Below are 60948 nucleotides of genomic sequence, written 5' to 3' on the forward strand. Positions count from 1 at the left end.
CAAGGTCCTTGCCGCACACACACACACGGCATAGAATGGCCCCGCCTGTGGTAGACAGAATAATGGGCCCCAAAGATGTCTGCATTCTAATCCCCAAGAACCTATGGAGGTCTTAGATTATCCAGCAAAATATGGTTAAGGTTGCAGCTGAAATTAAGGCTGCTAAACCAACTGACCTGAAAATCGGGAGAGTGTCCTGGATTATCAGAGTGGGCCCAATATGATCACAAGGATCTTTCAAAGTGGAAGACAGAGCAGGAAGAGAGAACCAGAGAGATGGCGGGTGAGAAGGACTTGGCCTGACGTTGCTGGCTTTGAAGATGGAGGAAGGGGGACCATGAGCCAAGGAAAGCCTGTGGCTTCTAGAAAGTGGAAAAGGCAAAGAAACAGATAGCAGATTCTCCTCTACAACTCCCCACCCAAAAAGGAACGCAGCCCCTCTGAGACCTTGATTTTAGCTCATGAAGACCCATTTTGGCCTTCTGATCTTTTGAATCGCAGGAGAATAAGTTGGTGTTTCAAACCAGTAAATTTGTGGTCTTTTGTCACAGCAGCTGTAGGAAACTAATACAGACTGTAAATGTCAGTAGAGCGGGGTCTAGAAAATCTGGCCTAGCGTGATGCCTGGCACACAGGAGTTGAAAAAAATTTTTTTTTTGGTGAGGAAGATTGGCCCTGAGCTAACATCTGTTGCCAATCTTCCTCTTTTTTTTTTTTTTTTTTCCTCCCCAAAGCCCCAGTACATAATTGTATATCCTAGTTACAGGTCATTTCAGTTCTTCTCTGTGGGATGCCACCACAGCATGGCTTAACGAGCTGTGTGTAGGTCCACACCCAGGATCTGAACTGGCAAACCAAGTGGAGCCTGCCAACTCAACCACTCAGTCATAGCACCAGCCCCAAAAAAATATTTCTTGAAGGAATCAGTGTATGAAAGTTGGGTCTACACGAGTGATTTCATTTTTGCAACAAAATAGTTCCCCGGCTGGTTTCTTAGCCAACAGCTTGCGTATAAGAGGTGCCTTTCACCCAAATCGTCTGTGTTCATCTCTGCAGGAATTTCATCGTTCACCTTAAGGCTGAGGCTACCGCAAACCTCGGCTTACGTGTTTGCCGCTGGGAGGTGCGTTTAAGTATTGTTTGTTTTCAACAGGAAATAGAATTTATTCCTCAAGCTTGTAATATTTAACCCCAAAGATCTGTGGTCACTAATCCGATTATAATTAACTCACTTGATGCAGAGACAGAGGAGAAACCCCTGGAGTTATGAAAAGAATCCGCGGGCTTTCCCTCCTATCATAAATTTATGTAAGGAAAAGGGAAATTAAGTTAAAGCAGCGTGGGTTTTTTGTAACAGTGTTATTGATGTATAATTCACACACCATAAAACCCCACCCTTTTAAAGCGTGCTATTCAGTGGCTCTGAGTGTATTCACTGAGTTGAGCAACCATCGCCACAATCAGTTTTAGAGCATTTTCATCACCCCGAAACAGAAATACTGAGGTGTTCCAACAAAAACGCGTACATTAGCGTTCATAGCAGCATTATTCACAACAGCCAAAAAGTGGAAACAACCCAAATGTCTATCAGCAGATAATGGATAAGCAAAATGTGGCATAGCCACATAGTGGAATATTACTCAGCCATAAAAACAAATGGCGTTCTGACAAATGCTACAGTGTGGATGCATCTCGAAAACATTGTGCTAAATGAAATAAGACAGAAACAAAAAGCCACATACTATATGATTCCACTTATATGAAATGTCCAGAACAGGCAAATCCATAGAGACAGGCAATAGATCAGTGGTTGCCAAAGACTAGGGGAGATGGAGATGAGATATGACTACTTAATGGATAAGGGGTTTTCATTTGGGGTGATAGGAATGTTCTAGAATTAAATAGTAGTGATGGTTGCCCAACATTGTGAGTGTACTTAATAACACAACTGTATACTTTAAAATGCTTACAATGGTACATTTTATGTTGTTTATGTTATATTATATGTTATATATTATATCATGTACCTTCCCACAATAAAAAAGAGAAACAGTGGGGCCAGCCTGGTGGTGTAGTGGTCAAGTTCTCGCACTCTGCTTCCTCGGCCAGAGTTTGCAGGTTCCGATCCCGGGCGTGGACCTGCACCACTCATCAGCCATGCTGTGGCGGTGACCCACATACAAAATAGAGGAGATTGGCACAGATGTTAGCTCAGGGGCAATCTTCCTCAGCAAAAAATAAAAAGAAACACTGTAATAATTAGCAGTCACTCCCCACTCAGCCCCAATACACTCCCGAAGTCCTAGGCAACACTAATCTATTTCGTGTCTTCACGGCAGCTCCACTTTTAATCTCAACGCAGAGCCCAGCACTTCATAACTCCTTCATCAGTGGGGCCTGCCATTCTTGTTATTATTATTATTTGTCCTCCAACCAACTGTATCCTTCAGGGAGCCTTCGGCACCTGCAGTTGCTGGAGATGAAAACGCTTCCCAGTGCAGGAATTTCCTTCTTAAATCCGCTCAGATCCGGGGTTTTCCAGTTCCCTTCAGGTTTCTGGTTAGAGGAAACCCCCGTGCAGCCCCTTCTGGAAGCTTCCCCTTTGACACAGGAACACGCACTGCAGCATTGAGGGCAAGAGATGGCCCACAGGTGAGGTTTTTTAGCCCAGAGAGTGTTTTTAATTGTTTTATGTTAAAATTAGAGGATGTCACTAGAACAGGAAGGCCTGGCAGCTACAGGGGCCGCGCTCCCAGTGGCAGACAATCGGCCGGAGCAGAGTTGTAGCTAAGGCCCTAAAACGTGGTTTCGCCAGCAGCAAAATTGTTCCAGCAGCTCCTGGCCTCTGGAAATCACTGCTGCTGCATTTTTTTTATTGAGGTTTGATAGTTTATAACGTTGTGAAATTTCAGTTGTACATTGTTATTTGTCAATCACCATCTATATGCACCCCTTATGCCCACCTGCTACCCCCTCCCCTCTGGCAACTACTAATCTGTTCTCTTTGTCCATGTATTTGTTTATCTTCCACATAGGAGTGAAATCATGCATTGTTTGTCTTTCTCTGTCTGGCTTATTTCGCTTAACGTCATACCCTCAAGGTCCGTCCATGTTGTTGCGAGTGGGACAATTCTGTCCTTTTTTATGGCTGAGTAGTATTCCATTGTATAAATATATACCACATCTTCTTTACCCAGTCACCGGGTGATGGGCACTTGAGTTGCTGCCACGTCTTGGCTATTGTGAATAATGCTGCAGTGAACATAGGGGAGCATCTATCTCTGTGAATTGCTGACTTCAAGTTCTTTGGATAGATACCCAGTAGTGGGATAGCTGGGTCGTATGGTATTTCTATGTTTAATTTTTTGAGGAATCTCCACACTCGTTTCCACAGTGGCTGCACCAGTTTGCACTGCGACCAGCAATCACCGCTTCTTTTTGCTCCCTGGCCATCCTCTTCTCACTCTTGCTCTTCCAGCCCTTCCAACACCTTTGGAACAAATCCCCTTCATTCAATGCCCTCTGTTTGAAACACCTAGAGCAGCTTCTGTCGAGCCGCGGCTCCTCGGAGCTCAGTGTCTGTGTCTCTCTCTTCCAGGCAGAGCTCAAGCGGAGAGGGAGCAAGGTGGAGGGTGGGTGTTGACGATGCCACAACCAAAGAATTCTAGAAAAACAGAACTTGTTTTCAATCGCTGCTCACTCAGGCTGATCTGGGACAGAGACCCTCGTCCCTGGGTGTGTGGGGGGACGGGGTGGGGGAGAGGTGTGTGTTACTCTGTGGGCCGCCTAGCCTATGGGCGGAAGAAGGGGACTCCATGCCATAGTCAGCTCACGCTCCCAAAATAAAACCCCATAGGCAGCGTGACTTAAATGGCACACTTTTATTTCTCGTGTTTCTGGAGGCTGGGAAGGCCAGGATCAAGGTGCCGATGGATTCGGTTCTTGGTGAGAGTCCTCTTCGGGGCTCGCAGGCAGACGCCTTCTACGTGACCTTTCCTTATAAGGACACTAATCCCATCATGGGGGCCCCACCCTCAAGACCTAAACCTCACTGTCTCCCAAAGGCCCCACCTCCAACACCATCACATCGGGGTTAGGGCTTCCACATAAGAATCTGAGGGGGACACACACACTCAGTCCGTAAGACTTAAGCAAGCAGAAAATGAGGAGAACAGTAACTCATTTTTTTCCAGTCCATGTTTTATGTGTCAGACAGTTAATATATATGATTTCATTGACCACAATCCTGAGGTGCTGCGTAAGTTCTCTGTTGCTGCCTAACAGATCAGCCTAAGACTTAGCGGCTGAAAACAACAAGGATTTATCCTCTCTCATGGGGTCTGTGGGGCAGGAATTCAGGAGCAGCTCATCGAGGCAGTTCTGGCTCAGGGTCTCCTGTGAGGTTGCAGGCAGATGGTGGCTGGGTCTGGGATCCTCCTGAAGCTTTCTTCTTCTTCTTCTTTCTTTTTTTTTTTTTTTTTGCTGAGGAAGATTGGCCCTGAGCTAACATCTATTGCCAATCTTCCTCTATTTTTTTGTACAGGGGACGCTGCCACAGCATGGCCACTGATAAACAAGTCTAGGTCCAGCGTGGCGGCTCAAGGCTCCCAAGGCACAAATCCCAAGAGAGAGGGACCCAGGCAGTGGCCATGTCACCATATCTAATCTAGCCTCAAAAGTCACTCCGCACCATGTCCACTGTATTCTATGCATGAGAAGCAAGTCAATAGGGCCAGCCCATATTCAAGGGGATGGGAATATTAGAATCTGCCTTCCTATGGGAGGATTGTAAAGAATCTGTGAGTGTGTTTTAAAATTAAACCCTCACAAGTAGGTGCTATTTCATGCCCATTTTACGGATGAGCAAACTGAGGCACAGAGAAGTTAAGTAACTTGCCCAGCATCACACAGCTTGAGAATCACACCCCAAGCAGTCTGGCCCCAGAACCCACATTCTATGGCACCTCACATTCTCTGGAACCTCTTCCTGTGGCCGCACTAAGGACAGCTCCTCGAAAGAACTGTGAGGAGAGTGAGGAAAGACCCCCCTGGATGTCTATGAAACTATTGAAAGAAAATGGTCAAAGCTCTGACAGTAAAATTGAGCTCCCCAGACCTGCCTTTTGACCTGTGATGCCAACCGAGGAAATTCAGAGCCGGCCTAAGTTTAAAATGTAAGTCCCCGGATATTAACAGAGAGTGTTAAAAAATGATTTTAAAATTTTTAATAAAAATAATTTTTAAAATGTCAAAAGAGGTGAACACCTGCAGCTACCCACGGAGAGACACTCTTTTGCCTAATAAGGCTGATCTAAAACATCTGCCCCCTAAGGTAACAAACAGAGGATTTCCAAGAACACCCGTCTTGTTTTCCGGTGCCACGGTGCCGTCGGGGGCTTGAGTTCCTGTCACCAGCCTGCTCTGTGCATTGAAAACTGTCCTTGGAGGGAGAACTTGAACAAAAGAGTCTTGTGAGATCCTCCCAGAAATTGTTGCCATATCTTGAGAGAAAAATAAGCTCCCGGAAGAGCCTGCGATTCTGATTGGCTGTCTTCCTTGATCATCTGTTGCCATGGTGACAACATCATCTCTCTCTGTTATTCGAAGGAATAGATGCTTGTAGGCTTTCTCTCTCTCTCTCTCTGTCTCGCTCAGAAGAGGATCCTTGGCATTTTTCTCCGACAGACAGAATGGAAATAAAAGCCTGTGACTCTGCTAGATTTCTTCTTTGCGACCACGACACGGAGAGGCCCGTCTCATTTAAAGGAACCAAAGCGCTCAGCCCCGCGCACGGTCAGATCTGCACAGTGAGTGATGGGAGCTGTGGGCGCCGCGAGGACGATGAGCTGCAGCCATAACTTCATCAGAGCGCCCGCTGGTGGGAGATGAGAGAACAACGGGGCTGGCCCCGCTGGGAGACCCCCTCCCCTCCCGTCCTCTCTAGACCGCTCACCACCACCCTCCATGTGGCCAGGCTTGCAATGAGGGGCACAGCGAGGACAGAGATCCCAGGAGATTCCGCAGAGCGTGGGGGACTATCCCGTCCCTGTCTTCTTACACCCCACAGACACCTACTGTGTGCCAGGCATTGTGCTATGCCCTCTACACTCTCCATCCTCACTGCAACCCCTTAAGGAGGGAATTAGGACCTCCCCCCTTTCTGCAGATGAGGACTCCAAAAACAGAGAGGTTAAGGCTCTTGCCCAAGGTCACACAGCCAAAACCTGGAGGAGACATGAGTTATTGAAAGCCAGGTCTCTCTGACTCTAGGCGGAGAAATTCCGCATAGATGAAGTGTGGTGGGACCCAGGGGGCTGCTCATCTTCCCTCAAGAGAGAGTGTCCAGTCCAATCCAAACAGATTGGGTTTGTCAGCAAGAGGATTTCAACATCCAGCCACATAATAGTCATGGTAAATCATGGCTGATAGTTACGGAGCTCTCGTTACATGTTATGTTCTCGGCTAAGCACTTAAGATGCACAATCTCACAAAATCCTCCTGATGAATTTAGGGAGATAAAGCATTATTGTGCCTATTTCACAGAGGAGGAGACTGAGGTTCAGAGAGGCCCGCTGAATTTCCCAAGGTCACACAACTGGGAGGTATTGGAACCAGGGTTATGAATCCGTGTCTTCCTGGTTCCAAAGCCTGCCTGGCTCCTCATCCGCACTACACCATTTAGGAAGAGAAACAGGACAGGGTAGGAGTGTGGGCCTGACTCAGTGCAGAAAGTGCTTTCCAGGCCTGGACAAGAGCTGTGCCATTTTCTAAGTAGCTGCTTGGTTTTGTTGTTATTGTAATTCCAGTACTTATTGGTGTATAACAAATCACCCCCAAAACCTGGTGGTTTAAAACAAAAATTTATTTTGCTCGTAAATCTGCAATTTGGAGAAGGCAGTGACAGTGCTCTGCTCCACGCGCTGTCAGCCGGATAGCATCAGAATCTGCTTTCAAGATGGCCCACTCCTGGGTCCAGCCAGGTGGCATAGTGGTTAAGTTCGAGTGCTCCACTTTGGCAGGTGCCTGGGGTTCACAGGTTCAGATCCCGGGTGCAGACCCACACACCTCTCATCAAGCCATGTTGTGGCAGCATCCCACATACGAAAAAACAGAGACAGACTGGCACAAATGGCAGCTTAGGGCCAATCTTCTTCACAAAAAAAAAAGATGGTGTACTCGTGTGAGCTGTCTGTTGGGAGCTCGGCTGGAACTGAAGGCTTGAGGCATCGTTTCCTCTCGATATGGCCCTTTCCTCTGGCTGCTTGAACCTCGTCACAGCGTGGCAGCTAGATTCCGAGAGCGAGCGTCCCAAGAGAACAACACAGAAGTATGTGGCATTTTTATGAGCTAGACTTGGAATCATATAGCATCATTTCCACTCCATTAGTCAAGGCAGTCGCCACGGGCCACTCAGGGTCCAGAGAAGGGGACCAGACTCCGCCTCTTGAAGTAGGAGCGGCAAGGCTGTAGAAGAGCGTGTGGGATGGAAGATATTGTTGTGGCCACTTTGGGACACCTGCCGTACTCTTCAAGGCAGCCCCATGGGGTACAGTGACATCTGCCACTCCGTCTCTCCCTGCCCACTCTCTGGGAGGATGGGGAAAGAGGGGAGGTTGAAGACCCTGCATAGCCTTGGCCTTGGAGCTCTAAGAATCCAAGAATTGTTTTGAGGACAAAACGTGTCATTTGGGAAGAGGCTGTCTCTTTGGGCGGATATTTAAGGAGCATGGGCTGGACTTGCCTTTTATAGAATGATTTACAAAGGCCTCCAGATAACTCAGTGGGAAATTCTGGAAGCAAAGGAGCTCCAAGGTCAAGATCCCAGGCCCTGGGGCCAGGCAGGCTAGTAACCAACTCCCAGCTTTGCCACTCTCTGCGTATCCTTGGTCCGCTGCAACCTCAATTTCATAATCTGTAAAATGGGAATCAAAAGGATATCCAGGGGGTGTCAGGTGAAGCCCGAGGTGCCAGGCGTACGGCCCAGAGCAGGATGTGGAGCAAGAACCAGTATTGGTGTTGCTGGCAGGTGCCTCAGGCCCGCAGTGGCTAGCATCTATTTCCATCAGTGCCAGGGCTGCTGCCTCCCCCTGTGGGGGCACGAGCTGCTACAACTGGGTCATCCAGGCTCGCAGTCCCTGTCCCCATCAGAACTGTCCACAAGCTGGGGCTGGCACAGTGCGACTGGAATAAACTACATCAGTGTAATCCAGAACGACCCGTGCCCCAAGGTGGAACAAGCCATGAGCTCAGAGAGAACAAAGCCACCCGTCCACAGAGCTAGTGTCTGGACACCCTTTCCAGGAAGGAAAAGCAGGTGGCAGAAATCTGTGCAAATGGTCCCATGCACGGCAGTCGAATGGTTACAGGCATGAATGGGGACCCCTGGAAGCATCTTTGCTGAATATGGTCCCTGCCATTTCTGTGCTGGGAGAGGGTCAGTGAGGGACTGAGGCTAGGTTGTCCCACATTTCTGGGGTGAAAAGGTATGATGAGGGTTAAAACTAACTTTATATAAAGACAGAAAGTCACGGATGACAGCCCTGCCTTTGAAGATGTCTGTGCATTTGAGGACGCCATTGTTTAGACTGGATGGTTCTGGAGGAGCCATCTGTGTGAAAATGAGGTAATCTACAGCTGGCGGGAGAAGGTTTGGTGAGAACTGATATTTAAACAGTGTTGGAGTGTCTCCCCACAGATTACTTATTAGTTACAAATGGAAAAAGAGTAACCTTACAGCGAGAAAACTCACCATGTCCAGCAATGGGACAAATTGACATCATCTGCCTCTGGGTAAGATGCAATGAGGGCATGGAGTTACTTTTGGGATATTCCTTTAAAAAAAAAAAAACGTATAACCTGAATCTAGTCATGAGAAAACGTCAGACAAACCCAAATTGATGGACATTCTACAAAATAACTGCCATGAAATTTTCAAAAACGTCAATGTCATAAGACAGAAAGAAAGACTGAGGAACTGTTCCAAACTTAAGAAATATGACAGCTAAGTGGAATCTCTGATCCTGGCTGGGTGAAAAAAAGGGGGAAAAAAACCTTTTTGGTTATTTTGCTATAAAGGATGCGATTGGAACCATTGGCAAACTTGGAACAAGGTCCTTAGATTAAATAATTGTATCAGTGCTAAATTTCCTGATTTCAATAATGTACTATGATTTCTTAGGTGAATATCTTTGTTCTTAGGAAAGTCACGTTTAAATACTTAGAGGTGAATTGGTCTGAGGTCTGCCGCTTGTTCTCAGATCATTCAGAAAAAATATATATAAACATATATATGGATAATAATGCTACATGGAATCAACGCTCAAAGGCTCACTTCCACGTATTTGAATGCAGACTGCCTCCTCCACCGCTGTCGGCCAGGCAGCAGTCAACGTGCAGATGTCACTGGCTGTGCATGCAAATTAAAACTTGGGCGATGGGTGACAATGGCTCAGAAGAAAATCCTGGAGACAGAAACAGAGCGTTCTTTAAGACGTGCCGCATCGTGAACACCTTCATGGCACAAAGAACAATGTCTTGAATGGCAACAGCCCTGAGCAAAAATTGTATCTGTATCTGCTTAGAAATAGTCCTAGAGAACAAACAGATACACTGTGAGAACCAACTTCAATGGGAGGCTGGATTCAAGATCACTGATGAAAAGTCATAACTTTAATCCACACCGCGCATCTAGAAAATGTTGTGGAAGACTGGATCTCATTCACATTGTCAACAAAAACTTTAAAATCTCTAAAAATAAGCCTATCCAAAATTACAGAGTCCTATGAGGAAACTTAAAATGAGGAGCGCTAATTCTTCCCAAATTAATCCTTAAAATTAAGACGATCACAATAAAAATATATATAAAATATCAGGTTGGCAATATCGGCCTCCCTTCCAGCTAGGAGTGGCCGTGAACAATATTTAGGTCAACAGGAGGTGAGCAGGAGTGAGGTTTGCAATGTCTGGGCCATCTCCTGCAGCAGAGAATATCTGGTTTTCGTCAAATCTTGTTTCCTCTTCTTCTTGGGCAAACAGCTAGACATATTTCCCAGCCTCCGTTGTAGTTAGGTCTGCCCATGGGGCTGAATTCTGGCTGATGAAATGCAATAAAAAATACAAGAGCTACACCCAAGGCAAGTCACTTTCATGTTCTCTCTTCCACTTCAAATTCTGGCTGGACAGTGGATCCAGAGGAGAATTCTGCGTGTGCAAAGGATAGCAGAGCCATAAAAGAAAAGGAACATGGGTCCCTGGAGGCACCTGCCTAAAAGAAACTGCCACCTCAGACGCTGTGTGAGTGAGATATACACAATTTCATTGTGCTGTCACTGAGCCCTGAGAATGTATTTGTCACAGCAGCTCACGTCACTTACTCTAACTACTGTATCTTCTTAGTGACAACAGTAAATGCCCTTCTTTCCCTATTTTCTGCCTTCCTGCCAACTGGGAAGTGACACCAGCTGTGGCCACTGTTCGGATGCAGACATGGAAGCTCATTCATGGAGGATGGCGGGGCCAACCCACCAGCTCCGGCTGACTTCATGTAGCAAAGCCAGGGCTGGGTCAGCTGCAGGAGATGACTTTTGGGGGAGAAAAGTGAGGTTTGATGAAAACGCTTCAAGAGAAATATTTTGAGGAAAGAATAGAAACGAGTAAAGAAGGAAATTAACAATGTTTTCCCATGTGATGGACAACTTAACTCTCCTCTTTTTTCCCAGGGATTTTCCAAGAAAAATCTAGACTTTTCCATGTGGCAGAATTTTTCCCCACTAAACACACTTCTTGTTAACCCAACCCCAGTTTTGTCCACATACCAGGTAACAATGTGCTCAAGGTAGGTGGGACTTGCCCCGAAAGGTGAACCCTGATTGGTCTAAACCTTGTTCCTGTTTGCTAGTGATTGGTTAAGGGGTGACCATGTGACCACGTGATCATGCGGCCCCATTTGGGGCCAATAAAACTTGGAAGAGGTTTTGGGGAAAGGTTTTTTTCTCTCCAATAAAAAGAAATGGAAGAGCCCTCCTCCTTTCCATCCTGACTTGGGTTATTGTCTTGGGAAGTGGTATCTGGAGCTGTGGCAGCCACCTTGCAACTGCAAAGCCATGAGCCTGAGGACAGAAAATATTGAGGATATCAGAGCAGAAGAAGAAAGAGAGTCTGGGTCCTTGATTACATCCTGAAGCCACTGAACCAGTTTTAGGCTGGCCCTGCCTCCAGACCTTCTATTATGTAAATTTTTTAAAGAAAACTTAATTTGAGGTACAAATTACAGATCAGTGACCAGTTGTGATCACTTAAGGATGCAAGGGGCAATCACTAAAATATAATGCAAATAAGTAGAGTTTAAAAAACAATCCCAATAGCAATGAGCACACTTGGAGCCCAGATCTTGGTTTCTAATGTAGTTTCTCAATAAAAGAAGGCACAGTTTCTTGGAGAAATGGCTGATTCTAGGACTGGAGCAGGAAATGTACAAGGTGAGTCTGGAACATCTTATAGTGCCAGAAAGCAGGGAAGCGCTACAAGACACACACACACACACACACACACACACACACACATGATGAGGGTATGTCACAAGGATACAGGAGGCAAGTGAAAGAGCTCCTGATGGTCAAAGCTGGAACAATTTGACCATAAATAATGCAGTACTGGAGTATAACCCGTTGTATGAAATCAATATCCACAGGTCCACACTGATATAAAGTGATTGAATAAATAAACAAATGGGTGAGAATAGACAGATTTCCTGTGCAGAAGATTTCCAAATAATGTATGTAGATATTACCCTCTTAAGGAGATGAAGCATGACTCTCCACTTCTTAAGTGTAGGCTCTGCAGAGCGACTGCTCTCAAAAAAGTCCAGTATGGGAAGGAAGGGTGAAAAGAGTGACTTTACAGTGAAGAAATCTGATAAATACTCTATCAGCCCGGTGATGATTAAGGGTAACACCAATAGTAACAAGTCCTGATGATAGTATGTACCCTTCAGATGATGGAATGAGAAGGACACTTTGTCTCTGACTCTTCTGTCTTTCTCCCCAGAAACCATAACCCCAGTCTCATCATGAGAAAAAACATCAGACAAACATCAGTTGAGAGACCTTCTACGAAATACCTGCCCAGTCCTCCTCAAAACTGTCGAGGTCATCAAAGCAAAGAAATTGTTATAGTCCAGAGGAGGTGAAGGTGACATGACAACTAAATGTAATGTGAGATCCTGGATGTGATCCTGGAACAGAAAAAATATATATGTGAGATAAAAACTAAAAAATGGATGTCAGTTAGTAATAATCTATCTATACTGGTTCATTAGTTGTGACAAATGCACCATGCTGATGTAAAACGTCAATAATAGGGGAAACTGGGTGTGGGGTAGATGGAAGGTCTCTGTACTATGCTTGCAACTTTTCTGTAATTTAAAACTCTTTGAAAATACAAAGTTAAAAAAAACAATACAGAGGAAAGAATGGAATACTGAAAAAATACACAATTAACCTAAAGGAAGACAAGAAAAGAGGAACAAATTGCAGATGGGTCAAATGGGAAGCAAACAGCAAGATGGCAAACTTCAACCAAACCATACGATTTAGCACATTAAACGTAAATGGGCTAAACATTCCAATTAAAATACAGAGATTGTCAAGATGGATAAAAAGCAAGACCCAACCATATATTGGTTCATATTGAAAACATGTTTTAAATATAAAAAGAGAGTCACATTGAAAGTAAAAGGGTAGAAAAAGATATACCATGCAAACAGAGAGTATAAGAATCCAGAGTGGTTATATTAAGATCAGACCAAGTAGATTTCAGAATAAAAATATTACCAAAAATAGGGAGGGTCACTTCGTAATTATGAAATGGTTAGTTTATCAGGAAGACATAACAAACAGAAATGTGTGTGTACCAGATAACAGTTTCAAAACACACGAAGCAAAATTTGACAGATCTAAAGGGGAAAATAGACAAATCCACAATTATAGTTGGCGATTTGACACTACTCTCTCAGTAATTGGTAAAACAAGTAGACCAAAAAAGATCAGTAAAGATATAGAAGACTCAGGGGGCTGCCCTGGTGGTGCAACAGTTAAGTTCACACATTCCGCTTCGGTGGCCTGGGATTCGCTGGTTTGGAACCTGGGTGTGGACCTACACACTGCTTGTGAAGCCATGCTGTGGCAGGCGTCCCACATATAAAGTAGAGGAATATGGGTACGGATGTTAGCTCAGGGCTAGCCTTCCTCAGCAAAAAAGAGGAGGATTGGCAGCAGATGTTAGCTCATGGCTAACCTTCCTCAAAAAAGAAAAGATATAGAAGACTTGAGCAAAACTATCAACCAATTTGACCTGACTGGCATCTATAGAATACTGCACACAACAACTATATTCTTTCCAAGTGCCCACAGAATAGGAACCAATATATACTATACAGTGGCCCATAAAACAAGTCTCAGTAAATTTCAACGGATGGAAGAATATGTTCTCTGATCATAATGGAATTAAATTAGGAATCAATAGCAAGATATATTGGAAAACGCCAAATATTGGGAAATTAAGCACACTTATAAATAATCTAGAGATCAAAGAAATCACAAGGGATATTAGAACATATTTTGAACTCAATAGAAAAAAGATGCAACATGCCAAAATTCATGGGATGCAGCTAAAGCCGTGCTCTGAGGGAAATGCGTAGCTTTAAATGCTTACCTTAGACAAATACCTACCATGTATTGGAAGTATAGTGCAGTAGTTAAGAGTATGGAATCTAAAACCAATCTGTCTGGTTCGTGTCCTGTTTCTACCCCTTCCTAGCTGTATGACCTTAGGCAAATAACTTAACTTCTCTGTGCCTCAGTTTCTTCATCTTTGGAGCGGAGATGATAATAGTACCTACCTCATAGGGTGAATATGAGAATTAAATGAATTTATATATTTAGAGCACTACTTACAATAAAAATATAACACAAGCCACATGTGTAATATTAAATCTTCCCGCAGCCACATTAAAAAAGTGAAACAGGAGGCAAGCCCAGTGGCATAGTGGTTAAGTTCATGCGCTCTGCTTCAGCGGCCCAGGGTTCACAGGTTCGGATCCCAGGCATGCACCTATGTACCACTCATCAAGACATGCTGTGGCAGCATCCCACATACAAAATAGAGGAAGATTGGCACAGATGTTAGCTCAGGACTACTCTTCCTCAAGCAAAATGAGGAAAATTGGCTACAGATGTCAGCTCAGGGCCAATCTTCCTCACCAAAAAAAAAAAAAAGTGAAACAAAACAGATGAAAGTAATTTTTTTTTTTTTAAGATTTTTTTATTTTTTCCTTTTTCTCCCCAAAGCCCCCCGGTACATAGTTGTGTATTCTTCATTGTGGGTTCCTCTAGTTGTGGCATGTGGGACGCTGCCTCAGCGTGGTCTGACGAGCAGTGCCATGTCCGCACCCAGGATTCGAACCGACGAAACACTGGGCCGCCTGCAGCGGAGTGCACGAACTTAACCACTCGGCCACGGGGCCAGCCCCCAGATGAAAGTAATTTTAATCATCTATTTTATCTAACCCAATATGTCCAAAATACCATATTTTCAATATGCAGCAGTAGCCCCATTTCAGGGGATCAATGGCTGTGTGTGGCTAGTGGCTACCATATTGAACAACAGAGCTCTAAAGTACCAGAACAGTCCTGAGCACCGTGGAAATGCTTTGTGCATTTTTTAAATAAATATCAAGAAAGATAAAAATTATTTCTGCATATCAAGAAGATAAGAGACAAAAATCCCTGGGCCTGTCTTCTGTGCATATACATGCGTGAGAGTTCTGTCTAGGGCAGTACGTTTCCAACTGTGAGCTGCAACCCGTTAGAGGTTGGTGGAATCAGTAGATGAGAGCGAGCATCGTTTCTGAAACATGAAATGAAATAGAAAAGAAAACAGAGTGCCTTGTACCTGGTAAGGCTAAGTTCTGCTTCTGAAATTTTTGTAAGAAGATATATAGATATGGCTAGGTTATGACGGAAAATGTGGTTCTTATTGCGAACGTCATTCAAAAGAGTTTGAAAGCCACTGATCGAGGCTATATTTAAGAGTAGAATTGCTAGGTCTTAGCAAATGTGCGTGTTCAAGTTGCCTACGGAGATTGTCCAGTGGTCCTCTGCCCGTGACCGTGGTGTGGCCGCCAAATTCTGTTTCCTGTTTCTTCTTCCAGGGCACATGGAGAAATACAGTTCCCCACTCCCTAGTGGCGAGGTGGGACCACGTAGCTGGTCTGGACAATGAAAAGTAAGCAGAAGTGACATATGTCACTTCCAGACTGTGGCAACGCAAACTTCCCGAGAGAGTCTCCATTCTCTCCCTTCCCCCACTGTGGCAACATAGGGACCTTCAGAGAGATGAGAGAGCCGGGATCACTGAGTCACCATGTGGAGGACACTGGCCTGCAGAGCAATTAAGACCCACAGCGGACTTTGTGTGAGTGACAAGTAAACTTTGTGTAAACTGAGCTTTCTGTAGTTATGACGACGCTGTAACCTAGTCTATCCTAAATGATACACTCACTAAAATGATTGTATCAACACATACTCCCACCAGCATTGTAGGAGAATTCCACCTCCTCATATTTATTTATTCACTCAAAAAATATTTACCGAGCGCCTGCTATGTTCCTGGCTCTGTTTTAGGCCCTAGAAATCCAACAGTGAACGAAACAGGCAGCAAGTTCAGACGTCATGAGCTTATATTCCAGCGGGAGGATCAGACTCTGTTGTCCAAACTCTTGACTGAGCAAGAGAAGCTGAAGACAAAAAAAAAAATACATGCTATAGGATTCCATTTCTATAAAACTCTAGAACAGGCAAAACTAATTTCTAATGACAGAAGCCAGAATGGTGGTTTCTTGAGGGGGACAGAAATTGACTGGAAAGGGCCACAGGGAGCTAACTTCTGGGGTGATGGAAACGTTCTATAGCTTGTCTCGGGTGCTGGTTACACAAGTGTAGGCAATTGTCAAACTCACTGAAGTGAGTACTTAAGATCTGTGGCATTTTATTGAAAATTATCCCACACATGCAAAAAAAAACAAAAAAGTGAGGTCACACAGCTGGCTCTGAACCAATCAGAGGTATAGAAGTAGGAGATATTGATTGGTTTATGCCTGAACCACACGTCCCCTCGCTAAAGTGGGTACAAGAGTCAGGACCCACGAAAACAAAGGCAGTAACCGAAAAGAGAGGCAAGTATCTGGAGATGTGAGGCAAGTAGATGTTTGGCTGCTATAACAAAGTGATCCAAAACAATAGGGGCTTAAGCAACATAGAAGTTTATTTCTCTCTTAAACAGAAGTTTGGCACTGGGGGTGGAAAAGTGAACTCTGCTCCAGGAAATCATCAGGATCCCAAGTGAGAATGTGCAGTCGGTCTCCATCCAACACCACGATGGCTGCTCCACCAGCAGGAAGGAGGAGGGCAAGTCTCCTCCCTTAAGAACATATCCATAAGCTGCATATATCATTTCTGTTCACACCCTTTTTGGCCAGAATTCAATCAGATAGCCACCCGTAACTGCAAGGGAGGCTGGGAAATGTAGTTTTTATTTGGAGTGGCAATGTGTCCTGCTAAATACTATTACTGGCAAAGATAGGGAAAATGGATAATGGAAAACGAATACAGTATCTGCCACTGTAATGGTGCTGAAGAGTGCGGGGCTTTCAGTCAAACTGCTTGGGTTCCAATCCTAATTCTACCTCCTCCTGTGTGACCACGGGCGAGGTACTTCCCTTCTCCGTGCTTGGTCACGCCTTCCTACCTCTCTGATCTCATCCAATTCCTTTGGCAATAAAACAGATTCATCAGGCGGAAAATGGAAGTGACAAACCCATAGGGAGGTAGCAAGAATTAAATGAGCTAATCCACGCAAAGAGCTTGGAACGGTGCCTGGAACAAAGTGCTCAAAGGCATTAGTAGTAGCATATTTATTATTTTATAGCCTAAGTAATTCAGAAGTTAAGATCTTTCCTTGTAGAAATTGAGAAACAAAGAGAAGGGGGAGAGCACGAGCCCTGACTTCCTTTTGCTTATTTGTTTATCAAATAAAGGTTGACTGCATCCTTGGCCTTCTCTGTTCCAGGGCCAGCACTGATGACCAAGACAGAGTTTAGCCCAGCTCATATCCATCAGGAATTCTTTGGTTGCAAGTGACAGAAATTCAACTCAAACTAGCTTGAGATAAAAGGGAACTTTTGATGGCTCAAGTAATCAAAATTCTGGTATGATGGGCAGCAGCTGGCCTCCAGGGTACTGGAAGCCGAGACATGAAGTCCAATAGGACTCCCTCACTCCATCTCTTCTTTGCTTCTCCCTCATGTCAGTTTTATTCTCTCCTCCTCTAATCCTCTAAACACTTTCTTCCCTGAGATGGGGGGGGGGGGGGGGGAACGGCCACAGACAGCTCTGGACCTAGTCCTTCACAGCCTCACTACCCAAAAGGAAAACGCTTCTTGCCACCTCCCCTCTAACCCCAACCCCTACCAACCCCCCTCCCCCACGCCAGCTCCAGATCCAAAAACCCAGAGAAGGACTCTCATTGGCTTAGGCTACATTCTGTTCCATGTGGTGCATAATGATTGGCCTAGCTTGACTTACTTGCCCATCCCTCAGCCAATCACGGGGAGGACAGAGGGGCACGTAAGCAAATATCAGCTCTTATTCTAAACAGGAGCTTTTCTGAGCTCCAGGGAACAAACAGTCTGGGCTAACCTTCACATGAATTTTTTTTCTTCCTATGGCTGGAACCATGGAACAAGGAGTACGAGAGGGAGGTGGTCTGGGAGATGACAGGATAATGGTGGGGAACTATGATCTCCCCAGCCCAGCCCAGATCCCTGCATACAGCAGGCGCCCAATTCAGGCTTCTTGAATGAATGCATGCATGCACGCCCTGTTCCCAGAAGCTGTCCTAGGACGGCCCCAATTTCATGGCCCCTGCGCCGATCAGGAGCGAAGCGGGGACAGGTGTGCCCTGCACACCTGCGGAGCGCGTCTTAAGGTGTAGACACCTGCCCCGACGGGTGGAACCTTGAAGACCCCCGCCACCTCGTGGGCCCAGCTGGGGGCGGGGCTTCCAGACCCAGCATTTTGGATTGCACCATCTTCCATCTGTTAGAGGGGAGAGCCGAGCAAGTCCTTGTGCGTCTCCCGCCATCCCTGTTACCACTCCCTGGCCACGAAGACGATGTGTGTGCCTCTCGAACAGCCACACGGTTTCCCCGTTCGCCTCGCTACGCCGCGCAGCCCCGCGCGGCCACCCATCGCAGGCGGCCCCACCGCCACCACGCAGTGGCTCGCCCCAGTTTGACGCATTGCAGGGAAGGCCGGACCAATCGGCGCCGCGCTCTCATTTCCGCCCGGCCCGGGGCCCAATAGCGGCGCGGCTCACACAGGGTCGCGTCGCGCGCCGCCGAGCGATGCCCCTCCGCCGACGAGGAAAGTGCCGCGGGAGCAGGGGGCGGGGCGCGGCGACGGAAAGTAGTCCAGCGGCGGGGACGCGCGTGCGCGCGTCCGGCGAGCTCAGCCCGGCGCTGCGCGGCGTGGGAGCGGCGCATCCGCGGGCCCGTCGGCGCGGCGAGGGGCGCGGAGGGATCCGCGGGGCCGCAGTGCGGCAGCGCGCGGGCCGGGCGGGGCGGGGCCCGGCGAGGCGGGGCGCGCGCGGCGGCCGTTGGGGGACCGTTGGGGCGGGCGGCGGCGGCGGCGGCGGCGGCGCGCGCTGCGGGCAGTGAGTGTGGAGGCGCGGACGCGCGACGGAGCTCGAGCTGCTGCAGTTGCTGCCGCCGCCGGAGGAACCTCGATCTCCGCGCTCCGGACGCCCCGGGCCTCGCTATGGTGAGTGAGGCCGGGGGGCGGCCGAGGCTGGGGTCTCCGAGGCGGGCATGGCGGGACGGGACCCCTGAGACGGCCCGGGGACCCGGGATGAGGGCGATCGGGCCCCGGCCGGCGCGGCTGGACCCCTGCTGCCCCCTGGTCGGGGGCCTTCAAACCCAGAGCGGGACGTTTGGACCCCCAAAGCGGGTTGGGGGCTTCCAGAAGCGACTTTTAGCACCGGATGTGGTGTTTGGGCCCCCAGCTGGGCACCCGACCCCTCAGAGGGGACGTTTGAACCCAGATGGAGCATCTGGACTTTCAGAGGGGGCGCTTGGACCCCAAAAAGGGCTTTTGGATGCAGGATGGAGCGTTTGGTCTCTGGGGTGGGGTGTTTGGACCCCTAGGGGGCAGAATAAGAAACCTTGGACGAGGAAGGGGGTGATTTGGGTCCCGATGGAGCTTTTGGGTCCAGATAGGATACGGGGAAGGGAGATCGGAGGGAGGCCGGGCTGCTGGGGACCTTCCCGAGAGGGGGCTGTGGGTAGCTGGGCCTAGGTGGGGAGGGATGCTCCTGGGGCACAGAGATGGGGCTCACTTCTGCAGATCAGACCCTTGAGGGTGGAGGGGGGCTTCTGCGACGACCAGCATTGCAGAGGAAGAAGGAGGGTGAGGTGGAAGCTTCGGGGACGATGAGCCTGGGGTGGGTGGCAGCGGACGTTAGAAGATGCTCTTGAAGCCTGTGGTGACTGAAGATGATTGGGGTCAGGCAGGTGGTTGAAAGGGGATGGCGAGACTGGTGCTTGTCGGTGGGGGGAAACGGGGCCTCGTGCTTGATTTGGGAGGCAGCCAGAAAAGGTCCTGGGGTTACTAGTGGGTTAAGGCTGTTGAATGAGGAAAAGAGGTTGCATTATTTGAGGGGGGGGTTGGGAGGAGTGTTGTGTTTGGGTCCATGAGGAGATGGGTTTCCAAGGTGAGGGGTGGGAGAGGACTTTGGCTTGGGTGGTGGGAGGTGAGATGGAAGGAGGCCTGGGGGGGGGTGTTGGAAGAGAAAATGAATGGCAGCCGAGGTGGGCCTAGGTTTGGAGGTGGATGTGGGTAGCTCCCTGGAAGTCTCCAGGGAAAGCCGGGACAAAGACTGTCCAGGCTGGATGGGGAGTGGGCTGCAGAGGCCAGAGGGAGTGGCTATATGGTCCCCTTTCCCCAGGAAGAATGGGGCTGGGCCACAAGCACAGGGCAGTGGGAGCAGGTGGGCGGAGTTGTTCAGGCCCCTATTGCGCACTGAAGCCGCATGAAATGGGGGTGGGGGACCAAAGTTTGGGGTGCATCAAATGAGCTAGCTCTCTAAGCCTAGAACCTCACCCCCTCGCTGCCCCTTTCAGACCAAGACAGCTGCTTTTCCCAAACAGGAGTGCTGGTTTTCTCGTCTCCAGCTCCGCGCTCTGCTCTGCATCTCCTCACTTGTGCCAAATGACAGTGCAGTACAGTGTGGCGTCGGCGACAATCGAGCGCCTGTTCCTGTGGCCTCGGGGTGGGGGCTGCAGAGCTTGACCAGAGAGGACCTCCAGAGGGATCCCTTCATCGGCCCGAGGGCCACTTGTCCCGTTCGGGGCCTTCACTGAGTGCTTCTCTCAATTCCCACAGCCAGGGCTTTGACAGAAAACCAGCACACTTGTTCTTTGCTACTCCCTGCCACCCACAGCCCCCCCAGGCTCAGCCTCGGAACCGCAGGCAGCCATCGTCCCTGGCAAGGCTTGGGGAGAGCAGGCAGCCACTGCCGTGTATCCGATCTCAGACTTGCTGACACAGACCTGATGGCTCCTCCAGCGGCTACCCCGCTTTCCCCCAGCGGAACCTTGCCCAAAGGGCCCTAAAGCCCTGGCAGGTGCCAGGAGGCCCCCCACCCCCCAAACAGGACCTGAGCTTTGGCCCCAGCTAGTTTCTCTTTCCATTTGTAATCAGCAAGGTGTGGGTGGGACAAGTCACTGGTAGCTGGCCTTGGACTTGGGCCTGAGCTCTGTGGCTCCTCCTTGGCCCGGGTGAGGGGCCCTGGCCTTGGTTTCCGATCTCATCTGACACTGCCCTGGCATCGGCTGGGGGCCGGGGCAAGGCCAAGAAATAATACCCTCTTCCCTCCTCCACCCCAAGATTTTTTTTTCTTGTCCAGCCCCTTGCTGGACCCTAGATGAGGGATAAGGAAGCAGGCGAGCAGCGGGGTTATTTTGGAGACCGTTTTTGGTGAAAGCTTAAAATCTTCAGCTGTGGAAAGGGAAGAAGCCGTGGGAAGGGGTCCCCAGCGCTGGTGGCTTCCCGTGTGCTCAGGTGTCTGGGCAGTAGTGGTGCTTTGAGGTCTGTAGCTTGGATCTGGGACCTTGCCTTCCCCAAGCAGGGGCGGGGGTCTCCTAACAGGGAGGGAGTCTGACAGGTCCTCCAGGCAGAGCCACGCCTCTTTGCAGCAGCCCTGTAACAGAGTGACGGTGCCTGCTGCACCTTCCAGCTCCTTGGTTGGGGGGCAGCAGAGCCCCTGCTGGGCATTCCGCAACCTGTGCCCGCCTCCTTGCCCCCAGCCCAGCCCCTGATGGGGCTGCCCGAAGGTGGGGGGATTGGACTTGCTGCAGAGCCGTGAGGTCAGGGTGGAACCTCCTCCATCTAGGCCAGGGGGAGAGGACGAAAGCAGATGGGATGAGAGCCCTCCTCCCAGATGGCTTCTGTCCCCTCTGGTCCTCCTCCACCCCCTCCCCCGGCCTTGCCTGGCCTTGGTAACCAGAAGCCCATCGTCTTCTCACTTTCCCCAGCAGCTTCCTCGGGTGTCAGGGCCTGGGGGATCCCCTCAGGCTTCTTTGTCCCCGGGAGCCAAGGGCAGCAGGGGAGCGAGGGGCTCCTGGACCCGAGCCACCAGGCTGGCATTTAGGGGCCCAGCAGCCCTGACTTGCTTTTGAAGGCCATGCAGACATGTCTCCATCCGGCCTCTTCACCTTCCCTTCAGACTGGACTTTTCCAGAATGTGCATGTGTGGTGTTTCTCCTTCTCTCCCTTCCCTTAGCCATCTCCCCTCTGTTGTTACCACTTGAATTCCCCTCCCGTTCTGCCTGTGTGGGGCTTTCTCTCAAGTTCCCCTTCCCTTAGATTTAAAAAAAAAAAGGAAAAAGGACATTTCTAATGTGAGCAGTTCATATTTGGGACGGGGTGGGGGTGGGGGTTGCCAGCTTCCACTGGAGCTCTAGAGCCTCTGGGTAAAGTAATGCAAATACACACACGAGTTTGCATCGATTTGGGGGGCTCTCAGACTCAAAACGAGACCCCTGCTGTGGACTTGGGGCCCCTTTCCCCTAATTGGGAAAGGAGGGGGAGCAGTTGTCAGGACCCCCGGTGTCCAGGGACACAGAGGCCTCCCTGGCAGCATTCACAAAGACCAGGGAAAATTCATCTTTTTGTTGCCAAAAGCGAAATGTTGGCATTCTTCCCCGCCCCCCCCCCCCAGCTCCTCCCCCAGATGGCTGGCCGATTCCCAGCACACCAGTGCAGAGAGAAGCTAGTGTCACCTCTTCTCTACCCTACCCCCAAGCCCCGCATGCAGCAAGGGCTGCCTGCCACCGACCGGCCAGTCCCCAGAGTGGCCAGGGCTGGAAAGGGTTAAAAACTGCAGTGCAGCTGGGGAAGCTGCCTTGAGTCTTTCATGCTTTGCCATCGCTGCTGCTGCCACCATAGTGCCCTCCTGCCCCAAAGAAACAGGACAGAATGGCCCAACCAGGGTTCCTTCAGGCACTCGGAGCAACTCAGAGCCACCAGTGAGGGTTTGGGCCAGTTGGGCCCACTGTGCTTGGACCCAGTACCTCCCAGTAGGTAACACACAAACTAGCCAAGAGCCCAGACACCTTCCCTCTGCGCTGCCCCAGCACTGGCCTGTTTCAGTGTGGAGCCTTCCAGAGCTTGATTAGGCCTCCAGGGCAACTGCTCCCTTCACTCAGCCCCTGGGGCTCCCAGCGGCAGTGCCGACGACGAGCCGGGAGCCCACGCTGTGCCAGGGCAGCTGGGTCGGTGGCGGCAGCGTTTTTCCCCACCCACTGTGGCTCCAAAGCTCAGGGCGAGACTCGAAGCCCTTGGGGCCAAGGGCCAGGCAGCCTCCTCGGGCCCTGCATCAGGCAGGCCTGAGTCCCCAGCTTCCTGAAGCACCAGACGCTGCCTCTGGCGTGCCCGGCCCGTGCCCAGGTGCAAGGATGCCCTGCGGACCAGGTAGCCAGCCAGCCCAGTGACTAACTCTCTCCTTCCTGCTTTTCCAGGCTGACCAGCTGACAGAGGAGCAGATCGCAGGTGAGCTCGCCCATCCCACCCCCCACCTCTTCATCCCCAGCTACACCTTACTCCCTCTGGCCAGGAGTACCATCTGACAGATGAGCTGGTGTGTCCCATGCATCGCCCCACACTGTGCCTGTGCTCAGAGTGTGGATAACTGTGTGTAAGAGCACACGAGCGCCCCGGGACCCCCACACCCACATCCTGAGGCGGGCCTTCACCTCCCCACGCGGCAGAGGCTGTGGTCCTCTCCTGGCCACGGGGCATCCAGGGCACTTTGAATCAGTGACTGCAGGGGGGACCCGGCTGACTGGCCCAGCTCCTGCAGGGTGGGCTCACAAGGTGAGCCCCGCCTCCCTGGGGGCTGCAGAGCTCCTGTCCCACTTTAGGAGCCACCCCAGAGATGGCTTATCACTCCCACCTTCGCACTTCCCTGCGCGGGCTCACGCCGGCTTTTTCCTCTGCCAGAAATGTGGCCCCCCAGCTCTGCCTGGGCAGCAGCTTCTCATCCTTGCGGTCTCAGCTCAAGTGTCACCTGGGAGAGGCCTTCCCGGACTCCCTCTTGGATAGAGCCCCTTCCTCTGCTCTCCATCTCGTCCCCCTGTGTGTTTCCTCCATAGCCCCTCTCACTATCTGAAATTCTCTCCTGCTGTCTTTACCCACGGTGTCTCCTGTCACTGGATGTGAGTTTCTGGAGTTGCGGACTTGGGTTTTGGTGGTCCCCGCTGTGTCTTCAGTGCCTCGAACACAGTAGATGCTCCGTAAATTTTTGTTGGCTAAACAAATGCGCAGAGGAACGATCACCTGTCTCCCCATAAACTAACAGATGGGTCCCATCGAACTTTACAGCCTTCCCCAAGGCCCAGAAGGTCACGGCTACAGGACCTGTTGTGTGACTGAGTGGTGTCTGTGCCCCGCTCTCCCCAGACCGGGCTGGCTGAGGACAGAGAGCAGCTCCTGCTGTATCCCCGTTGCCACGCGCCAGCGCACAGTAGGCAGGAGGCAAAATGCGGAGAGTGGGCCCCTGGGCCCCAGTGGCCGCCCTCCCCCGCTCTGCTGTCAGGTCCAGTGGGCTACATTACAAGGACTGAATGCCCAGCCACTGGAGGGGGAGGAGGCGGGAGCGGCCTTGTCTTCTCTCCTCTCCCCTCTCCCCCCCAACACACAGCCACACTTTGAGCTTCTCAACTTTGGCCCCAGGTGGCTCTGGAGACCCACCAAGGCAAGCCAGAGAACCTCCCTGTTGTTCAGTGATCTGTACGACCCGCGCCCTCCCCACGAGAACAACAAGGCCTCAGCGCAGGGAGGTGCCAGCATCCCCAAGGGGACTCTTACCAAGTCCCCAGGGCCCAGAGGCTCGGGGGCGCAGCTTGTCAGCTGTGTGTGTGGCTTCCACTGCACCTGCCACCCACACCCCAACTCTCTGCCCTTGTGTAACACAAACACACACTCCGCTCTCCCCCCCCCCCCCCCGTCCCCATTAGCAAACTGTCCGCCGCCTCACCCCAGCCCACACCCTCTGGGAATAGGCTGCCAGGCATCTGTTCTCTGGGGGCCTGGGGGTAGGGAGCCCCGGGTGCCAAAATGGGCCCAGTGGGAGGGCAGGAGCCACGTGCTTCTCTCCCCACTCCTGATGCGTCCCCAGCTGTGGCCTGCCCACTCAGCGCCACTAGCTCCTCATCCTCCTGGCTTGGCAGCCGTCCCCTCTCCCTCCATCCCCCCGCCGCCCCACGCACCGTCCGTCAGCCGCGCTCTGCTGCCGACCACCCCCACCCTCACCACGCACAGCCGCTCGCTCGGCTCCTCCTCTGGAAGCCGGTGGCGCGGGCGCGGGGAACTGGGCTGGGAGGGCCAGTCGGGAGGGACACAGTGCCGGCCAAAGGCGTTCTGCGGCCTCCCCTTCGCCTCCCTTCCCGCCGTTTGACCTTGGCTGGCATACTTCAGACGGGGACTTCTCTTGGCCCTCTTCCACTCTGTGACTCAGGACATCAGTCCAGGTCATCGTCTGAGGCCGAAGCCAGGGACCAGAAAGACATGTAGAGTTATCTGACAGCTCAGTGGTATTTCCCCCATTTTTACTCACTGGGCGAGGTTGGCTGAACAGGTCGCTTTCCTTGGCACAGAGGAGGTGCTCATAACTGTTGACCAAAGGCAGGACGAGGTCTGCCCTGAGCACCAAGGCCAAAGGCCTGCACTGAAACTAAAGTCTCGCTCTGGTTTCTCTTGGGGGCGCTGACTCCCTCGGCCCCCCTCCGGGAGGGAGTCCCGCATCCTGAGGTCAGGATGTCCTTGTGGTCCTCGACCTCTGACTCATTTCCTTTCTTCCCCCAGAGTTCAAGGAGGCCTTCTCCCTCTTCGACAAGGATGGAGACGGCACGATCACCACCAAGGAGCTGGGGACAGTGATGAGATCCTTAGGACAGAACCCCACTGAAGCAGAGCTGCAGGACATGATCAACGAGGTGGACGCGGATGGTGAGCCCTGTGGGGCGGGTGGGCCGCCCTGCGCCTGCTCACCCCTGGTGCCTCCGGGAAGCCCTCTTTGGGGTGATGGATGAGCCAGGCCCTCCTGTCCCGGGGCTCTGGGGTTGTCTCCCGGAGCCCAGGCCAAGAGCATTCCCTGCTCCCTCCCCGGCTCTCCAGGGAACGGCACCATCGACTTCCCGGAGTTCCTGACCATGATGGCCAGGAAGATGAAGGACACGGACAGCGAGGAGGAGATCCGAGAGGCCTTCCGTGTCTTTGACAAGGTAAGCAGCCCTTTCCCAGGGTGGCGCCGCGACTCTCGCAGAGACACAGAGTCTGGGGCCCCAGGACGCCCACCGCAGCCAGAGCCACTGAGTCACCACTTCCGGGAGGCCCGGGTCCCCATGCCAGCCCCAAGGCCACTCGCTCTGCAACCAGAGGAACCACCCTTCTGCTGCCCAGTGGGGTGACCGACAGTCCCTGCCTTGCTGCCTTTGTCCCACTGTCCCCGGGGAAGAGCGAGGTGAAGACCGTGAGCTCAAGCCTTTGTCCCCCAACACGCAGGACGGCAATGGCTACATCAGCGCCGCAGAGCTGCGCCACGTAATGACGAACCTGGGGGAGAAGCTGACCGACGAGGAAGTGGACGAGATGATCAGAGAGGCTGACATCGACGGAGACGGCCAGGTCAATTATGAAGGTGAGTCGACGCCCGGCCCTGTCCCCGGAGCCGGCCCCTGATCCCCGTGCCGGGGAGGGCCGCCCTTGGCTCGGCCCTGCTCCCCCGCTGACCTCCTCCCTCTCTTTTGACTTCACAGAGTTTGTACAGATGATGACCGCCAAGTGAAGGCCCCGGGCAGCTGGCGATGCCCGTTCTCTCGATCTCTTTCTTCTCGCGCGCGCACTGTCTCTTCCATACTCCCCTGCGTACCCCGGTTCTAGCAAACACCAACTGATTGACTGAGAATCTGATAAAGCAACAAAAGATGTGTCCCAAGCTGCATGACTGCTCTTTCTTCTCCTTCCCGGAGTCTCCTCCCACACCCTCATCTCTTCCTCTCCCCTGCCCCTTCCATCGCATCTTCCAGGCCTGAGGCATTCACACAAGGAGCCCCCGTCCCCCTCAGGGGAGCCTCTGCCCTCCTCCTCCAGCCCGGGTGGCTCTCCTCCGTTTCCGTTTATTTCCTCCCGTTTGTCATCTTACGTTGGGTGCTGGGGTGGCTGCCAGCCCTGTCCCTGGACCTGCGGGGGGCTCCGAGGCCCTCCCCCAGGCGGAAGAGCATGCCTTTCACTGTTGCATGCAACCAGCCCTGTGAGTCCATGTGCAAATCCCAGCGGCCTTTGGGGGCAGACGTGCCCAGCGAGGCTTCCAGAAGCACTGAGGGGGATTGAGGAGTTGTGGTGTTAACTGGATGTGGCCCAGGAGCGGGTCGAGAGGCCAGGGAGTCTTGGAAGCTGGCATTGTTACCGCTTGCGGAGGCAGCCACCAGGGGACAGACGGAGTGGACCACACTCGGATCCCCTTGGCTGCCATTCTGAAACCACCGGATTGGCTTCCTGAGGTCGGGCTGGGCGCGCTGCTCAGTTGGCCGCTCTGCAAATTGTCCGCGCCCGCGTTCCTGAAGCATCTTTGTAAGCTGGGCTGTGAATACCTGGTGCTAACATCCCGGGCCACTCCCTTGCGACGCACCTGCCCCCCCACATTGAGGTCCCCTCGTGGGGACACATGTGGAGACAGCTGCTTTGTAATGTCCTGGTTATCCTTTTGGGTTTTTTTATGCCCCTTAAAACTTGCATTTTGTCCGAAACCTTGCCAGGCTAGCTGAAGGGTGGGGAGAGGGAAGATGCGCCCCACCACGCGCTCGGGAGAACATACCTGCAATAAAACAAGCTTGGCGGCTGGCTGCCCGGAGCACCGGCAACCGGGGGCAGCTCTGTCCTGGTCGCCGGCCCCTCCCGCTTCTCTGTGGTGACTCGGCTGGCTCCCTCCATCTGTGCTGTCCTCTCCCCGCCTCTGCCCTCGCCCGCCTGCCTGCCCCCACGCTCCCCAGCGGAGAGCATGATCCGTGACCTTGCTTCTGACCTTCGCCTCTGGGACAAGTAAGTCAATGTGGGCAGTTCGGTCATCTGGATTTTGTGTCCTTTTTCCGTTCATTTCATCTGCCCCCTCCCCCCAACCCAGGTTGATCAAGTGGCTTTTCCTGGGACCTGCCCAGCTTGGAGAGTCTCTCCCCATCCCTGCTCTGGCACCCAGACTCGGGGGAGGGGAAGTGGGGAGGGCCTGGTGGGAGACCCGGCCAAGAGCTGAGGGTAAGGGCAGGTAGGCATGAGGCTGTGGACATTTTCGGAGTGTTTCGGTTTTGGGTTTGTGTTTTTTTTTTTTTAAAAACCGGGCAATATTGTGTTCAAGCTGTGAAGAAAAATATATATCAATGTTTTCCAATAAAATACAGTGACTACCTGACTCGGCTCTTCCCCTCTTGCCTCGGTTTCTGGGCCTGCACCCTGCATGGGTCCCGCGGCCCTGCCCGGAAAAGTCTGTGGTCCGTGCTCGCTCGAAAGACTAGTCCTCGTCACAGCAGCCACTTAGGGACCTGGGCCAGGTTCCGATCGCAGCCAGATGGCATGGGTGTTGAGGGCAGCGTGCATCCCGGCAGTGAGGGCAGTCAGCTCAGTGCTGGCCGTAGGTGTGTGTGGGAGAGCACCCCACCTTTGGGAGGGCTTGTGTCAGTCCAGGGATGACGGGAGACAAGAACTGAGAAGGCCCCAGGCCAGTCCAGCTGCCACGAGGGCATCCCAGTTAGGCGGAGGCAGTATTGAACTGAGACCTGAAAGGCGTGCAGCCACCTGGCCGCACCGGGGAAGGAAGGAAGGGTGCCGTCCAAGGGAACAGCAAGAAGGCAGGGGCAGCCCCGGGCCAGGCCGGGCTGGGGATTCTCCACAGCGTGCTCTGGGCAAGGGACGGCCTTCCCCAGTGAGTCACTGTCTGTCAGGCGGCCTGAGTGCCCCGTGTGGTCCTGAGCTCACGCAGCGTCAGTCAACTCCAGGACAGGCCGCAGGACCTAGGGGGATTTGAAACCAAATGCCTGAAACAATTGCAAACTCCAGAAAGCTCCATAACTTCCCTCCCGGAAGTGGGCGTGGGAGGACCAAAGGCCTGTGGTCCAGCGGCGCTGTAGGGGAGGGCCTCATTGGAAGCCTTGGGGGCTTTTCCCAGAATGCACGTGCCCCACCCCCACTAGGAATCCCACCGGCTCCCTTTCCGAGGGGAAGGAATGGAGAGCAGACGTCCAACTTCGAGCTGCTCTCACTCTGCCACAGGGCCTGGGCAGGAGTCAGGGAGAGGGTTCAGAATAAAAGCTTCCTCCCGCTCCTCTTCGCCTGGCCTTGGGAAGGATGGAGAAGCCTGCCAGAGCCCCAGCTTCGGTGCCCCCTTTTTCTGCCGTCTGGTTGTGGCTTGGCATTTGGCAAAGACGGTCGAGTGTAATGGCAAAGAGCTCAGGGTCTGGGTTGCCCACCAGCTCCAGCATGTCCCTGCCGTGGCTGGCTGAGTGCCCGGTGAGCGTCAGCCGGTCTTCACTGGGGGCTTCCTGCTCCACAGCCGCTTCTAAGCTCTGCCTTCGTGATCTCGTTGAATCCTGCAAGCAGCCATTTGGGCTGGATGCTGGGAAACTGAGGCCAGAGAAGTGAAGACACCGCTCCAAGGTCATCAAGTAGAAAGTGGCGGAGCTGGAATTTGAGCCAGCTCTGACCCCAAGGCGTCCGTGCTCTCAGCTGCCCGGCTTTGGAGTCAATGGTCATTTTTTAAAAACCCTGACTTGAGGCAGGCCCGAGACGGAGCAGTGGGAAGGCTAGGCGGAGGCTGGGGTCAGCATGGCGGGATCTGAGATGGGAGCCGCCCTCTTAGCAGCCAGGAGACCCAGGGAAAATTCTGGCCTCGTAGTTGAGAGGAAGACAGGCTGGAGGGACCCACGGAATGGGCTCCCAGCCCAGCACGACCACTGCCTGCAGGGAGTCTGTGCGCTCACGAAGCCACAGGGTCCACCCAAGTGACTTCACTTCTCCACGCCTCAGTTTACCAGTCTGCAAAATGGACAATAATGATGATCTAGGGAAGGAGGGTCCTAAAAATATCCACATCTGAGGGTTGCGCCAAGCACTCTTTCTAGACGTTTAATTCTCGTCCAGGCCGGATGAGCAAGAATGGCGTTCAGCACCTACGTATGGCGTGCACGCTCTGCCGCGGGCATATGGGCGTGAGATCCGTTACTACCAAGATGTGACAGGAAGGGACTGGAGGCCCGGGTCAGGAAAAGCCTCTCGCGCCGCACTTCTCGGAAGTGGCGGAGTTGGGGCTCCAAACCCCAGATCAGTCGCATCCCAAGCGCCCAGGCTTTTAACCGCCGCCTCGCGCCACCTGCATTCTCCGCTGCCCGTCATTATGTTCCCCCTCGGGCCCTCGGTTTTGAAAGACTGTTACTCCCAGACAGGCTGCATTATTAAATAATCATGACTTCCCTTTCCCATTCTTTATTAATCAAAGACACATAGATGGCTCTCTGAGCCTCTAATGGACGCGGGGCAGGCTGAGGGGAGCCGACTCCAAGGCAGAGAGATGCTCGCGGTGGGCGCCAGGCCCAGGTCAGGCTCTCAGACCTGCTGAGCCAGCTCAAAGCCTGTCCTACGAAGGTGACTGGGCAAGGGACACACCGGGGTGCCCATCGGGGCCTGCATGAGGGACGTCCAGCTTCCCTCACTTCCCCAAGAGTGGCCGCCGCTTCTCAATGTCACTCCCAGTGTGACCAGCAGGTGGGGCAGTGACTACAGAAGGCCCTGGAGAGCTGCGACTCGGGACCAGCCCCCGTGTGAACGTGTGCTCAAATCCCGCCTGTGGGCCAGGCCCGGTGGCAGGAATACAGAAAGGGAGAAAGAAGTGAAGTTAAAAAGGAATGACATCTCCTTGAAGTCAGACCCATCCTCGCATGTCCCTCCTCGACCCCCGCCCCAACGAGGACAGGTCTCGTATACATTCTCAGATCCCCACACTGTGCTCTCTCGGGACATCTCACAGCTTGTAATTTTGTATTTTGCGGCTTATTGTAGTACTTATTTCTGTGACGATTAAATTGTCACCCACTGGATCGCGAGCGAGGTAGGGCCAAGGCGGTGTCCGTCGTTGCTACACCCTCAGTGGGCAGAGGGCAGCCTTGGGCCCAGAGCAGGTTCAAGAGAATGTATCCTGAATTAATGAATGAACAAGAGGCCGAAGAAAGGAGGCATTAGAGTCCCAAGTCAGAACACTCCGCCTTACTTAGCTCCCTTTCTTCCAATCCCCAGGCTCAGCCATCCCCTCCTCCATGAAGCCCTCCCGGATGTCCCCTAGCCTCCCCCTCCCTGCCCGCGAGCCCTGCCGACTCTGGACTGTGAGCCCCAGGAGAGCAGGGCCAGGGCTGTCTCTGTCACTGGCATGTCCCCAGCGTCGCAGGGACAAGCCCTGACATACAGAAAGCCCCCAGGACGAGCCTGCTGGATGAATGGACAAATGTCTGCGAGGCGGGCTGCAGCGAGTGCCATCTCCGGGCCTGAGAGGAGCCGTTCCAGCTCCAAGGAGGAGGGGTAGTCTAAGCAGGACCTTAAAGGGCACGAGTGTTTGGGGAATGGAGAAGGGGAAACGCTGTTCCGGGAAGAGTGAGCTCAGCAAGCCGGGAGGTGGAGGCCCAAGAGGTCACGGGCTCTTTGGGGAAACCTCAATGTCTGCCGGGGCTGAGCAGAGAGCGTGGGAGTCGACCCTGGGGCTCCAGGCAGCCGGAGCCCTTCGAGCTTCGCAGGCAAGGGGGTCACAGCCCGGACAGAGCCTTCCAGACAGGACTGCGGCAGCCAGCAGCAGAGAGGACACACGGAGCATCAGGAGGCAGGACACCAGCTAGGGAGCAGCTGCCACATCGTCCCAGAGTGGCTGTGGGCGGATGAGGCAGGAGTTGTTTGAAAACCCCTGACCTGGCAGGCAGTGTGGACATCCAGGCCGGAGGTGGGGGGGATCTGAGACAACAGTGGGCCACAGAGGAGGGGGTGGATCTCTGAGATGTTAGGCCTGCCGGGTCAGAGCCAGCAGCAAACCCGCTGCAGCGCTTAATCCTCTCCTCCCCTTAACCCGCATCTGAAGAATGGGTCTGACAGCACCCACCTCGGGCGAGGAGGCTGGGGGCTCCGATGCCCAGTCCCGCCCAGCATTTAGTGAATGACACCTAAGAGGCCAGATGGACAGAACTGACCCCCTGAGGGGGCAGACAGAGAGAGAGGGGGTGAGCACCCTGTGGGGGTCTCGCCTGGACAGGCAGGCCCCCCTCTCGTGGCACCAGCCAGAAACGCCCCTCTGCAGCCCCTCACCCCCCCAGGATTGGGTTCCCATGGAGGCCAGGCCAGGTTTGGTGACCAAGGCCAGACCCCACCTGATGTTTCTTGACCTATTTTTGTACAAGTCAACTTTTTCATTATTAAATTCAACCAACAGATGATTGTCGAGACTGCCATAACAGTGTCTACACACCCTCCGTTTCTTTTTCAGTATTACATGGGGTTTGTTATTATTGTGGTGAAATACCCATAACACGAAATGTACCATTTGAACCATTTGCAAGTGTGCAGTTCAGAGACATTTAGTACATTCTGGAGGCTGGGCAACCACCACCGCCATCTAGTTCCAGAACATTTTCCTCACCCCGGAAGGAAACCCCATGCGCATGAAGCTGTCATCTTGACCTATTTTAACTCTTCCAGACGCCCCTTATTCTTTACCATGATTTGAATCATAGAGACTGAAAAAAAAAGTCGAAACAAAGGAGCAAAGCATTGCTTTTTTTCAAACCACTTTTGCCCAGAGAGCCAGAGGCAACAATAGAAACAACATCGACGTCAATAACAGTAGCATTTATTGGGGGCTTTATTCCAAGCCCTGTGCTAAACTGCTTTTCAGAGCGAATCCTGTAATCCGCAGTACAGCCCCGTAAACTAAATACTAGATTCTGATGGCCGTTCTATGTCAAAGGACGCTGAGGGCCAGGGAGGCGAAGTCACCAGCCGGACAAGTGAGCTGGGCTCTAAGGACAGGTGGATCAGCTCCACCCTGAGACTGTGCTTTCTCTGGCTGTGTGGTCTGGGGCCGGTGATTGCCCTCTCTGAACCTGGACACCAGCCTCCTAGAAAGGCTCTCATAGCAGTAGGCTGGAGTGCGAGGGTGCACCTCGCTGAAGTTCGCCACGACTGTCTTTACGGGAGGCCTGCACCTCGCCTACCCCCCCACACCCGGGTGGGGATTTATTGTTTCAACCCAGGAGCATGTGAGAAAGGGGAACTGGGGCTGGCAGGGGACAAGAGGCGGCTTTCCTAGTCACTCTGCCACCCCCCTGAGCAACACTTCCCTTCATGCCAGTTGGCTCATTCCCGAACACCCTTGATTCTGGAGAACTGGGGCTGGCCGGGGTGGGGGGAGCTTTTCACCCCACTTCCCTTCCTGCTGCTCTGCTCACTCCTGAGCAGCCGGGGATGAGAACAAGAAGGGAGGAGCGGCGGAAGGCTGGAAATCACCCAGCAGAGTCCAGGGCTGGGCAGAGACTGGTCTGTGTCTGCAACACCAGGCAGAGTCAGCCCCCCCCCGCCCCCATTTGTTGAATGAATGAAACTTCTGTAAGGGCTCCAAGGACTCCAGAGGTGAGGTCAGGCTCTAGAAGGGGGCAGCTATGGATTCAGGTACAGACACAGGACTTACCGCTGTGCTCTTCATGGTCCCCAGAATCCATACCTCCCAGCCCTTGGCCCTCCACCTTATCCATCTGCCCCAGCACCCTTGTGCCCACAGTTCTCATCCTGCAACCCACCAAGCCGTGCAGTTTCGCCGACACGTGTCCAGCGGTGTCACCCACAGCGCAGGAGTCTCCGCATCCTCCCACCTCCCCTGGGGGGGCCAGGGCTCCCAGGTCTGATGGAGAGTCAGAAGCAAGGGGAAGCAGGGAGCTTCTCCAAGGATCCCTGGCTCCTATGAGGTCAAGAGACGGTGGCTCTTGGAGTGGCCCGGGAGAGGGCAGGGCCCCTGGGGATTTGGGATGGGCAGCCAGGGCACCCTGAATGCATGAGCATCGGAGCCGGAACCTTAACCGGAGCAGACCTGAGTGCACAGAAGCCGCTGGGAACTTTTCTGCCTTCCAAATATTTAGGCAGTGAGATGGATGGGCAGCCAGGGCCAGACCAGGCCGGCCGGCCCACTGGCTATTTTGAGAGAACTGTTCTGTCTGTGCTCCAGGATAAACCTTTCCTCTCTCCCTCCTTCTCCTCCCAGAGCCTCCGACGGCCGCCCAGAAGGAAGCGAAACAGCAGCGAGTCGCCCCCTGTATTCAGGGGGTCAGGGTTCTGGCAGGCGAGGGCAGAAGATTCATCTCTCGCTGGCCCGCCCACAGCCTCGGCCGTGCCCCTAATGATCCGGCTCAGGCTCCCGGAAGACAGGGCCGGAGATTGGGGGCAGATGTCAGCAGACAGAGCAGGCAGCCGCGGTCCCCACTTTGGACCGAGTTCCCACGGTGCTGTCAGATCCCTGTGCAGGAGGCAAGGGTGCCCCCTGACCCTCGCCCCAGACTGACAGCGGCACCCAGCTCCCCTCCTTCTCTCCGAGAGCAGGGGGGGCCCTTGAGTCCTTCCTCCCTGAGGCCGGCCGGGAGAGGGGCATCTGCGAGTCGCCGTGGGCAGGCCTGGGGCACAGACAGCAGAACCAGAGCCTGAGGCGCTGAAAGATGGCCTTGCGGAAAAGGATGAAGACCCAGGGGTCCAGGATGGGGTTGAAGGCGTTGAAACGGAAGGCGAGGAGGTCCCCCATCTCACTGCTGTCTGGGGCGATGGCCTGGGTGAAGCCGCGGATCTGGGGGCAGGGTGAGGGTGTCAAGGAGTACCCATCCCCCCACACAGCCCACCCCAGCCCCCCTCCTCCCACTCGCTCATGTGCAGGAATGAGGGAGGGGCGGCCTGGCAGAAAGGGAAGGAAATGAGATGAAAACTAAGTAACAAATACCTCCGGGAAACAGAGGGAGAGAAAGCACCAGAAAACCCCGCCAGCAGAGGCAAGTGGATGAGAGATAGGGGCCATGTGGGTGGGGCCCAGGGCTGTGCCTGTGTCTCTTCACCACTTTCAGCCTCTGAGTCATCCGTAACCCCCAAAAGGTTTGACCACCCTCAAATCTAGCCCAGAGCTTGCATCTTACGGAAAGGGAAACCGAGGCCCAGAGTGTGGGTGGGGTAACTCGATGCCGCAGTAGCAGGGTCTGCCCAGCTGTGATTTGGGAAAAGCAGGGCGGGAGCTTCTGCAGGCAGGGGGCGAGGCCAGGAGATTCCGAGAGCAGATGGCGGGTGGGGCTGGTGGGGAAGTGGGGAACACCATGGCCGGGAGATGAGACTTGAGAATCGGGAGCCCGGGGGCCAGACCTGGCTCTGTGTGGTCGTGGGCAAGAGACATCGCCCCTCGTCTGTAAAATGGTGACAGGACCCGGCTTTGTCTGTGTCTTGCTAAATGCTTGTGGAATGGATGCATAAGGTAATTGTGAAGATGATCTGAGCACAGGGCGGGCATAGAGCAAGTGCTTAATGGATGGTGGATCTGATCAGTACACGGGCAGAGGAAGGTTGGGGGTGCGTTCAATTGCAGAGGGGTACGCTGGAGATGTGGAAGGGGGAAGACAAGGGGTCAGGAGGAATCAAACAGGGCAGAAGCAAACAGGGAGAGGCTTTCCAGAAAGTCAGGAGCCGCTTGACCGTGGACAATGCCACTGACCTCTTTGAGTCTCAGTTTTCCCATCCGTGAAATGGGCACAACTGAGGGAGCACAGAGCCAGGCACCACCCTCTCCCTGCAGCCCACCCCAGAGGCAGAGGGGACTCACCGTGAGAGGCAGGGAGCACACGGTCATGATGCCCGTCATGAGCGCCAGCAGAATCAGGTGGTCCACCTCGTCCTCGCCCCCCCGGGGCCCGGGGACCAGGGAGCCCTGGTGGCGCCTCTGCTGGCGGTACATGCGGCAGAGGCTGAGGGTGACGGAGCCGTTGCAGAGGACGATGGCAGCCACCAGCAGGGCTACCAGGCTGGCGTAGGCCAGCGAGAAGGCGCAGCCGCCCGGCTCGGTGGAGCGCATGCGGATGAAGCACCAGCTGCCAGGGCAGTACTGCTGGTGCTGGCCCAGGCCCAGCAGGGGCAGCGCGCAGAAGAGGGTGCAGAAGGCGTAGATGGCCGGGAGCGCCAGGCGGGCCCAGCGCGGCGCGTCCAGCTGCGCGTAGAGGTAGGGGTGGCTGAGCGCCAGGCAGCGCTCCACGGCCATGGCGCAGAGCAGCAGCGTGGAGGCCAGGCCGAAGAAAGTCATGGCGAAGGCGAAGGCATCGCAGAGCGCCGGGCGGCCCCGGGCCAGGCCCAGCAGCGAGCTGTTGCGCGCATAGGCCACGAACACGGCCGGGCTCAGGAAGCACGTGCCCAGCAGGTCGGTGACCGCCAGCCCCGTGACCAGCACGGCGAAGGCCGAGGGCCGCGACCGCCGCCGCGTCCCCAGGATGCCCAGCGCCAGCCCGTTGCCCACCACGCCTGCCACGAACATCAGGGTGCTGGTGGCCGGGCCCACGGAGTCCCGCACGTAGGTGAGGTTCCGGCACGAATCCGCCATCCCGGCCTCCGTCTGCCGGCTTGGACTGGAGGGGTCCCAGGGGTGCGAGGTGGGGGCTGGGGGATGAGGGCGAGCCGGGTCTGCGGCCAGCTCAGACGTCCGCCGCGCCACCGTGTCCTCCCGGCACCTGGGGATTTCTCCGTCACTCCGCAGTTCTCCTTGCGCGTGTGCGTCTGTCTGTCTGATATTTCTCTCCCCTCTGTCTTCCTGTCTGTTTCCGTCCCTCTGTCTGCCTCTCTGCCTCGTCCTTCCCTCTCTGCCTCCTAGTTCTTTCCTTCTCTGTCTCTGTCTCTTGCTCTCTGCCTGTCTCTGTGCCTCCCTTGTCCACCCCCCTGCCTCTCCCTCCCTCCCTCTCTCTCTCCCCCCACAGCCCTCTAGCCCCTTCTCCGCATCCCTGCTTTCCCAGGCCCTCCTCACCACACCTCTGCAGTCTCTCTCAGTCCCTCCTGTGTCCCCTCGCTCCCAGGTCTCCTGTCTTGTGTCTGTCTCGTCTCGTGTGTCAGCTTCTCCCTACTTCCCCCCCTCTTCCCTCCCTACTCATCTTGCCTGCAAGCCCCAGCTTTTTCATTTCCTCTCTGCCCCGCCCTCCCTCCCCCTGCTTTCTCCAGAGGCCCCCTGTGCTCCCTCCCGCCTTCCCTGGCATGCTCCCTCCGTACCCCCTGCCCAGGACATCCATCTCCAGCCCGCCTGGCTTCTGCCTCCTCTCCCTGCGTCCTCTCCCGGTCCCCATCGCCGAGCCACCTGTCTCCTTCCAACACCAGTCTCTGCCCTTCTGCCTTCCCAGCAGCTCCCAGTGGCCCCGGGACCCCTGAGTCATCACTCGGACTCCAGAGCTCACCAGTGGGGGCCAGGATGGGACCTGAGGGGCACAGCTGACCAGTGTGCAATCCTTCTGGGGGTGGTCCCTGGGATCTATTCTGGGCTCCAGGCCCCGGGGTTAGGACATTGCCCAGGGATTGAGAAATGACCAGGAAATTCCTCCCTGATGTAGTATTTCCAGGCACTACCAAGATTTCTGTTCCCTAAACACAATTCACTCCTTCCAGAAGGCTGGGGAAGGAGGTGGCCGGGCCAGAGGAAAAACGCCAGTCCCTGGAGCCCGTCCTCAGGCTCCCAGCTCCCACGCTCACTGGGCAGAGCCCGGGGAAGGGGGCGTGGGGGAGGAGGGACTGAGGCAGTAGGGGACAGGCCCTGGGACTTCCAGGGCTCAGCATCAAAGGGAAGTGCCCTCCCACCCACCCTCTCGCCTCTTGCTCCAGCACTCCCAGGCCCCCGGTCAAGCTCTGGTGACCTTGACCTCCAGGAATAATATTTTGGCTACAGCCAGCCGTCCAGGGCTCTAACACTGCTGTCACATTGATCTCTCCCACCCCACCCCAAACACACCCCCACCACCCTCTGGCCAGCGTGGTCAGCCTGCATGTCCCAGCTGCCAGCACAGCTGGTCCTCATTGCCACTGAGCCCACAGCTTCCCAGGCAGCCTCCCTGCCCCTAAGGGCCAGAAGGGACCTAGGGGAGCCTCTCAGACACCCCTGACTTTTCAGTGTAGAGATTACAAACTTGGGGGCTCCCTCCGTCTGACTCGGGTTCCTGTCCCAGCTCGAGCAGCTTGCTGCTGTGTGATGGTCCCAGGCGAGGACGCAGGCAGTGTATCTCAGTTTCCTCTTCTGTATAATGGGGGGACACCGGCTTCACAGGCCTCGTGGCCGACCGTGGCCAGCTGCCCATCCCACAGCCCTCTTTGCAACAAGGAGACAGCCTGTGCAGATGTCATGTCCCATCCTGGGCCAGCGGGGGATGCTGCCGACCCCCAGGGCTGGACCAGTGGGCAGCCGCAGACTTCCCCTCTCCATCCCTGTATCCTTCAGTGACCACAACCCCCTCGCCCCTTCCCTCCCGCTCCCTATCACCCCTGCCCAGCTGTCACCCCCAGCTTCCGGCAGGATGGACGCCCCGGCTCCAACCACGCCAGGGGCTCTAAGAGTGACCACACAGCCCCATTTTGGGGGTGCCTGTGTATGCAGGTCTCGGGCCTCCTGGCTACGTGGTCCCCCTCTCATGTTCCCCAGTCTCCAGGCAGAGCAGAGGGAACTCAGGAAGTTATATGGTATTAATGAAGGATGGCGCCTGGCAGGCTTGCATCCTTCTGCCTTCCTAGCAGCTCCCAGTGGCCCCGGGATCCCTGAGTCATCACTTGGACTCTGGAGCTCACCAGTGGGGGCCAGGGCATCAGGGCAGTTGCGGGGTGTGGGGGAGCTCTGGGTCCCAGAGCCTCCTTTCCACTGGCTTCCTGTCCCCACCAGGGACCGCTGAGCATTCAGGAAGTCCACTCTGCTCCCATGCTCAGTGAGACCTCAGACGTGCCCTGCCCGACTCCAGGCCTCAGTTTCCCCACCTCTGCTGCTGTGGGGCAGGAGCTTTTGCAGCCCTGGCATCAGTTCTGTGCTCCAGAGCAGGCGGGGTGGCGGTGACTATCACTCATTCCTCTTGGAAGGACTAAGGGTCCCTAGGGTCCATGCCAGTGTCGGACACACGTCCACTCACCTTCCGGGGACCCCCAGCTGCCTGTCCAACTGTGGCCCCAGCCAGGCCCATAGGCCCAGCCCACAGGTCACCCCAGCTGGGCTCTGGGGGTGGCTCCCAGGAGTGGGGGAGCTGTGGGAAGGAACTTCTCTGGGTGGGTGAGTAAGCAGCTCTGGTCCCTCCACCCACCGCTGGGAACAGGACTCGGGCCTCTCCCGCAAGAGGCCCCGGGGCAGCAAGCAGAAGAGGGAGCCCAGAGACAGCCCAGAGACAATCGGAAATGGACACACAGCACCTGGGAGCCGAGGGGGCGGGCACCCGGGAGCGGGTGTGCTAGGGACTGTGGACATGTGAACTTCATGTGTGGGTCTGTGTGGGATCATTGGGGCCTACGTGGCCTAAGGAGCATCTTTTCCACAAGGTGAGTGAGAGCGTGTGTGTGTTGTGGCGGCAGATGGGCATTATTTTCTCTGAGGTCTATTTGTGCACCTGTGTCTTTTCGTGCATCCGTTTAAGGTGGGCTGACGGGTTTCTTTATGGCTGTGTCCACCCATGTGTGTTTGCACGTGGAGGGGCTGCCTGGTGCAAGGGAAAGAGAGCGGATCAGGAAGCTTACCTCCACCATCACAGTCACGTGCTGTGTGATGCTCGAAAATGACTTCCCTTGTCTCAGCTTTGACGTTCTTCATCAAATAGCCATTTAATGAAGCCGTCATCCTTGCCCTTTTTGGAGCCTTGTGTGAGGATGAGAGACGAAATTCACCCTGCCCGCCTCCAGGAAGCCCTCGCATAGCTGCTGGCATTATTATTATTCATTCAACAAACGCTAACCCACTTACTGTGCACCAATGCACACAATGTGTGCCACGGATGCAGAGGGGCTCAGAGGGCACCATCTGATGGGGGCGTGTTCCCAAATGGCACTCGATGTGATGGGAGAGGAAGGATGTAGCTGGAGAGGCATGGCAGGCCCTCAGCTGAGTCATTCCACACCAGCCCAGACTCCCATCTGGGTCCCTGTCCTCAAGACAGCAAACACCAAGCCGGCCAGGAAATGGGGCCCCAGGGGCCTCACCCACGCCTGCCGGCCAGCGCCTCCAGCCACCTGCCCAGGCCTGCATCTGGACCGCTGACCTAAGATCCCAGCCTGCCCTGGGCCTGACCCCCTGCTGACTCCCTGGTTTCTGTCCTCCTGGCCCTGCCCTGGGAAGGAGCTGGCCCCACCTCATCCCCCCGCCCCCATGATGCGTGCCACCAGCTGCTCTCGCCCGCCATGTCCGCCGCCCACCTGTGCCCTCTCAGTGCTGCAGGAAGCTGCCGTGTGCACCCCGACCTGTCCGTCCTCAGCAGGTCCCAGCCTAGACAGCCAGAGGCCGTTTTTCTCTGCTCACACCCTTCTCTCCACCCCAATGGGCCCGTCTGCCTACCAGCTGCTGCTTCCCGCCCCTGCTCCAGGGGGCTCCGCTCTGTCGTCCCTGTCCAGCCTTTGCCTGGGCGGTGGCCCTCACCTGGGACACCCTCACATCCGTGCTTCAAGCCCCCGACCACGTCCAGCCCATCCTGCACACTTATGCAAGGCTGCCACTCCGACCTCAGGGCCTAAGTGGCCGGGTGACATCACCTCTCGTGCCTATTTCCCATGTCTGTGAAATGGGGATAAACAGAGTCCCTTTGGGGGCTATCAGAGATTTAAGTGAGGAGCTCTTGTGAAAAGGGACTCAGTAAGTGATGATGGTGATGAATCCTCATTCTGGCTCTGGGCTACCCTGCCCCCAGACCCGCAGCCGTGCCAACCTCAGAGGGAAGACAGCCTGGGAGGGGCAGCTGATGCCCTCAGGGTTTGGGGTGAAGTGGGAGGTGACCGCTGAGGGCTCGCCTCTCTGTCCCTTGGCCTGGCTCCGACCCCAGAGACTCACAGCTGGGGGCGCAGGAAGGAGCAGCGGGCGACCAGCAGCTGGGGCTGCAGAGTCATACCAGCTAACGAGGTTATCCGGGTTTGCATGCGTGGATGCTGGTCACTTGGGACCTGCCTGTCCCTCTGGCTTCCCCTCCCTCCCAGCCTTAGTCGTGACCAAGGCCAGGCTCACGCAGCCCCCCTCCTCCTGCAGGCAGGGGCCTCCCAGTGCTGCTTTCTCCTCTTCGGCTTCCGTTCCTCAAGACCAGGAGTGGAAGGAGGAGGAATCTGCGCTCTGCAGTCCCAAGACCCCAGGGCTGACAGGGTCTAAAGCCCGCAGTCCAGGGCTTAAGGGCCAAGCTCCAGATCCCAGGCAGACAAGGGCGCAGGACCCCGGAATCCCGGCCCCACAGGATTGAAAGACTCCGGAATTCCAGCCCTCCAGGGCCCTGGAATTCTGGATTCCTTCGCATTTCAGGTTCTAGGGTGCAGGGTCGGAGAAACTCTGGAATCCTTCTGGCAACTTCCCTCCCAGCATCCCCCCGCCCCCCAGCTCATCTTTGGCTCTCTCTGGCACCCCCGTCTCCCCGGGGGGCTCCCCCAGACATGATGCAACCAGGCCGGAGCCGGCTGAGAGGTGGGAGGCAGGAGGCAGATATAATTACAGCTGCTCAATCCGACAGGAAGCTCAGAGTGGGGACCCAGGGGACCCTAATCCGATGTGCATAATGGAACACTTGCCGACGCATGCGCGGCCCCCTCTGGGGAGGGGAGGCCCCGTGAACCGTCTCCATCCAGACTCAGGGGTCCAGCCCCCCGTCAGCCCCAGGCTGAGGAGCAGGGGTGTTAGTCTCGAGAGAAGAGGAGGTGGGAGGTGAGGAGAGGGGAGGGTGTCGCAAACTCAGTGGCCCTCAGGTCAACCAGGTAAAATAATTAAGCAAACCCACAGCTCCCCCAGCCTGCATTTCCTCACTTTCAACAGACGTTTCACCTTTCTCTTCATTCCTCCAGAGGAAGTCCCCAACACAGGCTCCAGAATAAAGAGTAACTGGCCCTCAGCCTCCTTAATCGGGAGACAATAGGGCATGGTGGGGACTTTGGTGGCTGGAAAGCCCAGGTCCCATCTCACAGCCTGTGGTCATCCTGGCGGGGGCGGTGCCCGTCTGAGGTCACCAGACCTTCCAATTTGGGAGAAGCTGGAAATAGGGACTTTTATGTGAAGTACTGCTATTTTTCAATCTGGCAACCAAGTCAAGAATATTTTTAAACATTATATAGGTCAAAAGACGAGAGCCAAAAAATATATAACTGCAGGCGATGTATGCCCTGTAGGCCACCAATATGTGAAGTGGAAAACACAGGGCAGGAACCAGAGCTGTCACAGTCACCCTTGTGCCCCCCAGGACAAAATAATTGGTGAAGGAAGAAATGTACACATTGCTTTGTCTCTTCTACCTCTAGCCACGCTTCTCTCTTCTCCGGGTCCCCAAGTTTTATTACCACCACGTTCCAGCTTCGATGTCCCCTCCTCCAGGAAGCCGTCCCTGACCCCCAGGCTGAGTCAGGCCTCCCCTCTGGGGTCCCCCACCCCAGCCCTGCCCACTCTGGGTCATCACTAGCTGGGGACAGGTCTGTCTCTCCCACTGGATTATGAGCCCCAGGAGGGCAGCGGCAGGGCTGTGCCGGTCACAGCCATGTCCCCAGGTTCACCCAGCACAGGAGGGTCACAGAGCAGGTACTCAGGGAGTCCTTGGAAGAAGGAATGAAGGAATGAATAAATGAACAGAGTTCGGTGCTTAAGGACAGAGGTAGGCCTGTGGCAGTGGGCAGCCAGATGGGGAAAAAGGGGTGGAGTCATTCAGGGGATGAAAAAGGTGGGACCAGCACCCGGGCTCCTAGAATCTCCAGCCCAGGAGGGAGCAGAGGAGCGAGGCCAGCTGAGGGTTCCGGTCCGCTGGAGTCCACAGTCTTCACCCCATTACCTCCTGGGTGCTGAGACACCCAGGACATCCTCACCCCCACTCCTCCACACTCCACACGCACTCAGAAAAGATGAGAAGGAACACAGGTTCCCCCACGGTGGCCCCAGGCTCTGCGCGTGCCTCAGTTTCCCCGACAGCACAGGAACCACCACAGTCACCACGTTTATTGGATTCATACTTTGGCAGGGGAGGGTAGGCTGTCGGGAAGGCTCAGAGCAGGACGCAGAAGAGGCGCTTGTCGCGGAAGGGGTTCTCTGCGGCCGGCACCGGCGTCACCAGCGGGTCGTCTTTAGCGTGCGTCTCGCAGAACGATAGGAGCTCCGCCGCCGCCTGCGACACCTGCGGGCGGCCGGGTGAAGTCCACGCCCCGCCCTGCCCCAGGCCCCGCCCAGTTCCCGGCCCCGCCCCCATCAGGCTCCGCCCCGCCCCAAGGCCCCACTCTAGCCACGCCCCTTATCAGGCCCCGCCCCTGTCCGGGCTCCCTCCCCTTGTCCGGCACCGCCCCTTTCCAGGCCCCGCCCCACCGCAGGCTCCGCTCCGCCCCAAGACCCCACCCTAGCCACGCCCCTCATCAGGCCCCGCCTCTGTCCGGGCTCCCTCTCCTTCCCCGGCCCCGCCCCGCCCCAAAGCCCCGCCCCTGGGCCCCTCCCTAGGTCCGCCCCTGTCCGGGCTCCCGCCCCCTGTCCGGTCCCGCCCCGCTTCGGGTCCAGCCCTGTGGCGCAGGGGATCTTCCCACCGCGGCTCCGGGCCCCACCCGCCAACCCCGCCCTGTCCAGACCCGAGCCCCAGAGCCCCCGCCTTCCTCCCCTCCCCGACCCAGCACCTTCATGCGGTCGATGTTCACCTCCAGCTTCAGCTGTTCCACCGTCTTGCGGGCCTCCGCGATCTTGGCCATGTTGTTGGACATGGCTGCGGCGGGGAAGGGGTTAAAAGCCGGGCGGGAGTAGGGGTTCACGGGGTGGGCAAGTCTGGATCCCCAGGTAAGGGTGGCGGTGGTGGTGGGCCCTAGTAACAGGGATGTGGGTGGAAGGGCGCACGGATGGGGTGCCCAGAGGCGGGTGGAGGAAGGGACAGGAAAACAGAGGGAAAAGGGGAGAGATGAAGAGACGCACAGATGAGGGACCAAGAGGCAGGCCGAAGGAGGCACAGATGAACAGGGAGGAGAGAGGCAAGAGGAGGGATGGAGGGGTGCACAGATGGGGTACCCAGAGGCAGGTGGAGGAGGGAGGAACAGAGAGGGGCAGGAGGGAAGCACAGATGAGAGGCTGAGAGGCAGGTGGAGGGAGCGACAGAAGGACAGGGCCACAGGTGCTGGATCAGGATCCAGGTGTCCTCAGCCCCCGGGGACAGAGCACCAGCCAGGAGGGGGGCCCTCCCCAGGCCAATTAGCAGAGGCTCCAGGGAGAACAAGGAATTAAGATCACGGCGGGAGGGGCGCAGAGGGGGCCTCATTAGGGCTGAGGCAGCAGCTGCCCCCTCCGCCCCCCTCGGGGAGCCCCCCACCCCAGCCGTGGCCACCTCAAAGACTCCTCTGCTCATTAGCAGCTGGAGACAGGGCTGGGGGCATCCAGGAGGGCCCAACCCAGGCATGACTGGGAGAGGGGCAGAGAGGATGGAGAGAGGGACAAATGGAGGGGCAGAGGGGGACATAAGTGACAGAGGGAGAGAGTGAGGCATAGAGGGAAAGAGGCGGAGGAGGTAGAAAGAGAGATGGAGAGATGGGGGGGATGAAGCGATGGAGGGAATAGAGCGGGACAAATAGAGAGGCAAAGGAAGGGACAGATGATACAAGGGAGAGGAACAGAGGGGACAAAGTGACAGAGGGGGGATAGAGAAGGGGAGATGGAGGGGTGCGGGTGGGAGAGGACAGAGAGGGACAAATGGAGGGGTAGAGAAAGGGACAGTGATAGACGGGGAGAGAGAGGCACTGGGGGGTAAAGGGACAGAGGAGAGAAGGGACAGGGGACAGACAGAGGGAGATGGAGGGGCTGGGGAGAAACAGGTTGACGGAGATGCAGAAGCATAAAGTCATTCATTCACTCACTCATTCGTTCATTCCCAGGCAGACAGCCAGTGACCGGATGGGGCAGAGGGACCCGCTGTTGGGGCAGGACCGGAGCTCCTACCTGTTGCTGCTTAGGGCTGGGATGGCGGGCCGGTGGCAGAGGCTGGGAGGCAGCCTTTGGGTCCCCCCCGCCCCAGCTCCGCCCCGCCCCCTCCCCTGGGGCGCAGCCCCTGAGGACCCGCCTCCTCCCGCTGTCTCTACCGCTGGGTCTGTCTCTCTGGGTCCTCTGTCCATGTCTGTCTGTCCCTCTCTTTGTCTTTCCGTTTCTGTGTCTCTGTCTCTTCGGCTCTCTGTGTCTCTCTCCATCTCTCTCCCAGTGTCTCCTCTCCATCTCTCTCTGTCTCTGTCTCTCTCACACACATGAAAAGACAGCCTCCCGAGGTGTGCCCCACGCCCTGCTGCATTTATGCCACAGCCACACAAATCCCTCCTGTGTGTCCTGCACGGGCTCTCGCTCCATCACACATGCTCTCTCCCACCCTGTCACCCCCATCACCTCGGTGTCACCCCATCTCAGACGACCCCTCTCAGCACACAGGCTCACACTCGTGGTCCTTTGCATGGAGATGCACAATATCTCGCTGGGTCCCCCAGTCTCACAATCTCACAATCAACCTGTGCTCAGCACACAACCTCCCACAGCACCACAGTCACACGGGCTCTCAAAATGCCATCCACAGTCCCTCACAACCTCTCACAGGGTGGCACATCATCGCCAATGACATCTCGCACAACCACCATCAGATATGCCATCCAGAGTGTCAAGGGTGCAAACCAGTTCCGCAGTGTCACACACGATCTCTCAAGATGTCCCACACGTTGCCGTGAATGGAGAGTTCCTTCTGTCTCACACCCTATCACAGCCTCACACACGCTTTCTCAGTGTCTCACACGAGGACCTGTCATTTCCCGGGCTGCCTCTGTGTCAAGCAGTGTCACAGTTTTGGTAGTATGACACAGTAACACAGTCACATCTCCACTGACTCCCACAAACAGGCACACTCATTCTTGCACAGTCTCTCGTTGTCACACACATTCCCTCACACAGAGTCACACAGTGTGCCCCCACACACTGTCACATACAGGATCTCTTGCTGGTCACTCAGTCTGTCTCACACACAGCCATCGCCCGCACACAGCAATCTCCCGGGGTTGCACACGTGCGCACACAAGGTCTCTCTCTCTCACTCTCATCTCTGAGTGCCATGCACAGTCGCACACTCGCTCACGCACCGTCGCAACACTGTCTCAGCATCCCACACGATCTGTGTCACACACGGTTCCTCACAGATCATCAGTGTGGCTGACACCTAGTGTCTCACACTCACACAGCCTCTCTGTCACACCCAGTCCTCCAGGGGCCTCTCACACCGCCTTCTGACACCATCTCTTGGTGTCACCTTCATTCATAATTACTCTCTCTAATACAGCATCTGCTCACGTGACACACACAGCGCTCATGTCCTCACCACGTTGCACGCTCTCACAATCTCCCACTCTCCCCTATGTCTCAGGATGTCACAAACTGTCTCCTAAATAGTGTCTCAGGCACACCCAACGTCACAGTGTCACACACAGTCACCTCTACGTCATCTCTCTCATCTCACATACAGTCACACACACACATCCTCAAGGCGCAACACGATTTCCCACAGTCACACGCAGTCTCTGATTGTCACACAAAATCTCACAAGCTCACGGAGCGGCACACCACCTCTGGCATCACGCACAACCCCACAGTAGCACGCGCTCGCACAGTCCCCTGGGGTTACACACCAGCTCCGGGACACCCTCAGCGTCCCTCCTGCACCCACTCCGATCTCTGGCCTCTCCGGACCGCCCCGTGCCAGCCACACGGGGGCGCCCGCGGCCCGCCGAGCCGCCCACCCCGCCGGCGCCGCCGAAGCCGTCTGAATGAGTGGAACCAGGGAAGGCAGGGCGCCCCCGCGGGCCGGCGGGGGACGCAGGCGGCGGAGAGGGACAGAGACAGAGAGAGGCGGAGGGGCTAGAGGGAGAGACCTGAAGATGGACGGGGACGCAGAGAAATTCAGAGAGAGGGGGAGATGCGGGGAGAGACGCAGAGAGAAAGAAGGACACAGAAATCTGGAGAGAGACATCTAAGCACTCAGGGAGACAGAGACAGAGGACGGCAGAGAGACACAGAGACACGCAGGGTGCAGGAGAGACACACGGAAATGTAGCAGTCAGAGACAGGGACCGAGAAACACGGACACCCAGATGCAGGCAGACAGCAGACCCGCAGAACGCGCCTTCCGCGGGGCACAGGTCTGCAGAGGCGCGTCCCAGGGGCGTGGCCTCGGGGGCGCGTTATCTCAGGGGCGTGGTCTTTTTTGGAGGGGGCGTGTCCTGGGCGGGGCCTCTGGAGCGCGTCCGAAGGGGCGTGGTCTTTGGGCGGTTTTTGAGGGGGCGTGTCTTGGGGGCGGGGCGTCTGGGCGCGTTGTCGGGGGCGGGGCTTTGGGCGGGGTTTTATGAAGGGGCGTGGCCTGGGCGTGGCCTGGGGGCCGTGTGCCCCGAGGGGTGGGTCTTGCGGCTGGATCCCGAGACCGGTGGCGGAGGGGCGGAGGCTGGAGCCCTGGGAAGAGGCGGAGGTGGGGGAGGAGCGTCTCTACCGCAGTCTGCTCCTCTCAAATCGGTTTTTAGCGCCGGGACAGGGAAGGGAGACAGGCAGGGAGGGGACATCGGCCCAGGTCCTTGGTAGCCATTTGATAGGGGGGTATCGGACCCTGGCTCCAGTCCCACCTCCCCCGCAGGAGGATCGGGGCCAGGTGGGGGAGGGGAACCAGGCTCACATCTGGAAAGCATCAGGCGCGCCGGACGTGCCAGGGCCCGGGGCCCGGCTGCGGAAGGGGGAAGGGGAGCTGGGGCGCCCTCGTCACCCCCCCTCTTAGCGGGGTCGGCCGGCGCCGGGGAGGGGCCTGGGCGTGCGCCGAGCCTGGGCGCCTCCTGCAGCTGGTTTCCATCAGCAGTTTTGGCCCGGGCGGCCCTCGAGGAGGAAACCCAGCTCAGAGCAGGGGAAGACAGGGTGACGACCCAATGTCTCCTCCCCCTCCCCGACGGCAGCCAGAGGCTGCGGGAGACGGAGAGACGACGCCGCCTGAACCGAGCGGAACCTCCACTTGAGTTTTAACTCAAGAAGACATATGCACCCCTATGTGCATTGCAGCATTCTTTACAATAGCCAAGATGTGGAAGCAACCCAAGTGCCCATCAATGGATGAATGGATATATACACAGTGGAATATTATTCAGCCATAAAAAGGAAAGAAATCTTGCCGTTTGTGACAACATGGATGAAACTCGAGAGCCTTCTGCTAAGTGAAATAAGTCAGACAGAAAAAAAAATACTGTACGATCTCACTTATATGTGAATATAAAAAGAAAAAGAGAAAAACCTGACCTCACAGATACAGAGAACAGATGGGTGGTTGCCAGAGGTGGGGGATGGGCAAAACGGGTGCCGGCCGTCAAAAGGTACAAACTTCAGTTATAAAATAAGTGTCACGGGGATGTAATGTACAGCATAGTGACTACAGTTAATAATATTATTACTGTATTGCATATTTGAAAGTTGCTGAGAGAGTAGATCTTAAAAATTCTCATCACAAGAAAAATTTTTTTCGAAAAAAGCCCCATTGAACTCTATACTGTTTTATATGGATGAGTTTTTATGGTATGTGAATTATATCTCAATAGAGCTGTAACCCCACACCCCCTAAAAAAATCTAAGTCCCTCTTCTGCTCAGAATTCTCTCATGGCTCCCACTTCCTGGGGAGTAAAACCCAAAATCCTCCCCTGGCCCCACGTGATGTGGTGGTCCGTGCCATTCTGTGCCCTCACTTCCCCTCTCTGCCCCTCACTCACTGCTCCAGACACGCTGGACTCCTAGCGATTTTGCCAACATGCCAGGCACCATTTTGGCCTCAGGGCCTTTGCACTGGCTGATCCCTCTGCCTTCTCTAGATAATCCATACAGCAATGTGCCGTGTAGGGCAGTGGTTAAGAGCATGGACTCTTAGGCAGCCTGAACTTAGATTCTGGCTTTGCTGGTTAATAGCTTCAGCTAAGTTACTTAACCTCTCTGTGCTTCAGTTTCTCCAAATGGGCACAATAGTAGTATCTACCCCCCACCCGCAGGAGGCTGTGAGAATGACATGAGTCAATATATAGAAAACGCTGAGAATAGAGGCTGGCATTAATAACTGCTCAGTGAAGTGTCACCTGTTATTTTTTATACAGAAGCACTAAAATCTTAAAAAGGAAGGAAGGTCATCCATGTTTACTTCAACCATTTTGGCCATGTGTGGGCTGTGCAGCCTTAAAGGAGACCCCCCCCCCCGCCCCACCCCTCTCGGGCTTCAGTTTCCTCTTTCATGGAATAGAGATGGGCACATATTCCCGAGGGCCTGACACGCAATGGCTTTTCCAGGCAAACTTTTAAAAATAACTTTTATTGTTACTCTAAAAGAAATACATGCTTATACACACACACACACGCACACTATTATGGGAGCTCCAGAGGGCAGGGACTTTTTTTCTGCCTTGTTCCTTGCTGTTTCCTCAGTGCGTCACTGGGCGTTAGAGACACAGGTGAGCACAGCATCCCTGGTCCCTGCTCTCTCCCGGGTGGACCCACCCAGGTAGACACAAAGGTCAAAGAGCAACAAATACCCATTCTTCAGACTGTGGAGTCAGTGGGGGTCGAGTCCTAGTCCTGGCTCCCTCTTGCTGTGTGACCAGGGCAAACCATGGCCCCTCTCTGAGCCTCCATGTACTCATCCATGAAATTAGTAGAATTATTGGGCTTACCCAATAGAAAAAAGGGCAAAAGGTGTGAATGGAGAATTCACAGAAGAAATACAAGTGGGCTTATAAGCATACAAAATGACGTGTCACCTCAAGGAAATAGGGAGGGAGCCATGCTAACAGAAACAAAGCTATTTTTTTCCCATAAGATTGGCAAAATGAAAATGATTAATAGCATCTGTTGTTTGGTGAAGGGGTGGGAAAACGGGCATCTCAGAAACTGCTGCTGGAAATGTCAACTGAGGGCCGTCTTCGTGGCAGGAAGGGTGGCAGTGTCCATTAAAAGTTTTTAAAAGAGCATACACTAATGACCAAGCAGTTCTATTTCTCGGAGTGGGTCCTACAGAAATGCATACATCCAGCACGAAGAGGCACGGACAAGGACGTTACGGCAGTGAAGGCCACGACAGCAAAGGAACTGGAGAGCTGACAAGAGGGTGAGGTTATGGGAACCCCACAGTGGAAAATGTCATCTAAATTTAGATGAAATGGACAAATTCACAGGATACGGCTCTGTAAAGCTGACACAGGAAGAAATAGAAAAGCTAAGTAGTACTATAAAGATCAAAGAAATTCAGTTCTTAATGAAAATCCTTCCCAAAAAGAAATCTCCAGGCAAAAAAGACTTAACCAAAAAAAAAAATTGATAAACAATGCATACATATAGTTCAATTTGTGTAAATATATAGTTTTACATATTTATAGTATAACTATAGGTATATGCATATATGTATTTATATAGTCACTTTGATTCATGTGCGTATGCAAACGCACAAAGAAAAATGTGTAAAGATGTACACCAAGCTGATTATGATGACTTCCGAGAGAGGGGATTGGGGGCCTGTCCCCCTTTGCCTATATTGTCTCCATTTTTATGAAACCATATTTATAACCAAACAAAACTCAATCAAAGGTCAGATCAATTGAAATAAACTAGCCAACGGTAGGAAAAGGATGTTGAGACCCACCCTGGGATCTGCCATCTAGTTCTGGACACCGCCATAGCCAAAGCAAGCAGTAGTTACTCAATAAACGTTAGTGCAAAGGAAAAATATTTCTCCCATTTTAAAACAGAAGGAGAATCCACCACATACCTCACTTTGTGCATTTATTTACAAAGAGGTTAGAGAAACACAGAATCTGGCCCCCCTGTGCACCGGGGAGTCACCGTCGTCATAATAAATACAGTAATTTTAAAAAAGAAAAAAAAATACTGGATTGGAACAGTTGAGGGTCATCCTGAGCTCCCCGCACTCCCTCTCATGGGAGCCGGGGCACGAGATAGAAGCCATCTTCCTTCCTCTCTTCTACCACCCAATCCTCCATAATTGTCCAGGGATAGAGGTAAAAGAGTCTTTCTTTCCAGGTGTTCCCAACTCCTACTTGACCCTCAAAACCCCAAAGTCAGTGCTCCTTCCCTTCCCAGGGCACTCTGCAGGCACCATCTGGGTCAGATACAGTCTCCAACCCGGGTGCCAAGGGGATATCCTAGGGGTCCAGGGACATGGAGGGGGGCACTTTGTGAATGAGAGGGGGGCCATATCTGGGCATGGAAAGGAGGAATAAGAGGGCTCAGTGAGAGAGGTGAAGAGGAACAAGCAGACTAAGTGTCTAAACTAAAACGGGGAAATTCAATCTGAATTACCCCTTCGGCATACCATAGTACACCCATAGTACAGATGAGGAGAGTGAGCCCCAGAGAGGGGGAACTTGCTCGTCCTCGGGCTGCAGAGCCAGCAAGCTGAAGTGGGTCCAACGGGGCTCCTCCCCCATTCCTCCCTACGGTGGAGGGGAAGCCTTTCCAACCAAGACTGCAGCGGACCGACGGACGGACGGGGCCAGTGCGGGAGGGTCTTTGGAAGCAGAGAAAACGGTGGTCTTTGGAAGGGAGGTGTGGGCAGGGTCAGTGGTTGGGCGGGTGGTGGTGCAGAGGCTATGGAGGGGGAGCCCAAGCAAACGCCCAAAGTCACACTGTAGTCATGACCTTGAGAGAACCCGAACGGAAACGCAGTATCTTTTTCTTGAGCGCGTGGGAGGCCTTGATCTTCACGAAGACTTTAGCGGGGCCCGCGGGCGCGCCTCCACCTGCACCCGCCCCCGGCCCGGAGGCCGCGGTGGCTGCCACCAGCTGCTGCGGCCACACGAGGCCACCGCTGCCGTCTGAGTCGCTAGAGGCGGAGCTGAAGGCGGGCGACTCGCCCTCGCTGGCGCTCGACTCGCTCTCCCCGTAGCCCCCGCCGACGCCTCCCCCTGGAGGCCCCCGGCGTCCGAGGGGCCCCAGGCGCCCGGCCGAGCACTCCGAGTCGCTGCCCGCGCAGCCGTAGAGCAGGCGGCGCTGCGGAGCCGACGGGGACGGGCCGGGCACGGGGCCGCGGGCTGCGGGGGCGCGGGGACGGCCGCGGCGCCCCTCGGCTGCGTCGATCTCGGCCGTGGAGCGCCAGCGGCGGCAGGCCCCGGCCGCCTGGGCCGCGAGGGTGGGCGCTGGGCCTCGGCGGGGCCTCGGCGGCCGCGGCTCCTCCCGCTCGGCCGTGGGGTACTTGGGGGGCCCCGGAGGAACGGCGGCGGCGCGGCCCAGCAGGCTGGTCTCGGACTGGGAGCGCGCGGCCTTGCGCGCCCTTGGAGAGCCCCGGCGGCCCGAGGCCTCGGTCATGCGTCCTCGGCGGCCCGCGGCCCGGGGACGCTCCCGGGGTGGGGACTGCTCCACGCTGCGGCCCCGGGTCAGCGGTGGCGCCTTGCGCCGCGCCGCGCGCCCGGGGAGGCCGCGGGTGGTGGCCTGCGCGCCCGGGATGTACTGCGCCTTCACCAGGCGGCCCTCGGCGGGGCTGTCGGGGGGCGAGGGCGCGGCGGGCGGCGCGGCCGGCTCGGGCACCGCCTCCGACTCCCACGGCGAGGCCCACGCGCGGCCCAAGGCGGCCGGGCTGGCGGCACGGCCCCCAGCGCGCTCCACCGGGGGCTCGGGCGCGGGCCGCGCGCCTCCGGGGGGCGGGGACGCGTCGGGCGGCCGCTGGCGCACGCTGTTCTGGCGCCGCGGACCCCCGTCCGCGCCCCCGGGACTCGTCCGGGGCTGGCCCGCCCCCCGGCGGCGGCGCCTGCGCAGGAGCGCCGAGATGTAGCCGTCCAGGGGCCGCCCCGCGCCCGCGGCGGCGTCGGGCAAGTCCGGGGGAGGACGGGCGCAGGGCCGCGGGCTGCGCAGCGCCACGGCGTGCAGGGGGCTGGGCGTCAGGAAGGGCCCCGCGCGCGCCCGCCGCTCGGCCGACGAGCAGGCCTCCGGGCCCACGGAGCCCGCTGCCGTCGGGTAGGGCGCCGAGAAGGACCGCGGAACGGCTGCCCGGGAGCCCACCGCCTCGGGAGCGCTGGGACTGGCGTCTCCTGGGGAGGGAGGAAAATAAAGGGGAGAGGGTGGAGAGGCTCTCCAAGCCCTTTCTCACTGGGCCTAGGAGGGGCACTGTCCTGCCTCTGCCTCTCTGACCTCCATCCCTAAGCCCTCTCTGTATTTATAGGTCTCCAGCCACCTGACCTCCTGATGCCCATCACACCATGCTCCGGCCTCAGGGCCTTTGCACTTGCTGTTCCCACTGTCTGGCCCGCTTTTCCCTCAGGATGTGTGCTTGGCCCACTCCCCCACTTACTTCGGGGCGCCACTCAAAGATCACAGCCTCAGCGACGCCCTCCCTGGCCATGTATTCTAAAATTGCAGTTCCCTCCCCAACTCAAAGGGACACTCCCTCGTCCCCTTTCCTAAATTTTTCATCGTAGATGTCAATATCTAATGCCGTATTTCTTTCACTTATTGTGTGTTATCTGTTTCTCCCACTGGAATGTCACCTGCATGAGGACAGGGATTTTTTTGCTGCTGTATCCCTCAGCCCTAGGACACCGCTAGGATAGCACATAGTAGGGGCTCAGAAACTGACTCGGGTAAATGGCTCACAGCAGTGCCTGTTTACTGAGTGCCTACCATGTGGCAAGTCCAATGCCATAGGGCAGAGGCTCACGAATACTCAAAACCTCCCTGGGTGGCAGGTGCCGTTCGTAATCCCATTTAACTGATGGAGAAACAGAGGCCCCGAAGGAAGCGACGGGCTCCAAATCTCGCGAAAAGGGAGTGTCACAGCCAGAATTCGAATCCGGGTCGGTGTGACTCAGAAGCATGTGCTCAAAACCGTCCTTTTACTGTCCACTCCCTGCTCGCAGGGCCCCAGCCCCACCCACCTTACCTAGAGACTTGGGCCTCTCACTGGCATAGATGCCCCGGGGTTCAGAGGGACCCAGGCGTCCATAGGAGCCCGAGCCGGAGAAGCCACTGTCCCCACAGAAGGTCGAGGGAGGTGAGTCGGGAGCTCCTGTAGAGCCGGGGTCTTCATAGAAGCCTGGATGCCGGGAGAAGGGGGGAGAAAACCCGGACGTCTGGGTGGGGAAACCTGGGGGTGGGGGGTGGAGGGGGACAGAGAGGCAGAGGCTGGGGGGGGGCGGCAGGGGGGTGCCCTGAGAGATAGGGGACAGCGGCAGCAGTTGGGGTGGCCCAGGCAGACCCCGCGCCCCCTCGCCGTGCTCACCGGAGCTGCGCCCGCTGTCCTGCTCCAGGCCCCCAGACTCCAGGCTCAGGTCTCCCAGCTGCTGTCCCAGGTCCCAGATGAGCCCCGGCAAGGCCTCCTGAGGGCATGGGGAGAGCGGGATGGTCAGAAGGCCCCGTGTCCTCTTCCGACCGGCCGCCTGTTTCAGGAGCTCCTGGGCAGAGATTCATCTGGACAAGGAGGCTCTGCTTTCGAAAGGGTAAAAGGGGTACCCGAGGCCCAGCATCCCCCTCAAGATCTCCGCCCCTCATCCCATTAGAAAGTCCTTCTGGCCGTCTAACTCCAATCCTTCATGCTGCAGCCACCTCATTCCCTCTTAGGTGTGATGAGTTTCAGAAGGCCCTGCCCTTGCCCCTCCCTCTCAGTTCTCTCCATCTGTGTTCATGGCCCCTTGACTCCTGTTAGAATGTCCCTCTTTGAGTCTAACTTCAGGTCTTCTTGCTGTAAGGGCAGCTCACTGCCAAAAGTTGGTGTCCGGGACCTGGCAGATCACTTAGTCCTTGGTCTGCCTTCTCCTAGTCCTTGACCTGCCCTTCTAGGATGCTCCCGTTTTCCCCCACTGCCCCTTATCCACCCATAGAAAGTTCTTTCGCAAGCCTTCCTAAGTCCTTCCAGCTGTAGACTGACTCTTTCCGGCCTGGGGATAGAAGAGGCTGACGATGGCTGATAGAAGTCTTTGCTCCTCCCCTCGGAAAGAACCCCCCTGCCTCCTGGAAAGTCCTTCTGTGAGTCTAGCCTTACTGAGACTGCAGCCAGGAGCCCAAGCAGCTTCCTTTGTCCCGGGCCCGCATCTTCCTCCGGCCCTTGCTCCACCCAGAAGCCCCCGCCGTCTGCCCTCGGCGCCTCATCCCCGTAAGAAATTTCTGTTGCGTCTACCCTGGGTCATTCTTACTGTAGGAAAAGGACATTTTCTTCTCAGGTGTGAATAAATGGAGGTGAAAACCCGTTTAGGGGAGTGACCGCGGCTGGGGGTGGGTGGAGGGGCTGCAACAACACTGATGGGGTCTCCCAGACGTTAGGACTTAACCCCATTTGGGAAAAACGGGGCCCGAGCCAGGGAGAGTCTCCCAGGGGTCCGGGTGAGGCCAGAGGTGGAGGCAGCCTCGGCTGACGGTTGACCCTGAGACAAAAGCGGCTTGTCTGGACGGCGGGAGGGAGGGGAGGCGGGAGGAGGGGCTGCGAGGGCAGGCGCCTAGCCCTGCCTATTTAGGGCAGAAAGGCTGCCGGCTCCTCCGCAGACACCCCCGCCTCCCCCTCCGCTTCCGACTCCCTCCCGCGGCTGCTCTCCCGCCCGGCCACCCCCTCCCCCAACCAGAAGCCCCCATCTGGGCTTGTTTACGGGAGGAAGGTCAACAAATCGTTGCGCTTTGGGCCCCTGCCCCTGGGTGCACAGAGATGCTCGGGGTGGCCTGGTCTTGGAGCAGGACTCAGGGAAGCCACCGACTTGCGCAGCATCGAGGGTGGCTAAAAAATTCACAGAGCTCCTCTGGACCCCATGTCAGGCCCCACCCCCACTGATCGGCCCGTGGCTCCCTCTGCTCCAGCCACACGGGCCTCCTGCTGGTCCCCGGACACGCCACGCATGCGCGCCGACCTCAGGAGGCTGCACCCCCGGGTCATCCTCCTGGCTCGCTCCCTTACTTCGTTCAGATCTTTGCTTTCACCACCCCTTCTCGGACCACTCTTTCCAAAATAGCGCCCCCATCGTTCTGCACCCCCTGCCCTGCTTGTTTTTCCTGCACAGCAGTAATGATGTCCTGACTTAAAATGACGTATCAGGTTGTCATCTGTTTATTGTCTCTCTCACTAGAATGCCAGCCCTGGGGGGTGGAAGACCAGAGATTTTTTTTGTCTTGTTCTCTGCTGTGTCCCATTCTCCCTGCCCAGGACAGTGCCTGGCACAAAGACGGTGCTCAGGAATGTCTGCAGAGGGGATGAATGTATACAGAGGAATACTATACAGCTGTTAACATGGACCAAGGCGATGTCTACAAAGAAGCAACACCAAGATACAGCATTGAGCGGAAAAAGGAAAGCGTAGAAAAGAAAGTGCGAATCAGAATTACCTGGAAGGCGTGTTAAAACCTAAATTCCTGGGTCCCACCTTCAGAACTTCTGCTTCCAGTCTGGAGCCCAAGAATTTGCATTTCTAACAAGTCCCCCTATGACGCTCCCGGTCCAACGGGCTGCACTTGGAGAAACACTGGCATAGTCTCCGGGACCTCCCCCAAGAAACTGGAATTTGTAAAAAGCGGAGCAAAACTCTCCGTTTCTTGGTGTGTAAACTGTTTCTTGGAGAAGATGCATTGGAAGATCCTAAGGTCACCCCAAGGAGACAATGGTGGTGCTCTCGGGGGGGAAAGGGTCTGTTTAGGGGGCCAAGGGAGGGACGAGAGACTGGATAGCAGAATGAAGTGTGTAAGGAGGCACTGGTTGGAGCCAAAAGACCAAGGTCAAAATTCAGCTCTACCACTTCCCTGCTGTGTGACCTTCAGCAGGTTACCTCACCTCTCTGGGCCTTGGTCTCCTTATCTGCCACATGGGCATCCTCTGACTGCCTCTCTTATGGGGTTGTTGTGAGGAATAAATGAGTTAGAACAGCAGTTCCTTTTAAGCACTTCATAAACGCTAGCTTTTATTATGATGTGAAAGCTGTGAATTCCTAACAAGGAAAACGTAAAACCATGTTTTACTTGTGTTATTAAAAATAAATGTAAAAGGATGGATTTGGGCGGGGGGTAAGTTCTGCAGGTTTCACATCAATTCTTCCCTTGCGGGGAAGGCAAGAGTTAGGGGGACAGAAAGGAGAGGCCCCCTCCTCCCCCGAACCTGGACCCCCCAACACCCTCTCAGTCTACATGCCCCCTATTTATAAGTCTGACCTCATTCCTTCCAGCTGCAAAGGGATGAATCTTTAAAAGACCAGAAGGTCCTTGGCCTAAATCTGGCTCCCTGCCTGCCCACAATGCCCCTCATCCTTTTTTTGCAAGCTCTTCTGCCAGCGAGCCTGAGGCGATCCAGCTCCGACAGGTTCAACACGAGCGTGGTCAGGATCCCTGGAGACCCCTTTCCCCAAACTTTCCCAGACCTTTATTCCTCCCCCTCACATGCCCCTCGTCTGTGTCCACTTCCCTTTATCTCTGTTAGGAAGTCCTTCCACAAGTCTAACTTAAGTCCTTCTTGCTGAAAGGGGACCTTTTTCCCTGGTGGGTGAGAACAGGACCCCCGCCCCCATCCAGGATTCTTGCCTCTTCGACATACCCCTGGCCTTTCCCCGCATCCCCATCATTTCTCTTAGAAATGAATCAAGTCTGGCTTCAGTCTGTCTTGCTTCAAAGGGTGTAGTGTATTCCTGGGTGCGAGGTGGGAGGGGTAAGCCTCATAAGAGGCTCAGAGATCAGGGCAGGCCCCCACCCCCTCTTCAGAAGGACCCAGGAGCCCCCAACACCAGAATAGTTTATATTTAGCGCTCCCCCTCAGCGCCGCTGTCTCCCTCCCGCTGCCTGCCACCGCCTCCTCCCTCACGCTGGGACGGAGTTTGCCTGGAGACTGGGTGGGGGAGACGCCTCTCCACTACCACCTCATGGGGAGGGGGGAGTCAGGAATGGCGGCTAGACAGAGGGGCAGAGAAGCGGGAGACCGAGGGGCAGAAATTGGAAAGCTGAGGGGTGAAGAGAGGGGGAGACGGAGGCAGAGAGACGGAGGGAGTGAGGGACACGGGCTGCCCATCCCCACGCCTTCTCCCACTCCTCCTAGAGGTGGGAGGGGCCTCCCCAAGCCCAACCAGCTTGGGGTGGGGGTGGGGGGCTGCTGAGGGCCCCCACAATGCGTCTCTAACTTTGGGAGGGGGTGGGGCCTCCCACAGCTGTTTCTGTTTCCAGAGAAGAATGTGCAGGGTCCCACTCCGGGTCGGGGGAGGGGCTGGGCCTGCAGCCCCGGGAGTCCGGCTTCCGTCCCCCTCCCCATTCCCTATCTGGGGAGGGGGCCGTGGAGGTCAACAGCAGGGAGAGCCCCCACCCCCGCCACCTCGGCTCAGGTTTCCCCAAACGGGAAGCTCTGACCACACACAGGCTTGGGGATGGGCGAGGGGAGTCAGGGTCTGGGGCCTGGCCCACGGGGGGGAGGGGAACAGGGAGAGAGACAGACAGGGACATGGGACGTTGGAAGAGAGAGGGGTGCAGAAATGCAAGAAGGACAGACCAGGGAGACAGAGATAGAGAGACACAGAGAGACAGGCTTAAGAAAGAGAAATGCACAGAAAGTGACAGAGATGCGGCGGTAGGGAGAGAGGGCGTCAGAAACCCAGGAAAACATCAGAAGAATCAAGGAACGCCAGAGAGACGGGGAGAGGGATGGTGCTCCTTAAGTCATTCGAGAGACCTCTGCCTTGTCTTCCACCATCCGAGCACCCAGGGAGTCCAGAACTCGGATCCCACGCTCCCTCAACCTGCCTCCTCTTGGGTTAACAGGGTTGGGACCAGGTAGGAAAAGAGGGAAAGTGTCACCAGAGGGTCAAGATCACTGTGAGATCCTCGGAGACTGTGAGCTTCCTCTCAGCAGTGATCCCTCCCTCAAAGGCCCTAAGATCCCCTCCCCCCACCCCGCCCCCTCCGGAGATCTCCAAGCACACCCGGACTTAAGGAAGATGGAGCCCCGGTAGTGGGGTCCTGGAGGGGGGCATGTTTAGATCCCAGCTGTGTGACCTTGGGTGAGTCGCTTGCCCTCTCTAAGCCTCAGTTTCTTTCTCTGTAAAATGGGGATTATCACCCCTTATCTCCCAAGATGCAAGAAGACAAGGCATGCCAAATCCTCGACCCCGGGCTTGACACATCCTTGGCGCCCAGAAGGATTTTCTTTGGGGAGGGGGTGTAAGGGATGGGGCCTGTGTATCTCCCGAGGCTCCAGTCAAGGCGATGCGGGCCCCCTTTTCCCACTTTGGGGGCGGAGAGGCCAGATCCCGCCCGCTGCCCAGACTCCGAGGTCTCCAGCCCCACCCCCTGTCCTTTCCCCCCTCTTCCCTCCCCCACCGGGACGGGTGTCTGAGCATCCAACCGAGACAGACAGATAGACACAGACGGGGGCGGAGGGACGGACGGACAGACGACCCCTCACCAGCTGCTCCTCCAGGGCCGCTGCGGCCCGGCGCGCCGCTGCCGCATCCTCGTCCTCGTCGGCGTCCTCCTCGTCCTCGGCCTCGGCGCCCCCCATTCCGGGCTGGGCCAGCCGCAGCGCCTGCTGCACGCGGTACTCCTGCCTCTCCCGGAGCCAGTGCAACTCGCAGAGCCCGGCCAGGCTGCCCTCCAGCCAGCCCCGCAGCCGGCCCCGCTCGGGGCTCACCGGGAACGAGAAGGCCCGGATCATGGCTGCGGCCCCCCGCCCCAGCCCGGCCGGGCCCCGCGGCCACCCTTCTCCCGGTCCCACCTCCCCGCCCCAACAGCCCGCCTGCCCGCCCGCCCGCTGGCCGGGCTGTCACCGTCTCATCTGCATAGGCGCCCGCCCATTGGGCCGCCCCTCCGCGCCTTATCTGCATGGCCACGCCCCCGGAGACAGAGCAACAGTCGCCTATTGGCCGGCACCCTCCGTGACGAAGAGGCTCGGCTGCGCGCCCGCTGCCCACAACGCGACGCATGCTCCGAGCTGCCTACTCGCCCGGCTCGGGGCGGCTTCGCCACGCCCCCTCCCCGTTCGCCGGCCTTTGGGGCCCTGGCCACGCCCCCCGCGCGTCACAATGAAACAAGTCCGCCCTTGCTCCAATGTCATTGGCCCGTGCCTCCTCGGTCCCGCGGCTGGTCCCGCCCCCCTGCGGGCGAGCTCTGGCTCCCATTGGACCGTCGGCGAGGGGAGGGGTGAGCTATAAATGGAGAATAGGTCCACGTGACAGTTTGGCAGCTGCTCCTCTCCCCCCACCCCTCACAACCCTCCGCTTCTGAGGCTGCGCAGGGGGCGGAAGGGCTTAGAGTAGAGCCTTGATTTTGCCGCCTCTTCCAGGAAGTCTTCCCAGACACTCAGCTGTAAAAGTGGAGGTTCAGGCCAGCTAAGACGGACGTCCTCCCATAAAATGATGCTTCTCAGCGTGGCCAGCTTCACGGGCGTGCAACCGGCTTGGAAGGACCCCGCGCTTGGTTTAATGGTCTGCTGTTACAGTCTTGAAGTTCTTATATTTTGAACAAGGGGCCCCACATTTTCATTTTGCCCTGGGCCTTGCAAATTATGTAGCCAGATTTGCTTCTAAGAGTATAAGATCGGTTATATCCCCAGTTCTGGAATTATAAGGCTCTGGGTGGAAGAGTCTATGATTCGACCAGAACAGAATCTAAGCATCTTTTGTCTCCCCGATGCTCGAGGCTTTGCGCTCACCGTTCTAGATTCCAGGGGCCTTTGTTCTCCGTTCTAAGAGGCTTTGTTCTCAGCCTTCTGAGATGCTCTGTTCTCAACGTTCTGTGGTCCTAAGAGTCTGAGCCTGACATTGGTTTCCAAGGTTCCCTCCTCCCTCCTCTGGCTCCGCGAGCGGGGCTGGCGCCCCCTCAGGCGGCCAGCCTGTGTCACTACGCCGAGTGTGCGTCCCTACAAGCTTCAAGATGTAGTGCCAATATTCATACCCATTTCTCAGACAGACCTTGACTCTTTAAAAGCCAGGGACCCGAAGATCACGTGAGAATGTCCCCATTTTATGACCTCCTGCGCACCAGGCGACCTCCCAGTCGTGAGCCAGAGAAGCAACGGCAGGGATTGAGGGCAAAAAGATTGCCTGGGGGTGAGCCGCAGCTCTGCCACTTTCCAGCTGTGT

The 60948-nt window shown here is 55.7% G+C and overlaps 4 protein-coding genes across 7 annotated transcripts; 1 reads left to right on the forward strand and 3 right to left on the reverse strand.

Annotated features, from left to right (window-relative positions):
- The first annotated feature begins 18674 nt into the window (after positions 1-18674).
- CALM3 (calmodulin 3) lies at positions 18675-28074 on the forward strand. The gene is made up of 6 exons (XM_044759661.2): positions 18675-18875; positions 23132-23162; positions 25476-25619; positions 25788-25894; positions 26175-26310; positions 26429-28074. Exons 1-6 carry the CDS (start codon positions 18873-18875, stop codon positions 26455-26457), a joined length of 450 nt encoding a protein of 149 aa, XP_044615596.1. The 5' UTR covers positions 18675-18872; the 3' UTR covers positions 26458-28074.
- Positions 28075-32517: 4443 nt separating this feature from the next.
- PTGIR (prostaglandin I2 receptor) lies at positions 32518-36818 on the reverse strand. Of its 2 annotated transcripts, XM_014863044.3 has the most exons (3): positions 36720-36818; positions 35530-36424; positions 32518-34515 (listed from the first exon to the last, which is right to left on the reverse strand). In XM_014863044.3, the coding sequence occupies exons 2-3, from the start codon at positions 36295-36297 to the stop codon at positions 34129-34131; spliced, it is 1155 nt and encodes a 384-aa protein (XP_014718530.3). In that variant the 5' UTR covers positions 36298-36424; positions 36720-36818; the 3' UTR covers positions 32518-34128. The 2 variants fall into 2 exon arrangements, with proteins under 2 accessions (XP_014718530.3, XP_070354938.1); XM_070498837.1 differs by lacking the exon at positions 36720-36818 and having other exon boundaries at positions 32530-34515; positions 35530-36439.
- Positions 36819-42805: 5987 nt separating this feature from the next.
- On the reverse strand, positions 42806-47083 carry GNG8 (G protein subunit gamma 8). Of its 3 annotated transcripts, none has more exons than XM_070498405.1 (3): positions 46539-47083; positions 43521-43606; positions 42806-43036 (listed from the first exon to the last, which is right to left on the reverse strand). In XM_070498405.1, exons 2-3 carry the CDS (start codon positions 43602-43604, stop codon positions 42908-42910), a joined length of 213 nt encoding a protein of 70 aa, XP_070354506.1. In that variant the 5' UTR covers positions 43605-43606; positions 46539-47083; the 3' UTR covers positions 42806-42907. The 3 variants fall into 3 exon arrangements, with proteins under 3 accessions (XP_070354506.1, XP_044616076.1, XP_044616075.1); XM_044760141.2 differs by having other exon boundaries at positions 42807-43036; positions 44824-47081; XM_044760140.2 differs by lacking the exon at positions 46539-47083 and having other exon boundaries at positions 42808-43036; positions 43521-44412.
- Positions 47084-50216: 3133 nt separating this feature from the next.
- On the reverse strand, positions 50217-59614 carry DACT3 (dishevelled binding antagonist of beta catenin 3). Its single transcript, XM_044759886.2, has 4 exons — positions 59274-59614; positions 54144-54240; positions 53805-53957; positions 50217-52956 (listed from the first exon to the last, which is right to left on the reverse strand). The coding sequence occupies exons 1-4, from the start codon at positions 59520-59522 to the stop codon at positions 51554-51556; spliced, it is 1902 nt and encodes a 633-aa protein (XP_044615821.2). The 5' UTR covers positions 59523-59614; the 3' UTR covers positions 50217-51553.
- Between the last annotated feature and the right edge of the window lie 1334 nt (positions 59615-60948).

This window comes from Equus asinus, chromosome 26 (assembly GCF_041296235.1).
Source record: "Equus asinus isolate D_3611 breed Donkey chromosome 26, EquAss-T2T_v2, whole genome shotgun sequence".
In the NCBI taxonomy this organism is placed as follows: Eukaryota; Metazoa; Chordata; class Mammalia; order Perissodactyla; family Equidae; genus Equus; species Equus asinus.

What these genes read in the sequence shown, in the direction of transcription:
- GNG8 (XM_070498405.1), bottom strand. Translation starts at nt 43,604, where the DNA reads ATGTCCAACAACATGGCCAAGATCGCGGAGGCCCGCAAGACGGTGGAA. An exon ending in TGAACATCGACCGCATGAAG is followed by an intron (nt 43,037 to 43,520) that starts GTGCTGGGTCGG and finishes GGCCGCCCGCAG; the next exon opens with GTGTCGCAGGCGGCGGCGGA.
- CALM3 (XM_044759661.2), top strand. An exon ending in CAACGAGGTGGACGCGGATG is followed by an intron (nt 25,620 to 25,787) that starts GTGAGCCCTGTG and finishes CCGGCTCTCCAG; the next exon opens with GGAACGGCACCATCGACTTC. An exon ending in CGGCCAGGTCAATTATGAAG is followed by an intron (nt 26,311 to 26,428) that starts GTGAGTCGACGC and finishes TTGACTTCACAG; the next exon opens with AGTTTGTACAGATGATGACC.
- DACT3 (XM_044759886.2), bottom strand. Translation starts at nt 59,522, where the DNA reads ATGATCCGGGCCTTCTCGTTCCCGGTGAGCCCCGAGCGGGGCCGGCTG. An exon ending in GGACAGCGGGCGCAGCTCCG is followed by an intron (nt 53,958 to 54,143) that starts GTGAGCACGGCG and finishes CCCGGCATCCAG; the next exon opens with GCTTCTATGAAGACCCCGGC. An exon ending in TGAGAGGCCCAAGTCTCTAG is followed by an intron (nt 52,957 to 53,804) that starts GTAAGGTGGGTG and finishes CTCCCTCCCCAG; the next exon opens with GAGACGCCAGTCCCAGCGCT.
- PTGIR (XM_014863044.3), bottom strand. Translation starts at nt 36,297, where the DNA reads ATGGCGGATTCGTGCCGGAACCTCACCTACGTGCGGGACTCCGTGGGC. An exon ending in TGTGCTCCCTGCCTCTCACG is followed by an intron (nt 34,516 to 35,529) that starts GTGAGTCCCCTC and finishes CCCTGCCCCCAG; the next exon opens with ATCCGCGGCTTCACCCAGGC.